General features: G+C 46.1%; 2 protein-coding genes across 4 annotated transcripts; one reads left to right on the plus strand and one right to left on the minus strand.

Annotated features, from left to right (window-relative positions):
- The first annotated feature begins 10,535 nt into the window (after positions 1-10,535).
- Positions 10,536-53,968, plus strand: LOC144115945 (uncharacterized). Of its 2 annotated transcripts, none has more exons than XM_077650579.1 (4): positions 10,536-10,711; positions 26,693-26,795; positions 51,900-52,069; positions 53,452-53,968. In XM_077650579.1, the coding sequence occupies exons 1-4, from the start codon at positions 10,667-10,669 to the stop codon at positions 53,572-53,574; spliced, it is 441 nt and encodes a 146-aa protein (XP_077506705.1). In that variant the 5' UTR covers positions 10,536-10,666; the 3' UTR covers positions 53,575-53,968. The 2 variants fall into 2 exon arrangements, with proteins under 2 accessions (XP_077506705.1, XP_077506706.1); XM_077650580.1 differs by lacking the exon at positions 10,536-10,711 and adding an exon at positions 10,976-11,020.
- LOC144115944 (uncharacterized) lies at positions 37,717-46,501 on the minus strand. Of its 2 annotated transcripts, XM_077650577.1 has the most exons (8): positions 46,386-46,501; positions 43,668-43,865; positions 42,059-42,411; positions 41,351-41,580; positions 40,751-40,910; positions 39,687-39,783; positions 38,299-38,342; positions 37,717-37,928 (listed from the first exon to the last, which is right to left on the minus strand). In XM_077650577.1, exons 4-8 carry the CDS (start codon positions 41,555-41,557, stop codon positions 37,909-37,911), a joined length of 528 nt encoding a protein of 175 aa, XP_077506703.1. In that variant the 5' UTR covers positions 41,558-41,580; positions 42,059-42,411; positions 43,668-43,865; positions 46,386-46,501; the 3' UTR covers positions 37,717-37,908. The 2 variants fall into 2 exon arrangements, with proteins under 2 accessions (XP_077506703.1, XP_077506704.1); XM_077650578.1 differs by lacking the exon at positions 38,299-38,342 and having other exon boundaries at positions 46,386-46,494.
- Positions 53,969-71,805: the final 17,837 nt, after the last annotated feature.

Here is a 71,805-nt window from a genome sequence, read left to right on the forward strand (position 1 = left end):
GATTCTTGTAAAAGAAAGATTAAAAGAAAAAAAATAAGCGCATGTAAGCAATTACATCTCTGAGCTTGAAGTATGAGGTGCTTCAAGTGTAGTTTAAGTCAAGCTCACAAACGTTTCAATAAGTTAGGTATTGTTGATGTTTAAACGTTTTTCATGGCAAAGATTAGCTAGAGGGACATAGCAGCCAATCTAGTAGCTAGTGCACATCTGTACCCTGTCGGATGACAGCGGCTGAACGCCGTGATCAGGGTATCACGAGTTGCAGAGAGCCGCTTTCGTAGCCGTTAAGGCAATACCGCGAATGGAAAGCAGTGTCAATCGGGAATATTTTACCTATAAAGCATAAAACTGAAAGAAATAAAATACCCATTGTATTTAGCTGTTTTCCTGCGCTGGAAGGGGCATTTTGATATAATTTTTTTCACTTGTAACAAGGTTCCTCACGCGTTCCGCTGTGCACGCATGCAGTGCAAGCTTGCATGGAATTTGCTTGCAGGTAGAACCCGCAGCCGCGAATTTTGAGGGCGTCGTCATTTTGTGTACAGGTAAAAGGAAAGGAAAGGCCCACTACAGAAAGAGCGAAACTTTATTGTAATTTCTTTGACATTGTTAGGAATAGAACCCTACCATCAGACCGCTCCTTGCCACCCCCACCTGTTTTCTGATCTGCTTTGCCCTCACAGTCCTGGCCAGAGTTCAAAAGAAAACATGCGGCACAAGTCTGTGTGGTTGGGAAAGGAATTTAAGTGGGAAAGAACGCCAACTAAAAAAAAACAAAAAAATCCCCAGCGTTTCGGAAACTACTCGCTTCCTTTATTAGGTTTAAGTGCGGGAGAGTTGCAGCTAGCCTTTTTTTTAGCCGTCGGTTATTCATCCGCCCGGTAACTGGACATAGACCGTGGATATGGGGGGTTCTGGGGAGCGGTTAACATTGCCCCGCGTCTGCTGAAAATTCCATAACTCAAGTAAGGGTCTTCTGAGCGGCCGCGGCTCAGTGTTCAACACAATACTTCCCTCAAGTCAGCCTTGTCAACCCGCGCTCCGTTCTGTTGTTTGACATCCGCTTTGAGTTGCTCCATTCTTTCGGCGAAATGCTTGGTGTCGCCGCTGTGCGACGCCAAGCACTTAGAGCACAGGATCTTGTATACTTGTGTATGCTTTATTCCTTTGCTTTCGCTGCTTTTTCGGGATCGGCAGTTTGAACTGGAACGCTTGTCTGCACGAGTTTCACATAAACAGATAGTATTTGGAAACTGGAAGCGAAGAGAAAACTTCTTTCCACATTTTTTCAAATGCGAAGAGCTTAAAAGATACCACATTTTGGAACTGGAGGTCTCATGGCCCCATGTCCGCTGCTGAAAATCGCTGCTACGTGAAGACGCCACCAACCCGGAAAATGTAACAATTTAGGCAATCTCCTTGGGTGCTAAGGCACCGCCATATCCTGTGCTATGATAACAAAGAATAAAATCACTTGCTTTCTCTGAATCAAAGGACACTCTTAAAACAGGAAACGAAGCGACCGATCAGTGTACGCGAGGTTTTGTTCTCATTTCTGTTTGTAATATCGTGACAAAAATTTGTGAAACACGACCACACAGGGTGTACAGTATTCGAGTGTTGGGATTGTGCAAGACATCCGCTTTGCACAGAGTGCCATTCGTGGTTCCCTCTGGCCACGGGGATTCTGCCGCTGCTCGAGCAGAACATAGAAGGTCACGCCTCTTACCGCCGCTTCAAGAATGAAACTTAAGGTGTGACTTAAGTTCGTGACTTAAGTTCTGAGTAAAGTATGAGTGGCGAAGGAAGTTTCAAAAACAGCACTTAAGCAGCACTTATGAAAGTAACGCTTTTAGATGTAAGTAGGCACCATGGGAACGAGGCTAAGCAAACAGAGCGGCGCAAAAGGTATCAAATTCTTCGTCTTTCCGAGGACTACACGCTGATGTAAAAATTGTACGGCCCGACCATTTCTGTATATCTAATAAATTCATGAACAAATAAAGAACAGAAGCGCCAAAACAGCGCTGCTAATACATAGTACAAGTCTAAACTAACGTTTTAACAACAACAAAAAGTTTTTTTCGGCTAGCTTTGGAGAACTAATATTACTTGTCTGGCCACAAACAAAGACGTCACTATAGCAGCGCGCGTAGTACTGCTCCTGTCGACGTCGTAGCCTTTCCGCTCGCGCGCGTCCATCGGTTGCATCATCGCCAGCATCGCCAGCTCTTTGTCTCTGCTTTATATTGTTATCGCGCATTTTAATTGTAAATTCACCGCTTGTATCGTATATATTTTTGGTATTGTATTTATTGATAGTGTGTAGTCATTTGTAGTGTGTTTTGTTTTCTGTACTGCGTTATTCTTTGGTGCTGTGTTGCGACGCGCGCGTGATGGAGAAAACGGAGAAGGGCAAAATTAACTTCTCCAGAGTAGAGCGAGCTCTTCTCCTCGACCTCGTCGACGAGCACAAGGCCGTACTAGAGAACAAGAGAACTGATGCCGTGTCAGTTGCACGGAAAAGGAAAGAGTGGGAGCTTATAGAAACCCAGTTCAACTCCAGTCACAACGTGAGCCCACGGACATGGCTCCAGCTGAAGAAATGCTGGGAGAACTTGAAAAATAAGTGGCGAAAGGCGAAAGCGGGCGACAACCGGGAGATATTTAAGACCGGTAAGTCCTGTTTTCTTTCATCTTTGATTCTTTTTTGCTGACGAATTCAGAGGTTCTCTCCCAGATTACAGAACTGTTCCGATTGCTTGCATATATATATATATATATATATATATATAAAATGTGCACATGAGGAGTGATCGACTGCATTAAAAAAAGTTTATCCATACTATTTCAATGCTAGTAATCATGGTCATGAACAAAGCTCAGTTAACAGTTTCTGTTGGGACATGATGGATTTTGGTTACTTAAATTAAGCATTTTAAAGACTGTCTATGAAGCCAGTGAGCCCAGCTCCACTGTGCTCTACATTAATAACGCCCCAAAATTGAAAAGAAGTTGCCCACTCTGCCTGCTTCTGGTCTTTTGACGTTACACCTACCATTTTGCTTTCCGTCGCTCGCTGTGTTGTCCTTAAGCTGAACCCTTTTCGTCAGCCTCCACTTTTCTCTTGAGGAACAGTGGTACACTGACATTCATGATCTGAGAAAACCTGCCATATGCACTCCATTCCATTCTTATCCTTCTATATTTCCGTTGATGATTCGGATAAGCTGTCACTAGTTGCCCTAAGTGACCTATTCCTCTGCCACTTCCAGCACCTCGCTACCAATTGTGAACTGTGAGGTGCTAGAACTTGTGCTGCCAATTTTCTTGCTGTGCGTTTTCACCGCCACAGTTAGTATCTAGCTTTCACGCACCCGCAGTTTGGAGTCAGCATGTTCAAGGTTGTTTCACCCGGAGAGTATTACTAAATAAATGCAAATATCGTGCTTCTGTCAGAGAAAAAGGCTCCTGCCCTTACGGCTTCCCTAAAGATCAAAAAGTTTTGAAAGGTGAAGGCAAGGGTTCTCCGTGTACCATACAGAGATTTAGAGCTTGAGGGCTGGCATAATAGCTTCAATATACGACTGAAAAGCGAACCATCTAGCCTGGTTACTTTTGGCAAAAACTGTACTTGTAGGAAACCGTTTTTTTTTTTTGCGCAGTAACTCTGAAAGTTGAAGGCTTCGCCTTCCAGGGAACGGTGTCCGCGAGCCGTGGTCTCTTCCGACGAGTGCCACACACACACAGTCAGTGCCAAAAGACCGGTTTATTCCGGACTAAAACAACGCTTCAAAAGAAATAAAAAAAGAAAATAGGCGCTACACCTGTGCACGGCAGAGCAAATAAACAGACTCGAAAAGGCAGTTGAAAAGAACTACGCAGAAAATACAGTAAGACGCGGATAAGACCAAGCGGCAGCAATTAGGGCTTGAAACGCTACATGAAACCTGGCTGCTTGCGTAGCAGCTACTCACGCCAAAGGGCTGTTCCATACTTGCAGATGCCACTTCCATCCGCGCTGTTCATTCCGGTACGGTGCCGCCCCGCCGTCCGTGGATACATCCTGCTGGCTCGGGCTGACCGCCGAATCCGCCACAACGCTCTAGCAACGCTCCCTCAGGAATCTCTCGCGCGCCGCTTCACTGGCCATACCAAAGATTCCTCGTAGCGATCGCCACATCTGGCGAACAAATGTTAGGTCATGCGCAGTTGCGCTGCCTGAGCGCGCATCTAGATGACTGGAATAGAGCGGGCGCATTTCAAACGGCTAAAAAAAGGGCTGTAGAGCCCTACATCCCCCCCCCCCCCCCCCACACACACACACACAAGACGGGAGATCTCCCGGGGCATTAAAAAATACACGAAGTAAAGTTGTGAGAAAAGGGGCACAAAAAAAATGGCGTGAAGCGGTTGGAGAGGTAACCATTTCAAGCGTCCGGAGACTTTGGGAAGTTCCAGCCAGTTTACGGTTGGGTGGGCCGTGTGTCTCAGCTGTTCCAATATGAGCGTGCCATCCGCGTGTTGGAGCACGTGCGCTCGCGTGGTTGATGAACTGCCGTGGTATGCTCTGAGGTAAGCCACGTTGACCGGCCCGGTTTCTCGACCACCCTGTGCATTACGAGGCAGGTACACTCTAAGAAAAAAGGGTGTGAGAAAGGGGTAAAAAGGACTTTTACCCCCTTTAGAGGACCCTAGGAATAATTTTGCACCCGTTAAAAGCACGCTACTGATCACTTACCCCCTTTTAGGAAACTTACACCCTACTTACGCTCTCTACCAGTGTTGATAACTGCGCGTCCTTTCTTGCCCCCAAAACAGCGGGGTGATTATACTTTGCTCGCATGCCGCGATGGGGCGCTCGTGGAGAATTTTGTGTGAAGTGCCTCGACGCGCGTTCCGACTTCATAGAGGAGCGGGAAAGAATTTCTGTAAAGGTCGATTTCTCTTGTGTGGCAAATACATCAAGTAAAAAGATTAAGCTTAGCAGTCTACGCTCAAAACGGAATTCAAATGCTTACATCTTTTTTCCATATAGACTGTTTCCAGTACGACTAAAAACATTCCATGCTTTAATTTGACATGATGCGGCGATCAGCTCCAACGCTCACGTTCTATGCGCATTTAATCTGTGTCCGTTTCAAGCAGTGCATATTTACTCCTCGCGCTCAGCTGCACGTAATGGCAAGATCGGCGGGCCCTGATTTAGTGTCATGATTACACTTGCACCATAAGCCTACGCTCGTCTGTAGGACATTCGTGGTTTACATAATACTACATTTTATGTTACGAGTAATAATGCAAATGCAATTTGCCCTTGACAGCCTTGCCGTTAACAGGGCTGGGGGTGAGCCCAAGGTAATCTTTTACAAAGGAACAGAAAGAAATAGGGAAATGCTGAGTGGCGCATAGGCAGGTGAACCTACTGATTTGTGGGAAGGAGTCTTGGGTCCTCTGACGCTTTCTCCTCCTCCCTGACAATTTAATTTTTTGTTTATTTCTCCATTAAATTTGAAAATGAATTTGAATGCTAGAAACGACAGAAACGAGCAGACACGAGCAGAATGATAGAAACGAGCAGACACGGGAGTCTTGACAAACGGTTCGTTTGACAAACATATGAAGGAAGCCAACAGTCACCGAAACCAAGGTGCATAGGGGAATGTTTCTATTTTGTTTTTGTTTTTAATTTGTACTGCCAATCAATTAGTTTAAAGAAAATCACTTATAAAGCAGCAGAAAAGAACCGCCATGCCACCGGTGGGATCCGAACCCACGACCTCCCTCATTTCATATGCCTTCTCTGCTAATAGCTTAACGGGCGTCTCGGTTCTGGCAGTCTTGATTCCATAGATGGCATAAGAGGGTTCTCGCCCAGTTTCCGCCCCCGCCGGTAGATGACGTTCTACGTCACACTCGCGATATTACCGGACGTGCTACGTCCACCGCTATGTACGAGGGTGGCGCTGGTGAACACTCTCAAGGTTCGCTTACACCCAGTAAACATAAATACCCATGAAAGCAGCAGACTGGACAGCCGTCGCCGTAACTGAGTTGGTAGAGCACCGGACGCGATATTCGGAGGTCGTGGGTTCTGATCGCACTGGCGGCATGGTTGTTTTTTCTGATGCTTTATAAGTGATTTTCTTTAAAATAATTGATTGGCACTACAAATTTAAAAAAAACAAAACAAAATAGAAACATTCCCCAATGCACCGTGGTTTCGGTGACTGCTGGCTTCCTTCACATATATATATATATATATATATATATATATATATATATATATATATATATATATATATATATATATATATATATATATAAAAGTAAAAATAATGAATTAAGCAGGGGTGGGAAAAAGGGAGATGGGAGCGGCACGAAAAAAATGGAGTGCGCAGAGCATGGAAGACATACTGGAATACAATATCCACATGCGACCTCAGCTTTGCTAAGCACCGCACGCTTGCTTCTTGACAGGCATGCCGAGCTCAGCTGAGATGGGTGACCGCGTGCCTGACCGTGCAGCTACCTTCGTGAAAAAATTCGGGAACTTGTCGCTCCTCCTAGCCGCGAGTCAAGCGAAGGAGGGGGCTGGGAGAATTCTCACACAACGACACAAGAAGCAGCAAATAAAAACCCTAAAGTAGAGTTTTTTTCTTTGTAATCGGCAAAATTGCGCCCCCTGCTGGTTTAGCTGCTGAGCCTAGATTACGATAGAGAAATAAAGAAGAAACGGGGCGGACGGAAGGTATTCAATGGAATGTTGCCAGTTGAAAAGACTTCAGCCTTTAGAGCAGCCAGAAAATAAATGAGAAGAACAGAGAGAAAAAAAGAGAAGCTATGTGGGCCTTAGGGGACCAGAAGATGAGCCAAACGGGGGGTGGAAGCAAGTCTAGGTGGCATTGGTGGAAGTAACTTCCCTAATGTGGCATTCAAAAAGTCGGTGTGACCTCAGACGACGCAGTCAGTGGTGCTTTGTGTATTTCCGTTGGTCTCTAACCTCGGAAGAGAGGCGAGGGTGCCGCGGCGTCTATTAATGCGCCTTTGCACAGTGTTAAATTTAAAAAATAAAATATGATACAAGAATAACGTTCGAATCCTTAGATTGCCGGAAATAAAACACACATGCTGGATATTACTGCGATGCGAATAGTAACAGTGGTTTCAGGGCAACGGCAATTCAACGAAATTTCAATATTTCAGCCGCACGACAGTTGTTCAGCAACATTTAAATAGCATGTAATATATCAATTATCAAATTAATGATATGATTATTATTATTGGCAAAGATCTCATTTGAGGAAACAACTGAATTTATTGCAGAGGAAGTGACTCCAATATGAAAAAACGTATGGTGCTCATAACGTTTCCGGCATTCCAGTGTGCAATCAGACAGATATACAGACATGAACCAACATGAATATGCCTACAGCACGAGCGTTTAAAGCGAATTGATCGTCCACGACAAAGGAACTATCAACGCACTCAGCTGTGCCTTAGACACGTTGGAATGGATGTCGCCAGATGGTTTTCCATGTGATGAACACCGGAGCCCGAGAACTTCTTGTACATGTAGTCTGTCAGAAGAAAACGCAAACGGGAACCAACTAATTGCCTGTATACAGGCTGAGATGTGCAGGAAGCAGCCCCCCGCGCAAAAAAAAAACGCTATAATTCCATCATTATAAAACAAAAGAGGGTTGAAACGTACCAGTGTGGAAAGAATGACACATACGCCAGTTAATATCCGAGTACTTATTCGGCGCATTTGTTCAGCTTTCCTTTTGCAGTTCGGAGAACAAATGCTCGGGTTTAAGTTAGGCAGCCTCTGAGTTGTTCTTTCAACCTGTCCAGTTTCAGCAGTGTTTTCATCACAGAAAGATGGTTTTTCCATTGTATTCCTTTTTCACAACAATAATATTTATAAAAAATTGAGGTGCCGGACGCAAAAAAAAAATTGAAGTTTTAGATGTACGTACTTTATACATTTAAAGCTGAAAATAACATTTCAGTTACTTTTTTCAAAAACATATTCGTAAATACAGCCGTACTCCACGAATACAATCCCCGTTTATATGAGCGTCTCGTGTAATGGACAGCTTTTCCTGGTGACCAAGATTTTCATGGTATTTATGTCTCGTTGATATGGGAACTCAACACTGGGCCAGTGCGGTTGGCAGAAATGCAGTGAGCTCATCGCGGCCCATATAGTTTTATCCACTGTTTAATATGGAAGCCGTGCGAACAAAGCATTGACATGCGAAACCAGACACTATATTCAGACAGGAAGGACTGCCGATTCTGTTGGTAACGACAGCATTTCATTCTGCGCTTACTCTCAATTACACTTAAATCCTACTGCAACGCGCATCATTCCAGTAGCCGAATTTTTGCGCACGCGGTATGTACCGTCATTCCAGCTCCAGGCATTGACTCCTGCTGTTCTCACGCTTTCCCACTGTTCCTTTTCCGGCGTCTGGTTGAGGCGCCGCCGAATGGCTCGGCAATTGGAGTTGTTGGCGCGCGGTCACGTTACACATAAGGAACGAAGCCGCGAAGAGAGTCCATGCATCATCAGGTCTTATTTTACTCAATAACAAGAAGTTTCTCAGCGCGGGTCATAGTATTTTGCAGTACGTGAGACGCCGGCACACAAGACCAGATTTTAGTACCTTTCATTCGAATGCTCGTTCTCTGCGGCGGAGCTGTCGCATACAAATGCGATATTCGTCTATATTAGTATTAACGGTACACGCGTGTTCCGTGAGAAAGACGGTCAACCAACTTATGTGTGTTCGTCTAGATTATGCGCGCTTTCCCTGCCGGCAGCTATAGCCGGCAGGCGGCAGACTACAATTGGACGGAACGTACCCTGAATTCTTTTCCCCTTACAGCCCGCAGGAAGCAATCCACTAACTTAGGAATAGCAACAAGAACACAACAGTCAATCGCAGTGGTCGTTTAGAATCATACTGTGTATTTAGCCAAATTTGGATACAGAAGCTTTAGTGAGCAAAGGTATAGGTGCATGACAAAGTATATAGGAAAATAAGAGCCGGTAAAAGTAGAAGAGAACCAACTGAAATCAAGGAGAAGCCCTAATGCGAAAGAACTCTCATCGCATAATGATAATTAGGCACCCTGTAATTTTTTCGCCGGCGATTGTAATATAGAAGGGTTTCGATCGTGACCTTCACTTGCTCTTTCCTTATCAACGAGCCGCCCTTCTCCACAGAAAAATGTTGGCGGCGTTCCCAAAGAACAATCTATCCGCGTTGTTTTGTTTGCTATTTTATTTTCGGCTCCCGTTAACATTTGTTCCTGCTTTCTGGCATCCGCCGCAGGCAGCATTATTATGACGCCAAGGCCAGCTTCATGTTTAAAATAAAGCCTATTTTTAAAAATACAGCACGATTACGATACTCGACAATGCCGTGTTGTGGGTTATTTTTTATCTTTAATGAGGAAGTTTAGCTGTTATTTTCTTTTAATGCAAAATTAAAGATTTGGAGAGGCTTTCACAGCTAGGTCGTGCAGGCGTAGGCGCTGCGCTTCTGCTTTGGCTGGTTACACTTATGTATCTCGGCCGCGCCATCACGTGCGCTTCTGCCCGCTTATGATGATTGCGTTTGCCCAGTCTCGTAATCATCTCGTGAGCTTAAAACGGCTGCCCTGCAATTGCGCATTACCGAGTACCGTAATTGTGCCCCTTTCATTCGTTCCTCAATTCCTGCATGCTCAGGGTACTTTTCAAGTGTTCACTCGCTGCTTCCCTTGTAACACCTGCAAAGAAGCGCGCGCATTTGGCGGCGTCTTAAGACTTACACCCTGGTGCGCGGGGTGGTCACCTGATCGGAGAGAAGAGCACGCGTGGTGACGTCACTAGTGTAGCGTCAATAGAGTACGGACAACAGCGAGCACTAACAAGTGCCGATAAGCGTGACTGCAAACAAGAAACAAGTGCGGTTAGCCTTCGTGTTCGCGCAGTTTCGCATACATTCGAACATCAAGAAATTGTGGGAATTGGAATTATCTCGCGCTTTTGCTATGACTCAAATCAGAGAGTGACGTGAATGGCGTGCTGCTAGGTGCGCGACAAGCGACCGACTGTCGATGGCGCAGAGCGTAGCCGGCTGAGTCCATAGTTTTACCCGCACGCGTTATACTGCAGTCGCTCAGAGTACGCGTGCCTCGATGCAGCGAAATGCTGTGTACGTCTCCTGTTTCGTGGGTGCTCGGTAGTGTCATTCGATGGCGGCGGATTTGAAAATCGGCGTCTTCCCAACTTACGGTAAAGAACTGGCTGAAGCGAAACAAGAGCGCCTCGACTTCCAATGAGAGCGTTCCGCGCATTCTGAACTTGTACACACTCCGCCTCCCGTTGTGGCGTCTGTGAGAACACCCAAGAGCAACTCGCAAGGCCGAGTGACGATGTGGAAGAGAGCCGCCGAGACCGCTCCCTCCGCGTCTCCCTAAGAGGCCATCTTGTTAGCGATGACGTCATCTCGCGTCGGAGGGCAGCCAGCGCCAAGTGTTTCGCGCCTCGGGAGTATCGCACTCTCCGATGACCTCAGCCGACGGCCCACGCTGAGTGACAGCAGAGGAACCAGTTTTCGCCGACCGGTCCCGCCGGAGGAGTCAGGGCCGCCAGTCGCCAGCCACCATGCAGCGGACACCGCCGGTTGCGGCGGCGGCTGCCCTCCTGGCGGTGAGTGCCTGCCGCCGCTAATGGATGCGTGTGCCTCGCGAAACTCACGCGAACGACCCCTTCTTCTAGGATGAAAAAGCAAGTCCTGCGAAGTTGGTGACAAGACAGATAATTACAGCAGCACGTAGGACGACTGGAAGCGCTTCTTGTCTGTGTAGTTGCCGTTCATTGTCTTGCCACCAACTTCGCCCCGTACCCATGTTTTAGAAAAATCTCGTGCAATTATTGTGAAAATGCTTCTCACTCTGAACCCATTGTAGGCTGGCTGCGGCAGACGGAATGTTCTCTTTCTTGCTGGTCCGAGATGCGGTGAGGATTTGCTGGGAACTTGTGAACGCGTATCGTCGAGGATGTTAACAGTCATTTTGGAGTTTGTGCAGTCGAACCGCGCTGAATGTAACCGTTGACCCGGCGCAAGGTGCCAGTAATGATTTGGAGTATACTCTTTGCGCAGTTACTGCAGGTTTTCGGTGTTAGACTTTTTGCGGCGGTCTTCCTTCCGATCAGCAGAGGAGGAACGCTCGCGATGTGTTAATACTAAATTTTGTGGAGCGAATGAGCGATCAACGCGAGGTGTGTTTAAGAGCTTTCTCCTCCTTGGATGCAACTTTCTTATGAAGTGATTGAACTGGCGGATCCGGTTTGCCCCGAAATAATATGGTAGTGTTAATTATTTCTTTGGTTAACCGGTAAAACGTTGTTCCTAATGTTTTTATGATGTTTATGAAATGTTGTGGATAAAGCTTGACTCCTCTTTTAACTTTAATTAAACATCCGTAAAGCGATTAAACAACGCATGTGCAACTTTCGCTAAAGCGGTAAAGTAACCCTGTCGGACCAGGCCCGTCAGTTGTGAAAGCACACAACTTCAATCAGTGCATTGCAATTACCAAAGGGCAACTACGGCGTCAGTACAGCACTGTACTGGACAGTGCAAATAACACATATGCAACTCACACACTTACATTCCAACTGGTACTATGGGCTAAGTGATAGTGGTGAACTGGTAAAAAGTAAATTTTTCATGGGAACTTTTGGCGCTCTGTCTGCTCTCTATGCCAGGCCAAGTATGAGATATTTGACTGCAAACCGGCGTTAGTTCAATAACATCATTACTGCGCGAGCAGACCTAAGAGCTAGCTAGCTGGTACAGAGCACTTCCAACATACTTGTGTCGTCATAATGTAGCAATAATTTGAACAATATATTTAACATTTTCAGCGCTGGTTTCAAATACATTTGAACGTTAAAATAAATGCTTGGATATAACCTAAACGTCATGACAATTTTCGACACAGCGTAATGTTTCGAACTAACATGCAACGTTACTGCAACTCTCACAACATTTGCGTAGCGTTACTGCAATGCGTGGTGCTACCTAGGATTATCTCGTCTTTCCCGGCAGTGTACCACTCACGCCACCGGGGCCTGATGTCGTGGGCGAGATTGAGGGCGACTGCTCTGCCTCGCCGTCGGCCTTCTGGCGGTTTCCCAAGGCTACGCTTCCGACGAAGGTGCACTGTCGTGCCCTCGATCTTGTACGATGGCATAGACAGATCGTAGCGATGGAAGCAAATAGCCGCGGTCGGGGTTATATCGAAAAGTAAGGGACTGCTAGAAAAAAGAGGATGCCAAACTTTCGTCTCTAAAATGACACCTTTCAGTTCAATCACTTTACAAAAAAAAATGACAAATACTGTCTGATAGAGTGCATATACTACGTAAAAAATTGGCTCCAAATCAAATCAATGATCTCAAAACGTTGTAGCAGGAATGCTGATAGTTTCAAATGAAAACGAAAAGCTTTGTGTCCTGGAAAATTAACATCTTTATTCCTCACGAATCTGCTTCATATATAGTGTTCTGTAAAAAAAAAATGCGACACGTTGGATACGACGAGCGATCAGCTCTAGCGGGTTAGCGGATGTTCAACATGTCCCGCAAAGCGCATGATTAACACCGTGGGCTCTCTCTTCCCCGAGAAGCATTCAGGATAACTTTTATTGGCATAACCTAGTAGAAAGCAATAAAACATTCAAGACAGGCATAATTTAAATTTATCATGTAGGCAAATATGAGCTCAATTTAATAATGACAATTTAATGCCTACGACGTCAACAGTTTGCAAAAAAGAACACAAGACAGGTAAGAACAACAGCAAATAAGACAACCTGGTATCAGTTTTCAAAAATATATCGTTGCCTTCTTATAATTATCATTTCTGATAATTTATTCTATTACGTAACGAGCCGCCGCGGTGGCTGAGTGGTTATGGCGCTCGGCTGCCGGCCCGAAAGACGCGGGTTCGATCCCGGCCGCGGCGGTCGAATTTCGATGGAGGCGAAATTCTAGAGGCCCGTGTACTGTGCGATGTCAGTGCACGTTAAAGAACCCCAGGTGGTCGAAATTTCCGGAGCCCTTCACTACGGCGTCCGTCATAGCCTGAGTCGCTTTGGTACGTTAAACCCCCATAAACCATTAACCAATCTATTACGTAACGCCTGGAGAAAATTTGACCATTTTATTGCATTGTGCGGGAAGAGTAGGGTGCGGTAACACAGTGAGAAGCCTGTAGCTAGTGTCCAGTATTTACAAATTAGCCCATAAATGATGTGTGAAACTTTCGCCTCATATCTCTGTCGCGCTATTACCACGTGCAAAGATTCAAGAAAATTTGATTTCGAATATAGATAGGTGCAATGCAATTTTACGCCATTAAAAAAGCAAGTGAATCAGCCCTTTCTTAATGTCGATGTTAAGGTTACTGCAACCAGCATGTGGAACAGTAGCCTCGCATGATACCAACGGCTATTGCTCTACCGTAGCGCCGCTCAGATAGTAATTAGGGTCCACCACTTGTGGCGCAGTTCTGTGATCTAGCAGCCATCTCTCAGGTTTTGCTCAGAGTCTGTCATCACGAGTTCAGTGTCCTCCGGAAATTTTAGACGAGAGCAGAAAGCGGCCTTCCGAACTGTCCGGTTCCCCAGCGGATAAAATACGTCCTGCAGAGAATCCCGTGACACCCAGGACTGTTGTGATAAAGCTGTAAATCACCACGTACACCACGCGAGGAAATCAGCGGAGGCGCTGTCAGTCCTATCACAAGCATCTACGCAAGAGTACAAAAAAAAAAATACTGCGACTTCGCTAGCTCCTCTGATCGTAAAGCCATGAAGAATCATCCAGGAATAAGCGTGGATTACCTGTTGAATTTATTAAAAGACGTTTAGAGGCTAGTTGATTATGCATTGTTTCTGGAAAAGTTATTCAGTGCTACTGTTTTTCTTCTGACGAGCACACAGACAGACATGACGGGACAACGCCCGTCCCGCCATGTCCATCTGTGTGCTCGTCAGAAGAAAAAAACTAGTGCTGAATAACTTTTCTAGAATCTTACGTAGTCATGGATTGTGCGTTACTCGATTTGTGCCTCGCCGTTGCGAATGATAGCTCACAGAACATTATCATTATCATCATTAGTTAAACGAAGGTTTAATATACAGGTAACGTTGAAATACGCAGCATTTTACCCCCTTTCACCGCCAAATTATGAAAGAATCAAAGAAAAAAAACCATAACTGCAATTATGACAGCTCATGTGCCCACACTGAAATCTAACCAAGATTTCATTCAAGAATTTGTTACTACAGTTGCGCGACCATGCGCATTTGGTGCATTTTGGGCAGCCAGTCTGAGTTGAGTTGAACGCCAGTTCGAAGACCTGTAATAAAAACTGTAGAAACAGTTGAAGCATTTTATTTTCGAAATGAACCAGATGTATCTAAACACAAACCGAGAGAAACGCGATCGTTTGTTATCCGCACAAACCGCAGCGCTTTCCAAGCCATTATGTGGTATCCTTTTCGTGTTAGCTGAGTAACCTTGCATCATTATGTAACGAAAAACCGTACAAATAATTTAGTTGATACCAGCATGCAATCTTTCAATTTCACTCTTTTCGATGTCAAACTCTGAATGCGACCGAGTTTTGTTCAGAAAACATTTTTCTACGGTTGTTTCCAAGTTCAGTTTATGAAAATTATGCTTAAAAATACCATGCTGTGTTTATAGTAGACAAGCAATAAGAACATGCATTGTGTGTTATCAGGGGCACTACTGTGCTTCAACGCAAGAAAGAAAATTCGAATAGTAGACTTTGTCGCACGCATTGACGTGGCAGCCTCCTCTTTTATTGGTAACACTTCAGCAGCGGAAAGGTAGACTAGCTAGAATGTACGGCATCTAGAGTGTATTTTACTTTATTGTGCCACTCTAAATTCATGAATAGTTGCGGAATGGTAGACGCGTACAGGACACAAAACGACAGGACAATGGCTAGTATTGTCGTTTCCTATCTGCCTCTGCTGTTTGCCTCTGCTTGGCACGTTCACTGTTCCAGAGTTTCATCTTTGCTTCATCGGCGACGAGGCTAACGATCCCATCGTTATGGTCGTCTTTAGGATTCATATCTTCCGCCGATCTCTTCATCTCATTCCGAGTTTATGAAGTATACGCTCGGAACAGTCCGACCTACATCAAAGTGTACTGTTGGGCAAGTTGGTGAGACATTCTGTAGGGAAACAGCGCCAACCTATTTGGCTCAAGATGACTGAAAACGCTCTCACAAGTGAATATGGCTCGTTTTGACCCGTACATTATCAGGATGTGGCTCTTTTTTGATTTGACGTAGGAATTGCACTCAGGTTTTGTGGACGTTAAAGGATATCTTTCATTCTCACAGCTTTTCCAAAAGTAAGAGGTATGGATGAGGTTTTCAATTACAGAAAAAATTGACTTAGTTTCCGTTTCAGGATTTGGCTCATTTCGAAAGAAACAACTCCTCAGTTCGTGTTGCTCAAAGAGCAGATTGCATTTGTAGCAACGGAAATCTACCCGGCCAATGTAGTGAAATCACCTTCTTTCTCTTATTACCTGGCAACGTTCTCGTCCACTCGCTACATTTCTTTTTCACTGTAACAAAGGACTAAATCTGTCGTTGATGTTTGCCACCGTCCTCGCTGTCATCGCTCCCGCTGCTACGCAAATTCAACGACTGATCCATTTTGCGATCGCACATGCGCGGTTTGAGTAGTGATTAAAAACTGTCAATAGAATTTTCGATACTATTGACAGTTACGCATCAAGTTGAGATCGACGGTAGAAAAAACTATCGGTAGTATAAGATGACGAAACGTACTGCGCTTTATCACTGCAGCGTAAACTTTCCGACGTTTTCCCGCGTTTCACCGAAAAACAGGGCCGCTTTGCACTTCTCTCGTCCTTCGTAGCAACAGCGCTGTGCGCGTGCGTGTCTTCTTTCTCTGTCCCGTGTAAGCGCGCTGTTTTTCCGTAATATCATACCAACTGGCTCGACAATTATCCTTAATGCAGTTAATTCCCGCGTTTCCCGAGCACACGGTGTGCAGGTGCTGGTAACGATGCATCGTCTTCGCAGTCCATCGAGCGCTGCAGTCGTACCCTCCGTAGTGTCATTAGATAAACTATTCAGAGTTCCGCGGAGGTCCTTGTGCTGGCGACACCTACGACCGGCGCCGTCCACAGGGCCTCCCAGCTGCCTGAGACGCTTCTTTTGGCGCGCCTGCTTCTGAGCCTAAATCGGGTGGAATTATTTACATCAGCGGTTATGTTTCCCAACTTTCCTTCACACCACTTCCCCACAATGACTCGATACATTTTAGCAGAAATTTCGGCCTACTAGGAACATGCTGACATCAAATGTTGACTGGCTAAATCTTTCAATCACCCCACGTTTTGGTGTGTCACGCGACACTGGGCGTTAAAGTGTCAATTGGACGTCAGCCTAGCCCCGCTGACTCACATTGGACTGAGGTGGCATACTGTTAGGTGGTGGTAGCGACCGGCATTGACGCCGGAGTGAACGGTAGACAAGCAGGCTAGCTGGCTGGGAGGTACATAACAAACTCTTAGCTGCTCGAACTCGTGCCCCCAAGAGAACGAGGCCTGTACAATGTCAGAGGGCACGTCGCTCTCCGCTGCGATCTATTTAAATGCGATAGCGACCTTTCGGCACGGGTCGCCTAAAACGCAGAACATAATCTCGGACATCGCAGAAACTGCCGCGCTCGCTATCACGGTCGTTCCAGACTGCACTGGTTGCGTCTCGCGCCTTTGCAAACACAGTGATAAGGCACCGTCAATAAAAAGAGGGCATGGAAAAACGAATAGTATAAGAAGTTTCGTGCCGACACCTTCGGGACCTGTTCACGCATATTTTATATTGTTTTAACCCGGTTGTACAGGTAGAAAGCACGCAATATGTCTCAATCTAACGCCCCCTTTCCCCCAGCGCAGGTTTTTCTCGCAGATCTCTGAGGCTATAGGTTACACAGCCACTTATTTCCTGACGGTGATCACGGGGTCTTTTTTGGTTTTCACGTCACGAGTTGGAATTTAAACGGGGAAGAATTTTTCATCAAATTTTCTCGGCAACAAATAAACGTTTTGCTGCCGGACGAACTTGAACATAACCGGCAAGAGCCGCAGAATCGATTTTCACTGAGAACACCAGTTCGATGGCGATGTTCTCATAGCCCCTTAAGGTCCAGAGGACGTTAAGAAGCAGGAAATGGTTAGCGAAATTTCACACAATGTAGCTTATAACATAATGTATCATGTAATACAACAAAAAGAAAAAGTTTGAAAAGGTAGTTGACCGTAAACCGAAATTTTTGCCGATTAATTATAGCAGCAACTGAGTTTGTTCCAAATCGGATGACTACAAGGAATAAATAGGATGAAAATGAAGCTGTGTGCGCAAATTTAAAAAAAGTCTTTGCAAGAGTTATCGCCACCTATGTCCACCTAACATCGCAGCTTGAAATGCCGTCTGCAGACAGATCAGTGTTACACTCAATCTGCCGTACATAAGCACAGCGCATGACCGACATGAGGCCCCCGAAGAGCTGAAAAACATCTTGCTAGTAAACCCCATACTAATGAACATGCACCCGATACACCACGGAGGAAGAAGAGACGCCAGAGCTCAAGCCATAGGAAAACAATAGAAGAACAACAGAAAAACACAATAAACGGACGCGACGAGGCCGGTTGCAAACATTGTGACGATGGCAGCCACGGATGGCAACTTCAGGAACACCGCATCAACCAGGTGCAGAGACCCAACCCAAGCAGAGGAGGCCGCCGTCGCGCTCGTAATTTCACACAGAAACAGCGAATATAATAACGGAATCGCACTGAAACATGCTGGAACTACATCAGGGGCAGCAGGCAGCCGTTATGATCCTAAAGAACATCATGGAAGCCGCAAGGCAAAGGAAAGTTCATATGGACACTAGCACATCAGTTCGCAGAGAGGAACGAAGACGCACAGGCCGCAGTCTGAGCACTCCTACCCCGGGCACCCCAATACACGGACGAGCACAAGATGGGAAGACATCAGCGCAAAAACGAGACAAGGGACACAGGAAGACACATAAGGCATTCCCAGCGTCCTTGTGCCCTTTGTCTTGTTTTCGCGCCGACGTTTTCCCATCATGCAGCACCAACTAGCCCGGCAGCATACTCTCTTGGACGAGCACAGCTTTACTCAAACATGCTGACCGCATACTCAAATATCCTGCACCATAGGCTAGGCAGAAGAGATTACGCGCCACCGGATAAAGAACTAGACAGGGAACAAGAAACAACCCTGCGAAGAATGCAAACAAAACACGTACTCAGGCCCAAAAAGACTGCACTCAATCTATCCAAAAAGCCATGAGCCACAATGCGCACACTACATATGGCATAGACGCAGACCTATACCACACGGTATAGGCCGACCAAGACAACACAGAAACAGAAAGGATAAAGATGGGAGTAAGTGCTGTCCGGCTTAGACACAAAATTTCGAAAGGAGCTGCCCGAAAGGGCTGCAAGATCCAATGCAGTTTCGGTATAGGGGGACCGACCACTAACTTTAGGTCAAATTAGAAATGTTTTCAGGAGTGGTTCGGTAACTGGATATGATGCATGGGGTTGCTTTATTCTGCGGAAACTCGTGGCCATTTGTAAGAATTTGGTAACAGGGGTTTTAAATAAAGAGGCGCATTCTAGTTCGGGCATAACGGGGGTTTTGTAAGCAATGAGTTTATTGCAGGTGCTAGAAGAACGCAAGGACTGACGGAGAAAACCCAAGTACAGCTAGCCGACAATACTTTATCGAAATGGGCGTTGACGTTGAAGTTAGGTACGCCCTCAAAATACTTATATTCAAACGCTATTATCAAGTTACACCAGAGCGAGAGTCCGCAAAAAAGACGCAGTGTTGAAGGCAATTGGGAGGGAAGGTCATCGGCATAAGGAATCGCAGGGGTCCCAACACCATTCACTGAGAAACCCCTCAGTAATCAATTGCATTAGAGGATTTGCACTTGTCTATTTCTACGTATTGATATCTGCTCGACAGAAAATTTTCTAACCACCTGACAATTAACAGACTTGATATTTAGGGCTTTAAGTTTAGCCAACAAGCAATCTATGTACCTTAAAAATGCCTTCCTAATATAAGTAATTATCAATCCTGAACGTATCGGGCGCGCAGCACATGGGCATTTCGTTCAACCCGCCGCGGTGGCTCAGTGGTTAGGACGCTCGGCTCCTGATCCGGAGTTCCCGGGTTCGAACCCGACCGCGGCGGCTGCGTTTTTATGGAGGAAAAACGCTAAGGCGCCCGTGTGCTGTGCGATGTCATTGCACGTTAAAGATCCCCAGGTGGTCGAAATTATTCCGGAGCCCTCCACCGCGGCGCCTCTCACTTCCTTTCTCCTTTCACTACCTCCTTTATCCCTTCTTCCCTTACGGCGCGGTTCAGGTGTCCAATGATATATGAGGCAGATATTGCGCCATTTCCTTTCCCCCAAACCAATTATTATTATTATTATTTCGTTCACCTTCGTTCGTTCACTGTGTCCTTCCCCTGTTTTAGTGCCTAAGTACAGCGAGCCCGACACTTTCAAGATGCGCAAACCAATTAACTACCTTTGATACTTTGCTCTTTTGAAGAACTGATATTATAATGAATGTCCCGCAATAAGTATAAGGAACTTAAGGGGGCACTTAAGCTTCTCCTAAAGGGTAGGACGCTATAGCGTTAATGAGTCCCTTCAGCGTCCCGGGGTCCTCTTTGCCGATCATTTCTCCTAGGTTCTGCCTACATGCACACATATGCGGAATTGGCCATTCTCTGATTTACATTCATAGATCGCGGAGAGTCCACTCATGACGAAGTGGTGCAGCGGTTAAGTGATGCGCCACTGCCCCGGCAGTGTTTCAAACACAGCCACCGGTGGGCCTTGCGAGACTCAGGTTGCTCTTCCCGAGCGACCTCTCGCGACCAATCATTTATTTAACTGTCGCTTGCCACGATGGGCACTTTGCTCACAATCCGGTGGGCAGGTTGCGATCACGTCACAAGGTCACCTGACCCAAATGGCAGGTGAGCCACCTGCTTTTTCGCTCACGACGCCGATGAAGACGCAGGCTTTCCTGCTGCCCTGCAGAACGGAAGCCTCAACGCTATCGCGTTACGAATTTAGTCTCACGACACAATATGTGCGAAATCCGTGCTGGTTTGCAAATATCAGATCATTGTAACTAATGTGGCTCATAACATTCAAGTAAATGATTTAGTAAATCCCACTACTGAAAGTTGATGTAGTCTAGAGGTAGTCCTGCTTCTGAAGCAGACTTCGTGGATTGCATCGAGGGCACGATTGGCTAGCGGGTGACATTGCTTAACGACGATGGGTATGTCAGAGGGCCGCATGAATTTGTTTGTTTAACAAATCCACAACATCATGCACTCTCGTACACGCAGGTTTTATTGTTAGCTCAGCTTACCACGTCATAGCATAGTCCTAACGCCGCCACCTTTGAAGCGCTTTCCGAAATCCTAACGGCGCCTTCTGCATGCTTGGACTCTCGGTGAGAAGTCTTCCTTTACCCAAACTTTCGGATAGTCACTCCATTTTACGTTTGTAAGGAGATTTCAGGCCGTTATATTTTCTCTGGTAACTTCGAAACTTCTTGATGACAGGTCTATGTGAGTCGTACGAGAAAAACAAGGTAGCCATGTGCCCTTTCGATTTCACCGGTGCCGATGCGAAGCCTAAAGTCGGAGATTAGGGCTCTGGTACATGGCGGTTTACGTTGTTTCGTTATTCCTTTAAACAACAAGTTGTCGCGCTGCAACTTATTGTTCTGGTCGTCCATTCCACGAATCGGTAAGAAAATATCGGACTGTGCATGCAGTTACAACATGCTGGCGAAGGTCCTCGCCGTGAGATTAAATACTTGGTACCACGTTTGCGCGAGTTCGTATAGGACGCCAGCACCTTCGGTATGTTCTACAGCGACGATGTGCTTGCATTTTGAAAAAGAGTACTTTGGGCAACGAAATGGTTAAGTTTATCACATGCATTGGGACGCCTGGTTCAGCTCTCTGTCTTCAGCCAGGGGAAGAAGGTTTACTGCGAAGATTGCACAAATAAGGGAAACAAGGCCAAAACGCAGGCACAGACATTTCAACACAGCGCCGCGTTGCCTTCCGCCAGCTTGGGAAAATCAGCCAATCCTATTCCAACACACACACAAACGAGCATACATGGTAGCCAATTGGATTCTTGGGCTACGCCTCGCACTTTTCACGTAGGGGGTTCGGATGATTCTGAGCCTCGCCCATTCGTCCGTGCCTGCGGTAGGGTACCTCGATGCCAGCGCCTCTTTTAAATCACGATCTCAAACAAGGCTTGGACAGCAGTATTGAACGGTTTCATGCCTAAAAGCTGCGAAAATGCTTCTTTCTCTAATGGAGTTTTGGTGTTGCTAAGTCGAGCCCCTGGCCCAGAATGGCGTGCCTGCCGCGGTGGCTCAGCGCTTAGGGCCCGGAGAGGCACAACGCAATACCTTGATTTGGCCGCAGTCATCGTCGGGCGCCAAGTCTCGTTCCCATCCGACAACGGCATGTGGCTGCGGTGCGTGTCCGTATTATATATCGTTCTCTCGCATCTTGAATCTTTCAACCTTCTGGCAGCACGAGGCAGTGATAGCGGCTCATTTCAGGCTTTCCTCTCATTTCCTTTTCGGTACCTCTACAGATACAAGCACGCATCCCTTAATGAATCGGTTGCTGAGCTGGCAGAAAAACAACAAAATAAAAGAGCTCTATTCCGAAGCCCTTCACAACAGCGCCTCCTTTCTTTCTTTGGCACTGCTGCTACACCCTGTAAATGTTCACTGGCTGCGGTTGGAAACACAACTGTTTTATAACCAACCGTTCGAGTTTTGCGTCATTGTGAAAAGTGTTTTATTAACGCCGAAATAAATTGTTGCCATCCGCCTCACATTTTCTGAGCTTCCGAAAAGTGGCAGGTTTGGATGTTCGTCGCGTCCAACGGCACGCGTGATTGCAAGACGCCTCCAAGCGCCTCTCGAACGCTCTGTGTGCCTCTGCGTAGGCTTCCTAATTGGCGATAGCAGTAAGTCTCCTATGGGGTGCTCACTATGTGGGATACATTTTTGAAGGTTAGAGGAGAAATCAAAAGTGCCAGAGATACAGGCAAGTAAACAGCGTTTACGATCGCTCTCGCTGACATTCCTGACTTATGCAGATTTGGGTAACATGCTCAGTTATTTCTTTTTTTGCTTTCAGTCTTGCGCGAGATATGCCTCCACACTTCAGTTATGCATCAGTAGGCTTCCGCGGAGTGAAGAGCTGATGTTTTCTTTTTTTTTTACGCATGCATTCATGAAGGCTCACAGCATCACATGTACCGGGTGTACATGTTCATTTTTCTTTTCAAAACCGTGAAAGATGCGTTGTTATGGTCTTTGCAGGTGGATTGCACACCAAGGCGGACATTATTTGCCAGATGGAGTGGAATGAAAAGACGATTACCTGGATCAAGTCACTTTATTTTTGACATAATCGCAATTGTTATTTATTGCGTATTTTTCACGTTCGATATCTCGAACCACAATGTTTATTTGGGAGATTTGAAAGCTGGTATCACCTTCGATATTGACTTTCAACTTCACATATAACCTCATGTCCTAAAACTAAAAGCTGAAAAGTTGATTGGGTAATTTTAGTTCAGTAATCGTCTTTTAATTGGACTTTATTAACAAATTATTATCCACCTTGCTTCAAAGTCCACCTGTGGCAGACGGCACCAAAGAATATTTCCTGATATAAAAAAATCTTTACCTAATAATTTGAAACACTCTGTACAGTGCCGCAAAGTAATGCCCTGAAGGCGAGTGCGAATGTAATATTCGCATTGGTTTTTTTAGGCCGAGGCCGCATTAGCTTTTGCCGCTTCAGCGGTTTCATCACAAGTGTGCACAAAACGAGTGTTTCGACTAATCGAAAACTATTAATCTTAGGAATATTATGCGGCGTTTCAACGCTTGGACGCCATATTTTTCCGTTGCGGAAAAAAATAAAATAGGGCGGTTGAGAAACTATTGTCCGCCTTTTCAACTTGTACTTAAAATGACTATCATCCTAAAATCTATCTGCTTGCAACATGGCGCCGATGGTAAATCAACCACACCATGGCCATATGAATAAAAAGTGTCCTATGCTTCTAGTCACATGCGTCCGCATCAAGGTAGATTTAAAATAGTAGTGAAGCTTCCAGCCCATGCGTTCAAAACATGGCGACTCATGAGCTCACCAGCGCCTCTAGGTACTTGAGGGGGGGGGGGGGGGGCACAGTCAATTTCATGACGTTGTGTGACGTCACACCTACGTATTCTTTTGGCGTGAATTATAAAGTGGTATTTTTGTCGGAGGGAGGGCGGATTCACCGCGTCGCATTTACAAGCCCGTCCCTCTTGAGGGTCGTTGCCTTTCAGCGCACGCCAACCACTGCCATTCAAATTTTTGTCCACTTCTTGTCATTTGTGTGCAGTTGGCAACACAACGAAAGTGGCTGGCAAAGAAGGCGGCACAGGTGGGCAGCAAACCTTCCCGATAGACGGGTTCAGCATAATTCTTGGTGGAAATACTTGAGCAAGTACTCTGTTTTACACTGCAGCAATGTATTACCAATACAGCGCTGCCGTAACTACACAGTTCGCAATAGCGTGTCCGACAAGTATCGCTGTTACATTTGTGATTTATTATATCCATAAAAATACAATGATAAATCACACCAACATATATGTCGCAGACAGCGCAAACAGCGGCTCTGTTTAAGCTTGTAAACCACCACATTAATCACAGCACACACAGAGAAAAGGCCTGAAGTACAGCACTTGACCAGGTAAGAAACTTATATATACAAAAAAACAACGTTAGGATCGCTGTAACTGAGACAAGGATGATATGAAATGTAGGTGCATCATGATATACATGGAGCATATATAGCGATCGCATTACTCTTCACATCTTTATTTGTTCAGCTGCAAGAAAACGGCAATGTTTACCACTGCAAGCGAACATCCATACCCTGTGAGAGACCAGCGGGAAGCGATGCAATGTGACACCGACGGTAGAGTCGACGCTGTCGAAATGTACCACGAAGCATCGCTTCTTACGTGCTGCGAGCTCATCGGGTTATATGGCGCTAAGCGTTTTGGAGGAAAAACGAGAAGTGTGCTACAATGTCCAAAGCGGATCCATCTCGCAAAAGCGCAAAAAGATATTGCACTGGCCGCACGCACAGCAAGAATACGACGGACCAAGAAAACTCGGCAGCAGCTGGGTAGTAATCCCGGCTGCTGCCCGGTTTTCATCTTGACTAACTACTCCCGTTCGTCTAGCGTCACACTCGTGAAGCGAACTCTAGACCTTCCAGATCTTTCACTGCGGCGTCATCTTTCTAGACTTTTCACTTTGCACAAAACATATTAGACAAATTAATTGATAAAACAAAGTATTTTCAGTGCTCCAAGTTACGCATCATCCCGTATTGATCGCCAATTCAAAGTGAGTGTTTCAAGTTGCAGAACTTACCAGTACTTGCATTATTTCCTGCCCAAGACAAGCTCAGACTGGAACCACCTGCCCGCCTGCATCGTCTCCATCCCAGAACCAGAAGTATTCAAATCTACGCTTCTTAATAATCTATGTTAATATCTCTTTTTTTATTTCATTTTGATTAATTACTTACCACACTTATCTGTAACGACTGAACGGCTCTGATAGTAACGAAATAAATAAATAAATAAATAAATACTACTAGACGGCAATAGCAAAGGATAAACCAGCGTGAAACTTCGAAACCGGGGCATTTTAAGACCTGACTTTGCGCACTTTTAGGGACGCGCCGGTGCAGACAGCGGGACGGCAGCGATAAGAGACCGCCTCGCAAGCTCCCGCCACTGCGACCGAAAACTGCGACCAGGCTCGCAAAATCGCGCTACCAATACAACCACAGTGATTAACAGGGGCCGCAATAAGCATTGCGCACTAAATTTCGAAAATCTATCATATTGCTTTTAGTAAAATACTGTCCTTAACTTATAAGACAAGGAATTTTAATATTTTTTCTTGTTTTATTGGTGCACAATAATCGAATTAAATTTCATTACATGAGTGTTTGGTCCCCACTCATTTGCCGCAGTCAAATGCGCTTGAGCGCATTTCGTTCCCGCCTTCTCTGCCATTTAACAGCTCCTTGCTCGCATTATGAACTGCACGTGGCCCGCTGCGGTAGCTGAGTGGCTTTGGCGTTTGGCTTCCGATTCCAAAGCCGCGTGTGCGAATCCCGGCAGCAGCAGCCGTACTTCGATGGAGGCGGAATGCAAAAACGCCCGTGTGCAGTGCGGTGTCAGCGCTCGTTGAGAGCGTCAGGGGGTGAAAATCAATCCGGAGCTCTCCGCTAAAGCGTCCAACATTGCCCATGCATCGCCTCCGGACGATAAACCGCACAATTCCCAGCTTAAGCACTGCACGATTGACTTTACAACAAAATATTTGACTGCTTGCTCAACGGTGGAAAGGCTACACGGACGTTTCAAAGGGCGACGCGAAAGCGCACGGACAAAGTAAAAAGAAATCACACAAGTCAGCACTTAAGCCGTCGCGGTGGCTCAGTGGTTGCGGCGCTCAGCTGTTGACCCGAAAGACGCGGGTTCGATCCCGGCCGCGGCGGTCGAATTTCGGTGGAGGCGAAATCCTAGAGTCCCGTGTACTGTGCGATGTCAAGAAAGGTTACAGAATCTCAGGTAGTATAAATTTCCGGAGCCCGTCACTACGGCGTCCCTCATAGCCTGAGCTGCTTTGGAAGTTAAAACCCCATAAACCAAACGAAACGCTTGCCCCGTATATTTCAGTGTCTTTCGCAATAACAGTTTAATTTGTCACCCTGCCAACTCGCTCACACAGCTTACGCATCGGCCAACCCTGTTCAGATTGCTGGAATGTGTGCGGCAGAATGCTGGATTTAGGAGTTTCATCTTTCTTGTCCTGTTTCCTTCTAGTTTTAGGTACTTCACATTTCGCTATCCTTCTGCGTAACTTCCTCGGCTGAGTGCTCAGAACAACTGGAGGAGGCCATCCTCTGAAACTTGCCTGTGTGTTACACATGGTGCGCACAAGATTTCTTCATGGCAGCTGAAAAGCCATGCCTCTATTAACGTGTTTTGAATGTGCACCGCTATATGACAGAACCGGTTTCATGTTACGTCATTTTCAACTGCCTTGGAGGAATCGTTTCCGCACATTATGCAGCGCAGCTTAGCCTAGCTGCAACCAGATACGAACGAAGTCCTGCTTCTAAGATGCTCGCTCCAAAACGTGTGGAGATACGTGCCAAAAAGTAAGCGCGCATTTTTTTTTTTCGTTCAATATATGTCAACAACTGTGAGCGAGATGTTCATGGCAGCCTTGCTCGAAGGGCGGGGTTTACTTGGACCTCCTCTCGGGGTATGCAATGAGGCGACTTTGCAACTTTTGGAGGCTCACGCGGCCCCTTTTGCCTCTGGTCGCAGCTGATGGCGTCCACGGTGGTCTGCAACCCTGGCGGGAGGGAGATCCTGCGAGGTCCCACGAGGCCGGTGATCAAGAACCACTTCACCACGGACAGGACAAGAGGTACGAGTGGCCCCCCACTACTTCTGCCTTTCCTTCTTTGCGTGTTTTAAACTTGAGATAAGCTTCCTCAAATAGTTGATGGCAGATGCACTGCTTTCTATTGTTTATTGAAATATTTATTCCCCAGCTGGCGCAGCCCCTGCAGGAAAGTTTTCACCCAGAATGTGATTCTACGAGCAGAGACGACCGCGCATTCAAAAGTGTCTCTAGGCAAATAATTCTTATATCCAGCGGTGTGAAGAAATTAGGATGTTTTGAAACAGCTCGGTTCTTGTAAGGTACGGGCACGCTGTTTTTGGTTGGTTAAGTCGCGGCGGTGTTTTCTGGCGAAAAGACAAGTATTTGCCGCTCTGTAAATCTGTTTCGATCGCGGTCATAGATTAAATAGAACTTTAACTTCGAACTTTAACTTCGCTATCTGCTTTCGTAAGTGAAGCGGCTCCGATCCAAGCTGCTTCAACATCCCAGACACCAATGGCGTGGGCCAGCAGTGACATTAAATGAACTAGGTAGCAAGCTGCTGGATCCTTTTCATTCTGGCAACGTCTGTAACACAAATATCTCACACACCCGCCCACTCCTCGAGAGCCGGACGAAACAAGGTGCGAAAAGCTTTGAGTTGATGTTAGGGCGGGCAGTTTTTAGCTTTCTAGGCGAGAAACATAAGTTATAAGCCTCTTTGAATACATTCTGAATGTGCTAATCGCAATAAATTTTGTTAGTAACTGCCGGGTACAAGTACTTAGGCGGAATTATTAATATACCAACTATTAATACACAGAGTATGACTCTGAGAATTTGTTTTTGTAGTTAACGGCATAGAAACAGTTTCAAAGAAATTAAATTAGATCTTTTACTTTGCACCAGTTCCCGTGTTTACAAAGGTTCTTACCGAGTGAAGAATGGCAAATTGACACTTTTTAAATAACGCAGTGGTCAGCCAAAAATATGACAGATACACAATTGTCCTGATCTTTCGCAATGTTGGTAACATAAATTAAGAGGACTAACGGACACAGTGCAGCGCAGTGCGGTACTCAGAGCTGTTTATGATGAAAAATTTGCACAGCGAGAGCGGAAGAAGAAAGACGGGCAGAAATACAAGGACAGGCGCCAGCTGGAAACGCAAATTTATTCAAGAAAAAGTTCACTTAAGCATGTCACCCAGAACGAAAGTACAAACAAAACCTTCAGAAACAACAAAAAGCAACTCGATGGCCAATGAGCGTCATCACGCAGGACAGTCGCGAGCAATATGAGAGGGAACAAATTTTGAGCACTCATTTATTGATTGCTCCATAATTACTTGTGATCAACACAGTGTTTTTTCTAGCTTGGTTTCCTCTTCGCATATAATATCTAAAAGTCATTCTCAAATTTAGTGAAGTAATGACCAAGAAATTTGCATTTTTGTGCCAAAAGTTCGTGCCTTCTCATATTGCTCACGACTGTACGTGTCACTTACGCTTGGACAAGAACCTGCACGGCAGAAAATATCTTTATCCTCAATGACGGAAGGCGCACGCAAGAAATTCGAATTTATTTCCTGCAATGGCTACTGAAGAGTGCTAATATATCGGTTCTTGGTGTCGTGTATGTGATATGCGAGAAACCGCGCGCAGTATAGAACCCACAAAAAGGTTCCTTGGGTTGAATGAAACATTTCATTTAACTCGAGAAACATTGCATTAATTGTTTTGGGGAGCAGCTGCACGCTCTTGCACACAGTTTGGGAATGTCAAGAAAAGCCAGGCTTGGACAGCAATTCCGCTCCGACATATGAACGCTGGAAGGCAACCCTTCATAGCCGCAGTCCCCTCGACCAGGAATCGCTGGTTAAGAGGGGCCGTAGTATGATGGCGACCAATGAGTTCTCCTACGGAACCCACCCAGTATTTATGCTCTTAATAAATGTTTTTCCTCCCCCTCCTCAGATTGTGAAGAACAGACTGTGTCCACTGAAGCCGGCAAAGCCGTCTTTGTGGCCTTTAACAGAGCTTTAATCTTGTCATTAGACGATCTAGGGTCGTGCTCAAAATCGCCCGCATTCAAGGGCAGGACGACTGCACGCGCTTCCTCGAGCAGCATCCCACATCTGTGATCACTCGCGAAAGCAGCATCACGCGTCACTGATATGAACCTGCGTGAGGAAGGGGGACAGATTCACCGGTGCAGGTTCGGTCCTTCGCCCTCATGCTAGCCGGTCACAAGTTGTGAAAAAATAAACTTCGAGGTGAAAACAGACGCATTCAGAAACGATGGGGCCTTCTTGGGGAACCGTGTTTTCTCTATGTGCTCTTCTTATTATAACGCGCTGCGGCTTTGTTTTTTTTTTTCGTTTTACAGCGTCGTTTTTGGCGCAGCCCAGCCAGCGATCACATTTTCACGTGATGAGATATCACATGAGTGTGAGGTAACTGTCATGATGCCAGCCACGTGACGTGGCAGGTGACGTTAGCCATAGCGAGTAGTTGTCTGAGCGCCCTCTCTACAGTGTTGAACTGCTCCGCAGAAATCGAGAAAGCATAAGAAGCTGCACTGGTCGAAAGCATTGATGAAAGGCATATTTTTTATCTCTAATCGTCCTTCTTTCGAATCGCGATGGCGAACTAACGCTGCGTTCAAGTCTGCATAAGTGTGCACTCACAACGAGCGCGACAGGAAGCTGTTCGTTTTAAAAGCTCAACTCTGACCTTTGAAAGGGAATTTCTGACGCCGTGACGAAGTGCTTTATATCTTGCTCATTTCTGAAACCTCGATGCCCCCTGTTCTTCCTTTGCACATTAATATTATTAGACGGAACTCGAATGATGATGATGATGCAAAGATTTTTATCGGAAAGCCTAAAATTTGTGGTCGGTCCCCTATTATGGCAGTCCTTTGGATCTTGCAGCCGCTCTTTCCCTGTCGGTCAGCTTCTGCTAAACTTCAGAATCTAGGCTGGACAGAATTTCCTTCCACCGCTAAATCATCGGTTAATCTATTCTTTCTATTTCCGTGTTGTCTTGGCAGGCTCATATCATGTGGTAAAGCCTCAGTATAGGTCCGTCTCTACGCCACAGTGTGCACATTGTGGCTCATATAGTATTTTGGGTAGATTGCGTGATGTCATTGTGGGACTGAGTGAGTGTTTATATTCTTCGCAGTGCTATTTCCTGTTCCTTGTCTAGTTCTTCATCCAGTGGTTCGTATTCTCTTCAGCCTAGACTATAGAGTGTTGAAGGAGATCCGAATATGTGGTCAGCATGTTTGAGTATAGCTGTACTCGTCCGTGTGTTGGGGTGTCCGGGATAGGACTGTTTGGGCTGTGGCGTGTGCGCCTTCGTTCCCCTCTTCGTGCTAAAGCGCTGGTCTATACCTGTATATGAGCTTCGATTGCCTTTCGGCTTCTTAGATGTCCTTCGGGATCCTAACGGCTACCTGCCTATCCTGCCCCTGGTGTATATAGTTCCCGCACGCTTCTTGCGAGTCCGTTATTATATTCGTGTTCCTGTGCGTGGTGCTAGAGCTGCCTCCTTTGCTTGGGTTGGGTTTCTGCCCTTGACTGATGCGCTATTTTTGAAGTTGACATCCGAGTTTGTGACTACAATAGTCATGATGCCTCGCAGAGAGCTCAGGAAAAGACGAAGAGGGCCGGCCTTAGGCCCAGATCAAGCTAGCCACTAACGTAGATTATAAGCGGCTTGGCGGTGCCAGCTGAGTGGCCAGCTTTGCGGCAATATCACGTCTTTGCTGTTGCCTGGAGACAAAAGAAATATTGCATAAATTGGCTGTTATTTTGCTTCACACCATGTAGATCCCCTGCAAGGAGCTGAGATGCGCAGCAATAGCGTTCGCTGGTGCAGCTTAGCCACCAAAGCATGTTCCTTATCCGACTCGGGTAGTGACCATGGTCGAGAGCTCTGTCTTTCCGTCGGTGCAACTTTCTACCTGCAAGGAGGAAGTTGGTCATAAAATACCACTTTCCTGCAAGTAACCAGGCCCACTCGCTTGAAGGAGCCCTGCGCAACGATTTTCTTTGCAGCTGCGTCTTGTGCAAACAAACTTTCAGCAAATGCGCGCGTTGTGTCAGGCTTACAACACAGAGCGATGGAGAAATATTCGAGACTCTGTGTATTATAACTCAAAGATCGGTGAGCCTTCGTGACGCTTTGGAAAAAAAAGATCGCTTATCTAATGCGCTCCCCGCCTTGCATCTTCAAATGATGGATTTCTATCGGTCAGGTTGCAGTGGAAGACTACGGATGTATTTTTACCACCTTGTTCAACGTTTACGCAACTCGCTTCAATCAAAACGCAGCTCGGGTTTGAAACTACGATTTCGTTCTCAGTAGTACTGGTAACTTTTTCGTTGCGTTTTTCCCCGCCTAGTGATTCGAGCCTCGAAAACATCATCCGACACCGACCTTCGTCGCGTCCGATTCTCCTCTTGATGATCTTTGATGATCATGTCCCCTCATTCGGCCACCATGGAGGAGCCCACGTAAGCCCTGACCTGCGGCTGAGCCTTCTTGTCGGAACCCTCGTTAACCGCCCGACTTAATGAGTCACTGTCCCATCGCTTTCCACGACAGCGTTCTTCTTACCGCAGTGTTGCTGTAACCTGACAAATCAAAGGAATGCAGCTTTGCGCAGCTCCCCCGATTCTCGGATGACGCTTATGCCGCGCCACTGGCCCCGGACTGCGCCGTTCCGCTGAACCTGCTGCATACAGTTTGCTAGTGATGATCCGCGCCCCCTAACTGCAATTCCAAAAGCCAAGAGGAACCTAGGCCAGCCCGAAGCGGCGCAAGAGAAGGGGATGTTTTGTTCGCTTGGGCACTTAAAACGCGACGATGGTGTACACACGTTTCGCACGTGTCTTTTCGTTGGTATGATCCAAAAGCATCACGAATACCCTAAAATCAAAATTTGAATATATAGATGTAGCTGGGAGACCCATCTGGAACCAGATCCTTCTTCGCGCCGTTGTGGTCGTTGCCGCTAGCTCTGACGCCGCATTTCCATGGTGACCTCGCTTTAGTATCCTCAACAAAATTACCACTAAGACCACGGGCCGCATTTCGTTTCCGTTTTTTTTATTATGACGTCTATTGTGACGACAGTAGATGGAGAACCAAACGACCAGTCACAGGCCCGGTCGGTCTGGACAGGGAGCCACCGCTAGCCACATCCAGTCCGGCCGTGCACCGCTGATTCGTCGCACAACAACCGCACAGTTTCCCGAGATGTAAAAGGGTCTGGAAGAAGCTCGTCAGCCGTGTCAACCGCGTCATCGTGCTCTTGCATTCGTCGGGCTTCGACGCCCGACAGCGCGGCATGCATCCATGGAGTGTGATGCGTTCAGGCAAATAAGTAGCATCACGGGCGTGTTTCTGCCAGGATACACAGAGTTCCACAGTATCGTTCAGCGGACGAATTGGCGCCACCGTCTCTGCGAGTTTGTTAAAGAGCGCTATATCCACCGCGGGAATGTCGGGAAGATGACGTTTCGTATTTGCCTTTGGCTAGCGTTGGGCTGAAAACGTGGATTCTTCGTCGTGGCTACGCCGCGATACGGTGGCGGGATTTAACCACCGTAGCTGCGATGCTCTCAGCCCTGTGCAGATTTAATTGTTTTAGTACAGCGCTTTAATGCGATAGCGTTAAGGAGCTCGTGTCACAGAAAATCCGGCCGCGTTGACGACGTCGTTGACAGCGAAAAATCCACATAGAAACAAACTAGGAGGCAGGTGGGCCACCAAGGTCACGTTACCTTGAAGCGTCATCGGAACATGCCCAGCGTGGCCCGTGGCCGTTGAATCAATGATTGGTCGCTCAGGAAAAGCAACCTTGGCCGCACAAGGCTCACCGGTGGCACTACCTATCACAGGGCAATGGCGCATCCCTTAACCGACTACACCAGGAATAGTATGACGAGTCCCTGGGATCTATGAACATAGAGAACAGCCAATTGTACATATATGCGAATTAAAGCATTAGCTATTGAGGCATACCCTTAAGGGGGAGCATATGTGTCTCCTCTCATTTTTTTTTTACTTCATATACTTAGCATGAGTAAATCTAAGAGATTTGCCTCGGGAAAAGTTGCATTGTTACGACTGAATCCAAGCTATCGGCCTAACACTGTGAAACCTCATCTTCCCGACATGCCCTCGATGGATGAAGTGTAGCGCCGCCAGTTTACACTTATAAAAAAGAATCTCCCACGGCCTACGTTCACAGCAACGGCGAAGAATGGCGGAAGACCTAAATGAAACCTTACAAAATGCGGCCCTATGAGCTTGGTGGACACGGTGACGCACTTGATGCACCATTCCCCTGTTGCTAGCAGGGCGCAGATATGCGAGATGGCATGGTGTCACGTATACGGCGGCGCAGTCAGCCACGTCGGGTTTCAGCGGCTCCCCCCCCCCCCCCCCCCCCCAGCAATCTACCGCGTGTAGCTCCGTCGCCCACGTCGTCCAGTGCCAGTCGCGCTCATATTTCAGCCACCACTCCGCGTTGTCGGTGCCAGGCTCTTCTCTACCGATAACGTCGCCCCGAATGACCTTCCCACTCCCACGTGCTTCCATATCGCTACAGGGCAGAGCTATCACCGTGCTCATCCCTCTGGTTTTGTTTGCCTTGGTTTTGCGGCTGCGTTTTTTAATGCACGTGCGTTCGAGACAGAGCCCATGGAAATAAGTCTTTTAAGTTGGCGTGAATATCCTACAGCTCCACGAAAAAAAAAATGGAACTTGAGGTGGAGCAATCCATCCGGGTTTCAAAGCTTATAGACTTCGGTGATTTTGAGAAAAGCACGCAACAACGGTTAATGCTATGAAGACCGGATTACTACTGTGTGACACAGGCTGTAAAGAAACGGAAGAGAATCAATGAAATGCTGCTCGCGGGTTCAATAGAAATATTGTCTTCTGGCCAGTTCCAGCCGATGCTTGTGGGTTTTTCATTTCACAAACGGCGTCACTGTGAGGTACTCATGCAGGCTGAATGCCAACCGAGCTTTTTTTTGACAAACTGACAAAAGCGCCAGGACAGTGCACGGTGCTGTCCACGCGTCCCGTGTTTCTCATTCTTTTCCTTGTACCGTGCACCAACTATTTCGAGTGAGGCGCCACACTGGAAGCAGGAAATGTGACTATAATGATAAAATTTAAACCATATGATGCATCCGGGCCTCAACGGTCGCATTTCGATGGAAGCGAAATGCTAGAGGCCCGTGTACTGTGCGATGTCATGGCACTATAAAGAACCCTATAGGTGGTCACAATTCTCCGAAGCCCTTCACTTCGGCGCCACTCATAGCCTGACTCGCTTTGGGATGTTGAACCCTCATAAACCACAAACCGTATGATGCGAAACAAAGAGTAACTGTACAATGAAATTCGTTATACGGTTACATTGTGTCTGTCCCACGTCAGGACTCCCGTGTCTGCTCGTTTCTATCCCCCGGTTCACTCAGGTGCACCTGCGCAAGGGTCAGTCTGCCACCTGTGATGCACAGGTACACCTTTAGGAACGCCGCGAACGTCGTTAATCAGGCCCTTCCGCGTCTAGAGCTGTGGGCTTCAGTGGGAGCGCACCTGGATAGCAGAGGAGCACGCATGTCATATCATAGTTCGGTCTCTGTATACGTGCTGTATACGCTTTCGGCGCAGTTCGCTTACGAAGATTGGTGTCATCTCTGACGTCACGCAGCGCCGTCCTCCAGGTCCAACGCGGGAGTTTAGATTCGAAGTTTTGCAGTTTACTTAAAAGCATGATTTGAGTATTTTAAAAAGTAAAGTCGCGTACTCTGAAGAAGAACCCCTCATCATTAGAGATATTACACATCAATTGAGTTGGGTAAAAAATTGCCGAAGTTGCCCTTTAAAGAGGTAGAGATACTAATTCTAAGTTTACTCAAATGAGGTCTAGAATATATTTTAATCCTATTTTAAACTTTGTGCAAATGTTCATCGCTAGCATACCCTTCGCGCATGGATGGGTCTTCGTCGGAGAGCTTCAGCTGTCCTTGGTCCTGTCCATCTTTAGAAGAAAAAAGCCATCTTGCGATACTCAAAGGACACAGGCTAGAGCAAAAGACTAGATGAATGATCTGTGCTCTGTCGCCTAACTGATGGCTGCACGGGCACAGGGTTCCACTCGGTGGTCTGATCTGTTCTACCCTTCCTTCTGTCCTTCTTTCTCTCCCTTCATCCCCATGTGTAGGATAGCAAACCCTTTTAACCTCCCTGCCTCTCCTTCCCCTTCCAACCAGCAGATGGTGGGGTGAATGGGTCAACTCCAAGTGGCAATGTTATTAATTCTATCCCGTTTGTAGCTGTATGGCTGCAGTCAGGTGTGTGTCAAGGAGTGATTACTATCTGATTAAAACTTTATCTGGTGATACAGCTTCCAGCACCTGCACTGCAGCACACTTACCCTAGTAGCACAAATTGTTGCTGAAACATTGTACCAATATTACCTTTTTAGGTTGCACCAACGTGGCTAGCGTCCTCCTTTGGCCATGTCAAGACAACATACATACAGAAACATTGCTGCGACGTTGTCTACAACATTGCATCCATATTTAGCATATGTACAACAACATTGCAGCAAAGTTTCATCCACATTCACAAAACATTAAAATCAAACATTAGTCACGTCGCCACAACATTCAGGGGACATGCTTGTGCAGCACACATGCAGTTCATACTAGACGAAGTTCCATAAAATATGCTGCACTAAAAGACAAGACTAAAGGAGGGCATGTAGAAACATTGTAGCTGCAGTTTAGTATTCTTTTTTAGGGCAGTTCTTTTTACATAATGCAGTGTTCTCAGTAAAATGGCAGGAAGCAGTAAAATGATAGCTAGTTTAAAAAGGTGCTTGGGCTATAAGAGACGCCATAGTTGAGTTCCCTGCATAATTTCAACCACCTGAAGTTCTTTAATGTGCACTGACATTGCGCAGTACATAGGACATTGCATTTTGCCTCCATCGGAATGTGGCTCTTGTAGTTCGGATTGAGCCCACATCTTCGGGATCAGCATCCAAGTGCCCTAACCACAGCTGCAGGGTGGTATGTGAAGTACACTTTGCTGGAAAAAAATATATTTATCATGAACAAGTTTTTCCTGTCAGTTATGAAATATAAAACGCATGAATAATGCTTTTCTGATCTCAACCACACTTTCATACAAAGTGGGACAAGCAAGGTGTAATTGTAGCAGAGAAAGGTTTGGTTTGTGGGGGTTTAACATCCCAAAGCATCTCGAGCTATGAGAGAGGCCGCATGAAGGGCTTCAGAAATTTCAACCACCTGGGGTTCTTTAACGCGCACTGACACCGCACAGCACACAGGCCTCTGGAATTTCGCCTCCATCGAAAAGCGGCCGCCGCAGCCAGGATTCGATCCCGCATCCTTGGGCACAGTAGTCGAGCGCCTAACCACTGCACCACCCCGGCGGGGCTGTAGCAGAGAAAGACTGACATACAAACAAAAATATTTATTACTAAAAAAAAATGTTTGGCACTTAACAAATACAAAGATCAGAACAATACCAACAAACTGTGTCATTGAAAGTTAAAAGCTGGTGAAGAACACAAGGAAAAAGATGACGTCACAGTAAAACTAAAGCTCTCATTTAGTTGCATGAGAAGTGCTGGTAAAACAATGCATACACCAAGTAATGAAATGCAAAATTCAAGGTGACACTGGCTGACAGAACCATTACAAATACAGGTTACGGTAAACAAACCATGCATTGAAGCTGGCAAAATGTAGCTTGGTAGCAATTTGCCATGTTGTAGACATATGCCTAATACAGCTCCAATCACAATGCTACATTCACTAGGAAACAAAGCATGGCAAAATTTCTCAACACCAAGTTTGAGTCCGAGAAGCTACTGGCATTTCAAAATACTGATAACAAGAACAGTATAAGCAATGATCAATTCAAACAGAAAGCAATGAAATTGCTGAAGCATGAAATTCTGACTGCTTTACTACAGTGAGTTTGATGGTGATGTAGTGTAGGAAGCACGAGTGCAGGGGACGGGGCCAGTAGAGCCAGACAACTACATCACTGCACCGTCCTCGGGCGGTGTTTCGGACCAATAAAAATGATGAGGACCCTTTTTTTACCTGCCAGCCAGCATGTCACTATCCTACACAAAGAGCTCCCCAACAGTTATCTCATTCCAGACGCTACTGGCAGATAGCTTGGCAATGCAGCTTTGCAAGGCTCTATCGGCCACTGAGTGGCATACACCACTTTTGTTCTTGACAGTATGTTAAAATGTTCAATGTGCAAAGTCATCAGACAAAATATTACTGTTTTAACTGCCCAGGTTCCTAAAAAAGTGAAAAAAAAAGAAAGATACAAGCTTGGTTTAAAAGAAAAGCAATAAAAAGCACACAAACAGCATAGTATAAAGGGGTAATAATAAATAAATATTGCAATGATACCAGTTCACTACACCGGTTAAATATTGCTTCTAAAGACTAGAAACAGCGACTAGCAGCACATACAAAGAGAACAATTAAGATTCTTCTTTTATGAAAAGAATACAAGCTTGCCTGCACGTGGCAGAGCAGACAGAAACAACGGATTAGTATGCGAATAGTGCAGCGTGAAATAAAAACAGTAAACATTAACTGCAACAACACTGATTCACCACAACAATGAAATATTGCTGGCAGGAACTAAAGGTAGTGATAGCAAGTAGGCACATTGATAAAAAATCTAAACAAAGCTGGCTTAAACAATGAACAGCATACAGACAGCACAGCATGAAGTGGTAATAACAAATAAATGCTGTAATGATACCAGTTGACCACACCAGGTAAATATTGCTGCCAGGGACTCGAGGCAGTGAGCACACTTAGAAAACTTGTGATCAATGTTTCATGAATAAAAAGATGCAAGCCTGCTTCCAGAAAGCACAGTGAAGCAGAAACAATAAACAGTACATGAACAGTAATAACAAATCTTATCGGCAATAACAGTTTCATCACACCAGTTATATAGTGCTGCTAAGGAATAGAGGTAGCAACATTGCCTGCATAAACCTTAACATTGATGTACTGCTCTTCATTCCACTGGTTCCATGTCAGCTTCAGCCCTTACCAATCTGGCGATCTCCCTGAAACATAAAGGAAACAAGCTGCTTCTTGAAAGAAATGATGCTTTCTGTGACACCAAGAATTAACACGTATACCTCATTTTAAGCTCTGAAAGGTAACCAGAGAAAACTAGCTTTATCATTAAGCACTTGAGGTGCAACATATACCACAATATATATAGTAGCCTTTGAAAGTCACCATAAATTTACTTTTCTGACCATGCTGCAAAACGTGGATTCAAATGTAAACAGCAAGAGCATGTTTACATTTTCTTTACAACTAAATATGCCCTGTTAAATACCATTGACAGAATGTACTGTTGGTAATGCCACAGAAAGAAATACAAGAAATGCTCAGTGTATTTGCGGCCTTTAGGAAGTATGCACACACCCTTCAGTCTGGTGCATGGCTTAAATGAGCTTGCAGCTTGGGTTCTTTTGGTCCAACATGAATGCCGCAAAGAGGTGACAGCAAGAGAAAAGAAAACACGAATAGCCTCTATTTGTTGTTTGAACGAGAACAACATACACTCTGTCATTCTTTTAAACAGCCTGTCATGAAACGTCTGCTTCGCGAAAAGTTTGTCTTAATATAAAACAGCATGACTTCTCGACTTCTCTATTACTTATGCAGACCATTCACAAGCAATTACTTCTTCATGCTGTGTGGCAAGTGGGTAAGCAGCATATAGTGGAAGCTCATTAATTAGCCAGTGCCATGACAAGCAATGCGGCGGCTGCCTCCTCTCTGCTCCGCATGACCTTCAAGACATGCAACTACAGTAAAAGCTCATTATTTCAACCCCCATTAATTCAAATATCTGAGTAATTCAAATTGTCAGCACTGCCCCACAGCCAACACCCATCTACTATGCCTCGAATGCTTGCCAATTCAGGCATTACAGGTCTCGCAATGATTAATCCCAATGGGATCCCAAAAGCAGGTCACATTTAGGTATTATTCACACAGAACTGATTGTGAAAATGGCTTTTTTCAATCATGAACTGCATTCTGCAGAGATGACTATGCATCTCTGAGATATGCACAACAGCAAGAGTGACAAATGGATGGCCTTAATTATGACCCAAAGTATGCCAAACACTTAATTTCGGCTTCACTTTTAAGAGCTTCGGCTGCTGGCTGCGCATCAGCAAGCCAACCAAGCCTAGCTGCATGCCATTTTGGATGCTCACCGACAGCCATGTTGGTGGCATTGATTATTTCCCTTGCTTCCACCCGCATGGTTCTTTCATTACACCGACACTGTGTGTTTAAGTGCCAGCCAGATGCTGTGCAGTCAAGCCTCCTCAAACTAGGTGAAGCTCCTTTGAGACTTGCACCATTTTAGAGCAGTTTTGCACTCATGCTCTCCATAGTGTGCGCACGACACAGCATAAATGCAAATGCAAAAAATTGCTATTGTCATGCTGTTCTCCAGCAGGTGACCATTTCCAAGTCTTTTACCAAATAAATATATTTTGATGCAAGCAGTTCTCGTAAATTTTTTTAGCTTATTGGATAATTCAAACTTCTAATAAGTCAGATATTTTTTTCCAGCCTCTGAAGTTTAAATTATTAAACCTTACTGCATACACATGATTATAAGGTGAAGGCAATAAGCCCTAGAACTATTCTTAAGAAAAAGCAACGACAGAGAGGCAGAATTTGTGAAACCATACAGTGTGGTAGAACACTAAAGAAATGTGCAAACGCCAGCATTTATCTTAATTTGCTGTAAGGAGCTATGAAAAAGAAAAAAACTGAAAAAAATTTCATACCGCTTTTTGCATCTAGAAGGAGCATACCGCAGCCATTCTGCTACGCACATCTGAATCTGGCAGTCCGTTGCTTTCGGAAATGAGCTTCGAAGTGTCTCTGCAAGAAATAGCACAATTTAATTGCTTCCAGAGACCTCTGGAGTACTTGCACTCCATTACAAATACTTGCACAGTTGAGTATTACAATGGTCCAATTTTGGCCACTTTCAAAAGAAAACATACTATTCAGAAATGTAAAGCGTTAAGAAACAGTCAGAAACAAACAATTTATTTTACTCTAATATCAAAGCTACTTACTGAGTGCTCAGAATGGTGTTTTCTGTCCACAATATGCCTATACTGCTCAATGGCAGCAAAACATACTGTGTGCAATTTTTTTTCATGAAAATTTTTCATCAATAACACGCCTATTTTGGAACACTATAAGGTGAACCTGGTTTTGCATGCTTGTAGCAAATATAACAGCAACTGTACATGCACTTAGGTAGAAAGTTTGTGATCATTCTGGTAAAGCAGTGGCAGCCAACATGAGGCGAGTGCATTTTCTAAAAGGAAGACAGTGTGCAGTGTGACATCCCTACATACAGAACTAATTTGCATGCCTCATGTGAAGTGCCCTGCACATTTCTAGCATGATTTTTGGCAGATGCAATAAAGCAACATAAACAGCATGTAGACATGCTCTAGGCACGTTTGTTTCACACGAAAAAAGATTCCTTATATTTTTTTTGGATACATGAAAGACCAGACGACCTAGACCCCAAGGCTGCTATCATTAAATGCAGGTAAGCCCTATGAGAACACATTCTAACTTCATTTGTTTGCTCTTTTTATACTAGCAAGCTGCAATGTACAGACTCATTCTTCACAACAAGATGCCACAGATTAGATAACAGAGCTATGTAAACAACTCACAAGGTTTTGTGCCAGTAATAACTGACATGCCAAATAGTTTTGTGTACAGATGCATGAGTAGACTGTGGTTGTTAAAATTCTGAGCCGACAGACTGGGAAATATTAAACATTTGCCCAGAGCACATAAATAAAAGTAGAGCAAAGAGTACCTGTTACGACAAGAAGCAGCTGAAGGCCAATAAATGACCGCTTCCCTTTTCTTCCGGTCAGCGAGAAGTCTCGTGCCAAGCTGTCACAAATGCACTTTTTCATAACCTGACGTAAGCCATCTTTAAGTGATGATCCCCCTATGAGTGAGAGGTGTGCCACCTTAAAATAGAAACGTGCACAATGGTGAAATAGTGACAACAAAAAGAAAGGGTACTTAAGAATTGCGAAAAAACCTAAAGGCTAATGACTCTAGCACTATGCTTCTACGGAATGGAAGGTTGGATGAGTTGGAAGCTGCTCATGATGAAAAAGGGGGGGGGCCGCAAACAAAACGGAGACAAGGAAAGAAGACAACAGGACGAGCGCCCTGTTGTCTCCTTTCCTTGTCTCCGTTTTGTTTGCGGCCCCCCCCCCCCTTTTTCATCATGGACCATGCTTCTAAAACCAAGGAAGCTTGTAATAAACTATTGCAGTATAGAACTACTGACTACACATTCAAGTTCAAATGCCACTGTGACTTTGCAATACTTAACAGTTGTTCATATGAGTTATAAATGGTTAGGAACATCATTTACAAGTGATTTCAATGCTGCACTCACTAGGTCAGATCTCTTTTTTGCAACACAGAGGTGCTGCTCAAGTTGTTCAAGGCTTGAGTGCGTTGAAAGAGGAAGCAAGTCGAGAACAGTGCTATCCACGGGTTCTGCTGCTGCTGTCGATGGCTGCAAATGCAGCACGATGGTGTTCTGTAGGTTCTTAAGTATTTTCAGCTGCTCATTCATCAAGACTTTCATTTCCTTCAGCATTCTGATGGTCTTCAGCTGCAATGCTAAAAGATGTGAACAACAAATCTCCATTAGAAAAACAGAACATTATCATCACTGGAAGCTCATTAATATTTGCTAAGCGAATTTCTAAAGTGCTCAGAATGCCTGTAAAGAGTTAAGGAACACAGACACTGCAGTGACAAATCATGAAAATTAGGGGCTGCCTGATCATTATCATTAAGCAAACATTCTTTGTTGACAAGCACATTGTAACTTTAAAGCAATGCCCTGACACATACTACGTCAAAAATATGCCACTGCAGATGTAAGTTTATTATGTATTAAGTTACATCTGTTTATCTAATGTGCTCTCAAGACTGCCTTGAAATGAACCTCCATGATGCTATCATTCTGCATATATGCAATTGTGATAAACACTCCTGCTGCTAAGGCAAGCAAGTTATCAGATTTGCAATGGTATTATGATCATATGATGTGCACATTATCACATAATTTATGAATAATGACTGCAGCACTCACAGTTTCTATGTGATTTGCCTTGCTGGGGTGCTTGACTGTCTTCGGTAGGTTGCTGCAAGATGGTCGCAGGAGACCGTCTGATTGAAGAAGCTGTAGTCGCTAGTGGAGATAAGGCATGCTCCTTGATTTAGCTATTTTCGGCGGCGGTGGCTGCGGAACAAAAATAGGGCTTGGATGTGGCAAGTCTGCAAAAGGCACATCATAAGTATTTCCTTCACTGTCACTTTCATCCGAAGAAATCAGGCGTTGCACTGGCCTCCTCTTCCTTTTCTGCCACACATTTTCAGGTTCAGAACCCAGGTCAGATGTCAGCGTAGCTTGTAATTCCTTCTTTCTTGCCAGATCGTAGTTATCTAGTAAACATTAAACAGTGCAAAATCAAAATATCACCAAATGCTTTGTCATCTTGCAAAGAATACAAAAAAACCTAGATACTAAAAAATACTGGCTTAAATGACAGTACAGTAAGTAGCCTTTACTTGTCAACTTTCAGAGTAATATAAACTGAAAGCTAAATGACTAAATACCAAAACTCATAATATAGAAAAAAAAGCAGGTAACCTATAATCAGTTCTACACACGCTTTTAGCGGGGAAGTGGAAGGGAAATGAGGGGCTCGTTATGAAACATGAATGAAACAAACCAACAGTTGGCAAGGCCAAGGAAAGCGTAGGGGATTTCTTTTTAAATTTTGGTTTTTGCTATAGACCAGAATTAGTGCTGTAATCATTTTGGAAACAAAGGTAATTAACCACAAAGTAGAAGGAAAAACAACACGCCAGTGGTGGGAACCAAACCCACGACCTCCGAATATCACGTTGAGTGCTCTTCCAACTGAGCCACATCAACGGCTCTTGCTACTCTTTAGGGTATTAATGTTGCCTGTAAACAAACCTCGAGAGTGTTCACCAGCACCACCCTTCTTTCAGTTCCCTGCTAATAGCTAACGAGGGTCTCGATTCTGGCAGTCTTGAAGCCATAGGCAGCATAAGAAGGTTCTCGCACAGTTTCCGCCCTCTCTGTCGATCACGCTCTACATGAAGCTGGCAGTAACACAAGACGTTCCATGTCCACTGCTAAGGAGAAGGGTGGCACTGCTAACACTCTCAAGGTTTGTTTACAGGCAGCATTAATACCCAAACAAGTAGCAGGTTGGACAGTCGTTGATGTAGCTCTCGGAAAAGCAACGGACACGATATTCACAGGTTGTGCGTTCGGTTCCCACTATAGGCGTGTTGTTTTTCTTTGTACTTTGTAGTTAATCACCTTTCTTTCCAAAATGATTAAAGCACTAATTCTGGTCTATAGCAAGAACCAAAATTTAAAAAAAACCTGCGCTTTCCTTGGCCTCACCAACTGCGGGGTTCTTTCATTCTACACACGTTGACACACATAGCTATGTACAAGCTACAGAATTGTGACACTACAGCCTATGCTACCCAGATTTGCACTGATCAGCAGCTGTACACACAGAATTACTAAAATTGTATATTTCTGTGAAGCCTACCTGAGAATATTTCAGGCTAGGCTACAGGCATAAAAATAATCCCATTTTGAGTGTGTAACTAACATACGTATGATGCTTACAAGTATTTCAAATAGTGCTTACCACAAGTCCACAACACTCTACATCTGTACTTCTTCCAATGGTCAGATGGCTTTTCATTGCTCTGTACTGCCTCATTTATTCTGCGCGAATTTTTGTGAGGCGGCCACGCAACAGTATTTTCGGCAATTATCCATGAAGATGGAACGACAGAAACTTCCTCCTGATCTTGGAAATGTACAACGCTGAACAATTTAGAACCTGAAAGCACACATTAAAAAACACAAATCTTGAAACCCCCAAACCAAAAGTACAAATAACATGCTAAAACACCAAATGTTATCAAGAAAGCTGCAATTCTTGCACGCTGATAGAGCTTTAAAATACATTTGTAATAAGTGTCTACCCCTTCCTGATATCCTCTTCAGATTTAGGCACTTTTGCATGCGTGCAGAAGAGGGAAAACTGCATATGAATTTGGTCCATTTGGGAGGCACACACACTTATGCTGAATGTCATCCACATTCCAAACTGAAATATTCCGCGAAAGTCCTTTTGCAGAGACAATCATCAATTCTGATGATGGAAGAGGGTTCAGAAAAAGGTTGCCTAAAGTTGTGAAAAAATGTCCACAGATGTAAATACTTCCTGACGAGCACAAAAAGTTAGTTATTAAAACAATGTGACCATTTTTCAAGCGAACGCAGTTGTCACGTTTGCCGAGTTTCAACACTGTGTCCTTCGTTTCCAGCATGGAGTACTGTATGCCTTCAAATCCTGGAGGCACAGTTGATCCATCACAGTGCTGTCCAGACAGTTTAACTGGCACATCCAGTGAACATGAGCTTGCTTGGCTCACACTCCTCCTCTCACTGAGGCGTCGAATAACTTGCTGAAGAGCACGCGCATGTGATTTCAGCAGCAGTTTGACTTGATAGAGGAAGTTCTCAAAAGGAAAGGCTGAAAACTCATCCAGAGGGCCAAACCTTCGAACATCATCAGTGATATGCAAAAGAGAGTGAAGATTGTAGACATAAATGCCTTTGCCATACAATGACCCAGCTTCAGTAACGAATTCATGAAGAAGACGTTCGGCAGTATTTGCATGAACCATGCTGTGCTTTGGGCAGACAAGAATGGTAATGGCAATGCTGAGTTTCATGAAGTGCTTGAAGTATTTTTCTTCCAAATTTCCTTTCAGTGCAACAGGACCATAGTATATCAGAAAATTCCTGAATTCTACCGCTTTCCGCTGCTCTAAAAAGCGAAGTCCTCGTGGTCTTCTTTTCATATCACTAGGAGCAAAGGAAGCAAAATTTTCCAGCCTCCCAGAAACACTCAGCTTCGATGCATGGTTCATCTTAGAAAAGCAAGGCCTCGTAGATGTCCAGTGCTGCACAAGCAGCCTTTTCATGACGCCTAGACATACCATGTGCATGTAATCCAGTGGAAATTGGCTAACAAGGCCAATTCCCAGGCACTGAAGAGGGGACTGACCCCGGTGATGATCACTGTGCACCTGGTTCTTAAAGCTTTCGTCTGTGCGCAAAGGGCTGTCATGTTCAGTGAAAATGACCTTCCTGTCCAACTCGGAGTATGTGCCCTTTTGCACACACGTTTCACAGCCAAAGTATGCTGCATGCCCTTTTATGCATTTGATATAAGCTCTTGCAGGGGCATCACAGATGAAAGCATGGAGCCTCACTGTAAATGACCTGCCACAGTACACAAGTCCACTCTCTAGCAGCCCCATCATTTCACTAACGAAGTCCTTCAAATATAAGTTCAAGTCCTCAGGTTTGCCATCTCCCTCAAAGAGTGCAGCAATGAAAGGAGAATGGTTTGAACTTTCTCTGACCAGTACAAGTATAGGCCAGAACTGTCGCCGAGAGCTGCGAGAAATAGGGAGGCCGTCTACATTTACAACTAAGGACAGTGTGTCCAACCCTTCCGGAACATGATTGGAAATATGGTCAATCAGGTTGGGCGTCACTCCAAAGTAGTGGTACTGGCCGCCACACATGGACACAAGCTCCGTCTTCCTCTGCGTCTTCAAGAGTGTTCTGGCATCCAGCGGTAGTTCAGGATGGTAAGCACTGAGAATTTTCAGCAGTGAATTTAGGTGCGAGGCAGGTACGTTATTCTCGAGGGCCCATGTTCGCACATCGCGCTCGAGAGACGGTGAGGTATCGGAAGGCAATACGCTAGACGCATTTGTGTCCTGACTGCTGCCAACGTGAGATGACACACTCTCCGCTTCAGATGTGTCGAGCTCAGCAAAGCTCATGTCCGAGGAGTCATAGCGGCCGCCGACCGTGCTCGCGCCAAAGTCGCTGCATGCAGCGAATTGGTCAGCTGAAGGTGCTGAATTCTGCAGAGAACTTCCACTTGAACCTCCAGGTCTTACCTGTACTTCAGAGTCTACAAAACCTTCCGTAATGTCGCTAACTGACCCACTGCTATCAGTAACTTCACCCTGATCGCTCTCGTCGGCATTTTCCAGCTCTTTCTCGATGGCACTAGCTATTCTCCGTCGCCTCTGTCGGTTGCTGACATCGCTGAATGAGTTCTTGACTCTCTTCATTTTGACAGTGAACAATATTCCTGACCATAACGCGTTAGTACAGAAAAATGAGTGCACGCTATTTCGCGACACTAAAACACCGACGTACCATAACACGTTAACACAGAAAAATGTGCCTCCGCTTTGCTACACTGAAGCAATGAAAGTTCCCACCACTGGTACAATGAAGGTGAATAAATATCAGCAAAGGCACTCACCGTTACAGTTATTCGCCGGCACACTTCCACCGCGGACAGACATGATGTCGTTTGGCGGCATAGAGCTATTTAGGCGGGAAACATGGCGGGAAATCACTATTGATGATGTCGCTGGTGATTAGACTGACTAGCTAGTCGTTTTTTTCACTGATCTCCACTCAGTGCTTTTTTCCAGTGGTTTTTTTATGCAAACGCAGAAAGTATATCTTAAAAAAATATGACACAATTAAGTCTAGGTGCTTAGAAATGCATCGAAGTAACAAAATCTTTTTGTTAAGTCAATTAACTTTTAGAAAAAAAAAAGAACAGGTTCCGGTTTCGAGTGATTGATATGGCTTCCGCGAATTTCTTGACGAGTTTACCAAACAAACCTCCGTTCTCAGTGCAAGAAAGCAGGGTGTGAAGAAAAGTGTCTTTCGCAGTGTGCATGCAACTTGACGGCACATTATATATATATACACACACACACGCACAATCACGGAGTGCAGGCATGGATTCTAATGTTGTTTACGTGTGTAATGGCGCAACGTTGCTCTGCGATGTTGTTCGAACGATGACAGATGGTATGTTATGCTAACCAACTTCTGATAATGTGACTGCAACATTGGCAGATAGTGTGTTATTTTAACCAACTTATGGACACATTGCTACAACGTTGTAGTATGTTGCACAACATTAGAAAACATTGGCAGTATTGTAACAACGTTGAGGCGACATTTTCTGCTACTAGGGTAAGAACACTTTATGTTGCGCAATTCCTTGTCGTGTAATGGACCTGCAACAGAAGGCTACCCGAGTTTTTCCCGCTTTTCTTGGGTGCTTGTCAATTTAAAGACCGAAGGCAGCAGAAAGACAATTTCATTATTGCAGTGCAGGTTAAGTGTCACAAGTATATAGCTAGCAGTTCCTTTGTGTCAGTGCTGAATGCATCGCACTTTCTTTTGGGACCCCTTTTCACGTCTGTGTCGGTATATTACAAAAATTATTTTGGAAACATATCCTTTGAATCCTCGGCTTTTTGTCATTGGGTAAGTGACGCCTTGCCCTGGCCTTCAATCGCTAACAGAGAAAAAATGGAACCAGGAATCGCTCCAGCCAATGTTGGACAGAAAATTCCGAAATGGAGCAGATTTTGCTTTGGGGGTCACTCCATTGTACAGACTCACTCTGGGTTTGTTCCCCTAATCCACCAGCAGTGCATACATAGTATACAGTGCATACATAGCAGTACAATCCACTTAAATGTGTGGCGAATGCTCCCAATAAACTCTGCGTCGCAGAAACAGAGTAAGTGATTCGCTAATTCTCTGTGCTTTGCTGATAAGCTCAACAGGCTCAAAGATGAGCAAAGGGGAGAAAAAAATGGTAATAGAAGAGGGTACGTTCGATTCAATAAAACTGGTTCATTTGGGTAGATTCGGCAGTGGGGATATTTGTAACGGAATGGGTAGCCAACATGCCCAGGCTGCTGTCCTGGCTAACTTCATTTCTATTGGGGAGATGCTGACGTGGCTAACAATCTGTGCTGAGAAAGGCATGCACCCTGACACAGTTTGTGGACTTTATTTCATGCAGTTAGGAGAACTGAAGCTTTGCTGCACATACACGGGGTTAGCTAGGGCAGCACTTCCCAGGAGTCATTGCAAAAATTGCTCCCAGTTGAGGAAGTCCACTGTGTAGTGATGTCTGTTATTGTACCAATACATGCTTGGTGCAAACTGGCAATTGGCCCGGGTCACTGCCTTTGTGCATGGTAGCTAATGCAGGTATAGCTATTCTGCCATTTCACTTTCGCATAAGCTAATGCATGTCTTAATTCATAATCATTACAGAGCGACTCATTTTAACACATGCACAAAACCTGTTGCGTGGTATGAATTTCAGGGAGTTGTACTGTTGAAGGTAGCATTTCACGCATATGTTAAACGTATAGCTAGGACAGCCCAATGTATACATGCATCTATACAAAGTACACATTTGTCCAAAATGTCAGTGATAATTCAAATACGTGCTTTTTTTCTCTTTTTACCTATACCGCACTGCATTTTGATGTGAAATAAATGACTGTACAGCTTGTTACCGCAACTAGGCCCAATTCAACATGTCTCGCCCCATCTGATACGGTGATTCATGGTAACGAAACCCGCAGTTGCTTACCCGAAAAACGCGGGTTCGATCCCGGCCGCGGCAGCCGCATTGCGATGGTAGCGAAGTGCTAAAGAACCGCGCATTTTGTGATGTCAGTGCATTTTAAGGAACTCCAGTTGTTCGAAATTATAAGGAGTCATCCACTACGGCGTCTCTCAAAGCGTGAGTGGCTTTCGGACGTTAAACCCTATCAAACCAAAGCAGACAGAAACCCACAGTATCGCTGTGTGGAAAAGCATTTCTTATCGCAGCCACCACACAGCTTGGCAGGACCCTGCCATTCTTTCTCCCCAGGCGATGTAAAATCCATCGCACAAACTGTCGATACGTACTGTATATGTAATGACTACAAAAAATAGTCCCTACATTATAATGGTAAAGTGGAAAACTTAAACCCTGTTAGTCACGCTACCCTGAATACCTCTTTCCATTAGTTGCCCAGTATCTATGCTGCAAGCTACAAAGGCGTCAGGCTAAGTGCATAGGCAGAATAAGAGAACATGCGGCGAAGTTTTGTTGGAAGCTATGCTTTCGCGGCTTTCAGCATAGCTGTCAGCGGTGTCAAAATATCAACAACTTGGCTGAAACTTTAAAACTTGGTTCCTACGGTGCAGGCTGCGTTCAAACTGTAGTACAGGTGCCAGTGAAATAGAGGCTAAGCTAGGCTTGAAAATCAAAGCAAGACGCGGAGCTTAATGCGTGAGAAAAAAATGCCGCCCTCGAAACTGATTCCAGGAGTGGAGTATGACAACGTTGTAAGTTTCTAAAGAACTCTTATGAAGCAAATGATCAAACATGCAAAATACAGGTATACCTTCGGATCTCTGGAGCGTTGACGAGGGCGTGTCTGTCATGCAAAAGGCCGAAGTAAGCAAGTCAGAATGCGCAGATATTAAGACATCCTTGCATAAACATGGCACTATTTGTTAAGCACTTTGCACTGCCTGATATATGAGCAGTGGGCATCCCTCGGCATCACACAGACTCCAGCTCGGTTTTCATGGCGTGGCAGCGACCACAGTGACACTTGCGATAGATGTTCTTTTTAATGTAGCAGCATGCAAAACTGCAGTTGTTAGACGTTTTGCGCCGTCGCGCGCGAAGCAAAAGGCAATTTCGGAAACACCACTTGGGGCGTGCACTGGGTTTGTTTTTTGGAAGTTCTCGCTATAGCGCACGCTCGGCGAGAATTAGTGGGATATAGCACGCGGTGAGAAGCACGAGATCGTGTGTGTTTCAATGAGAAAGAGCACGCTCGAAGAAACAAGAACAGAAGTGGGCGAATTACATGCGCTGGAGAAGTCCCCGGCACTGCATGTGAGAGAACACGTGTAAACGATTTAGGGAGGAACGGCTTCCAAACGCGTGATGTGTGCTCGGGACAAAATATACGCATCGTTTACGTAAAGAGCACAGAGCGAGCGAGGTCACCTAGCTTTGTCCTTCGCGGTGATCGGACACTGGCTGGGATGCAGACAAACAATCTCTTATACGAGCAGCCAATTAACACGTCAACCACACTGTTTACCAGTTGACGTTGCCTCCACGCTTAGCGGCCACTGGCTCAACCTAAACTGCGTCGGGCCTGGCGCCTACTTTTTGTTAGGAATCGCTGGCCAGCGGCTCTAAAATGCAGTGGTTGTCGGGGTTCGCAAGTGCGGCGCCTTCTTGCTCGTCGTCCGTGTCATTACCTGTGTCGTCATCTTCAGTGTGTTCGCCGAAATAAGATTTCATCCCTTCATCCACTTCCGACTCAGAGCTAGTAGACATTGCAACGTGCGGCTTGTCTTACGTTCGTCTGTCCTTGTTTATGCGTACCACGTGCGTCGAACCTGCTCGTTAACGTCACGATTTTTTGGCCCCACGTGACAATGCATTGTTATGTCTTCTGGTTTTTGACGTCATGTAAAACTTGGCAACTAGGAAGCGAAACCAAAACTGCTGGGTACAAATAATGCGATAGTATATTAAATAATGCGAGTAAGCATAGAACAGCGTGTTTCATGCATACTGAATCACTGCGCACTATTTAAAAACCAAGAGTACAACGCTGAAATGTGGTGTTTCATCCCTTTAAGGAATGGCATGAGATCACGCAGCACCTCGGACGTTGCTAAACGGCGTCGGAGTACTCCTGTGAAGCTCGTGTATTTGTTATCCATGTCAGTGCCATTCAATAACCCCTCTCCCAGGCCAGTTCATAGCCGGGTTTAATGTTTATTTTTATTCTCTCAAGGTGCCCGTCATCTTGAGTTATCGTTGCAGAGTTCTCTATCAGCCACTTCGTCGTATACACGAATTTAACAAATTGCGACTTGAGTATATTTTTGGAGGGAAAGAGTGGGTTTTGGGAAGAAAACATGAGGCTCGTCCTATACTGTCTGCCTCAATTTGTTTGCATTTCCCTGCTAAGAATGAGCTCGAGTCAACTTCCGTCTCACTGATGTATTCTGGTCGATCCTCTTCTATCGTGAACACGACTTTGAGGCCTGGTGAGCTCGTCGCACTTATGGATGGGAATTCACGGCGGCCCAAAACATGGCAGCGCCTTCTCGACTGTAATAACTGGTGATGTCGATGATTTTAGGAGCAACATTTCTTTTGCTAGTTATGCGCTTTCGTTGCTATCGTTCCGCAACTAAAGAATTTCACTTTTGATGAAGAGATAAACATTATTTTTTTCCCTTCCATTAAGCCTTTTCGTTCTACCTTCTCGCAGTAAACGGCAAGCATCTAATTGTATTTTTGATATTCCCAAATGTAGCAGCGTGTATGGTGAGCGCCTGATCGAGTTCAGTGGAGCCAAAATATGGAACGAATTGTCGATTGACGTAAAAGTAGCCGGGAACTTTAAACTGACCTCTAAACTATATTACAAGTCTAACCAAATTTCGCCTGAAACTATCGCTTTGTGAATTGTGCTTTTATACCTTGTGTTTTATTTTTGTTTTATGCTTTTGCTGTACAATTTTCCTATGACACTGTTATTCTATGTGCTTACATTGTTTGTTATTTTGGAGTCTCCTGTATTTTTTAATTTTTGTTGTGTATTTTGTAAAAGTGTACTATTAATGTAGTACTGTTGCGTGTACGCTGTCATTTATTTCTTCAGCCCTCCACCGTCTGCGGCTCAGCCTCTTGGCAATTTTTGCGTTGGAGCGGCCACTAGCCTTGGAAGCTTATGGTCTAAGCAGTGCTGTACATTTTTCTTGTTTTAACCCAATAAAGTTTCTACTAAAAAATAAAACATGTGGCCAGCGTCTGCTGAGAGAAAGTCACGCGCCCCGTGTAATCATCTCTTGCCCACTTTAGAAGAACGGCGACAATATGTCACCGCCGCCGGTGTTTCCCCCCTCCCCCTCGCAGTGGTGCTGACGTGTGAGCCGGAGCGGTTCCTGGTGCGCATCAACTTCACGCAGCCCTTCCGCGGCGTGGTGCACGCGGGAGACAAGCGAGACAGCTGCCGCATCCGGGGAGACGGCTCGCGCCGCTACACGCTGCCTGTGCCGCTCAACGACTGCAGCACGACGCACAACGTCAGTGGCACCTTACGCACCTCTCGCTTCCACTCCCTGTGTACGGACTCGTAAATCGTATGGTGATGGCGCCGAGAGGCAAGCCGTATTAATACTACGGCTAATACGTCGGCAAGTGTTGCGCCCGTACCTCGTAGTCAAAAAAAGAATGTGACAACATTTGCGCTTTTTTATATTGGCTAACACCACTTCAGCCCTTCCCTCCCAGCTTCCACATCGTACTTTGCTCACCCGCGCGGAACGGGGTTGAGTGTCGTCAGCGGGGTTACGCTTCAGTTGCCGAATGTGTCCCATAAACAGTTGTCGCTGTAGAGAGAGTTCCGTCCTCTACCGCTGTCCTGAAAGTCCACTTTCGTGTGCAAACTACATAAGCAGGTTAGGTTGTCTCAACGAGTGAACACTCGGGGGAGACAACCCGAACTATACGCTTTGCGGTGGAACCTCTCACATTACGTTGCGCTACAGCAGTTTCGGGCTCGTCACGCAAACGAGCGCACGCTAAAGGTAAGCGTTGCACATCGCCAATAATATCCACGGCTCGTGCACGGTGGTGAAGCTGAATCTTGCGCAGCCACGTGTGTAGGCATTCAGATTCGCCAAATGGCGCGACCGCACGTTCTGCTTGCATCAGCACTGGTTGAGAAAACGAAAAGTTTCTAGCGGCAAGTACAGGTGGCCAGGAGCTAAGCAAATTTAGGGACCCTATTCATTCTCCGATTTGGCGGGTGGCAGCAGGCTCTTCCACCCTGTGACCCGAGACGAAAGGGGTCGAGACCAATGCTAAAAGTGAGGGAGAGGTTAGCAAGCAAAAGTAGGTATTCTCCTTTCCCTAAAGCTCACCGCGAGCTTCTCGTGACCCAGAAAGACGCTGTGCAAAGGGCGGTCACGTGAACCGATGAGCAAATACCGGTGATAACGCAGAATACGCTCCTTCTGTTTGTTGAATTCTGTGTGGAGATGTGGCGTCTTCGTTTGGTGATGCATTGTGACCCTTCTTCGTTAATGGCCCAATCATGGCTGGGCACGCTGCACCGTCCTCATGGATCGGGATTGGACTATGCCTAGGCTGGACGTTATGTAGTATAAAATATAAAAAAGAATCGCAAGAAGCTGCCCGTGGCTCTACAGGCTGCTTCTTGCGATACTGCACAGTATTTCAATAAAATGTTCTTCGAGCCTTTAACGAGAAAAATGAGAGTCGTTGAATGATCAAAATGAAAACTCCCGGGCTTGCACTAATTCTTGTGCTTAATGCACGTACATTTGCCGCATAAAAAGAAAACACGCTGCAAGACAGTTCTCACCACTGGGGACATTGCAGAACGGCTTAACGGGGGGGGGGGGGTCACCACGAGAGCCGACGCGTCCTCTCTCCTTCACAGGAGGCGGCGGGCAGCTTCACCAACAGCCTGACGATCCGGTTCCACCCGTCGCTGGAGTTGGAAGGGGACGAGATCAAGACTCTAGTCTGCAAGTTCACCACGGGGGACGTGAACCTGGGATGAGGGCACGCTCTCGGACTTGTCTTCCGCCGGCCAGTCACCGAGCGGTGCCCAGCTTGGTGCGCGCTCTTTTTGGGACCAAGGGAACTGTGATTCTCCCAAAGCTTTATTGCTTCGCCCTTTCGCTATGCCTTTGCACGCACCCGGTTCGGAAGAAGCCCGTATGGGACAATCCAAGCAAAAGCAGCGCCACTCGTGACGCAAACCACTCGGTGCTCGCGCCCACGAACGGCGCCCAATGCGGCGCGCAGTGTCTGAAAGCACGGCTGCACAGGTTTCTCCGTTGGTCCGGCCGCATCCGCGGCACTCCCTTCAAGCAACCTGTCGGGCACACGGGCATGTTTTTGAGATTGTGCGCGCCGAAAGAAGTGCCAATAAACGACTCTGGCCCGGTTAACCGCTGAGTTTTATAATAACCGTGTATATGTCTCGTCTTTGCTGAACTCTTCCTCATGAAATATCAAGGTCCCAAACATTCATTCATATTCAGGTAGGCACACAAGTCTGAGCTGTGTTTCATCTGTGTTCGGCTCGCGCCTTAATTGTGTCAGACGCGAACGCCTTTGTCATACCGTTGCTTTGACATTTCTGTCATGGACAACTCAGTCGATTATTCGTATTATTGGCTATGTCCGGGCGCATGCTTGCATCGCTCCGCAACATTTTTCTAGCGCGCATGCTGCAAGAAGCACCCGTCTGAAGTGCGAACATTCAGCACGGTGGGAAGTTGGGCCTCTTGTTAGGTGATATTATAACAAGCCAGTCGAGGGCTCGCAGCAACGCAGGAGGGCGCAGGACTTTCAAATTAATGTACGTGGAAAGTGAACCCACATGAACCTCTTGGCAGCTAACATGTGTGTCTAGGGGTCTGGCCTCCTGGCCTTAGTCTAAAAATTGGTTTAGTTTGTGGAGGTTTAACGTACCAAAGCGACTCAGGCTATGAGGCACGCCGTAGTGAAGGGCTCCGGAAATTTCGACCACCTGGGGTTCTTTAACGTGCACTGACATCGCACAGCACACGGGCCTCTAGAATTTCGCCTCCATCGAAATTCGACCGCCGCGGCCGGGATCGAACACGCGTCTTTCGGGCCGGCAGCCGAGCGCCATAACCACTCAGCCACCGCGGCGACTTAGTCTAAAAATTATTTCACCTTTATCGTATCTGCGTCCCACAAACTAAGACAGGCACGGCTGTCTTGCAGCTCCCTGTCATTCGAGACTTGCGAAAAGAGAATACAGCTGTTTTACGCAATATTTACGGGGAACAGCTGTTTTCACGCCCACAAGCTAGATTTCTGCAGCAAGCACAGGAACTAATGAAACAGAATTTTTCAGCACACACACCAAAATTACGAGTAGTTTCCGGAGCGCTCCTGTAGGCCCTGAAGTTCGTAAGCGCTAGCTTGGACGAGTAGGTCGTGTCGGATCATTCGTGGCACGGACACTGGCCACGGCCGAAGACAAGGGCGTTTGCTTACAGCCCCGTTCTGTTCGGCCGAGAGGACAAGTGAGGTTGTAGCCCGCTGAAGAAGACAGCGCAATACCGAGCAAACGATAAAGGCTGCAATCATGCACCAAATAAGGTCGCGAGCAGCACTGACGAGGTTTGTGCACCCCCGAAAAACGAGAATTTTCTAATGGTGTACTGCGCAGTAAAAGAAAATGCAGAGTGCAGTTTTGTTCATGCGTCGCCGAAATTAACACACTTACCATATACAGGGTTTTTCACTTAAGACTTTACACAAGTTTTAAAAATAGGCTTTCTGAGTCCGAGAAGAGCGCTTTTTTCGGCATAGCGTTGTTTGTGGTGTAGTACATCAGAATACAACCAAGACGTGCTAACTAGAAGGCTAGTTAACTAATATTGAATAGTCAACGTTTTAACTATACTGTTAGGCTACTAATTATTGAGAGGCGTGTACCCAAGCGTAAGTAATATCCATATCGGTTTTTATAATTTGCAAAACGCGATTACCCTCGGCGCTGTGGTTCGAGAAATTTTGGCTTCATCGCACGAAATACATGCACTTTCGAGAAGCTTGCAGGCAAAGCAACCTCTCCAGGGCAGGTAACTCGTCGAAATAGCCAAAATTTGTTGGATCACAGCGCTGAGGGTAACCGCGTGTTTGCAATTCTAAAAACTGATATGGATAATATTTACGCTGCGCTACACGCCGCTCAGCAATTAAGGACCCTAAGGGTAGTAGTTAAAAAGTTCAGCGCTTTTTGAACACATATACGCTAGTGGACGCAAGCTTTTAAACAGTAAACTTTGTAGGGCTCTACGGCCCTTTTTTAGCCATTTTAAATGTGCTGCTCTCTTCCATTCATCTAGATGCGCGCGCAGGCAACGCAACTGCGTATGACCGAACATTTGCTCGCCGGATGTGGCGATCGCTGCCAGGAATGCTGCCAGGAATGCAGGAATGCCAGGAAGGCCAGCGTAGCGGCGCGCGAGGGGTTTCCTGGGGGAGCGTTGCTATTAGCCACCGGGCTACTTGCAACCCGTTGAGAGCAGATACCCAAAAGAAATCCCAGCATGCGATGTAATGGGCCCTTACCCCAGATCGCCCAAAGGAAACCGGTACTTATCAGTCGTGAAGGACCATTTCTCGAAATGGGTAGAATTGTACCCGCTGCGCAAAACTGGACTCAAAAGCAATCTAGGATTAGCTGTTGGACACATTCACTCGTTTTGGCTTTCCTGCGAAGCTTATCACAGAAAACGTCACTTATTTTACCGGCAGGGTGTTCGCTGACACCTCTGAGACTAAGCGTCCAGCACAAAAAGACGACGCCCTACCATGCTCAAGCCAACATCACGGAGCGTGTCGATTGAAAACTTAAGACGATGCTGATGGCGTTCACCGAGCGTCATAAGGACTGGGAAGCGCGGATCCAGAAAATGGCCTTTGCCACAAAGACAACGGCAAACCGGTGCACTCGTTTTACGCCTGCAATTATCCTTCTTGGTGGCGAGCTCCGGTTTCTTATCGAGCATGCTCTCTCCCATGCTTCTGTGTTGTCACCTCGAAATTTTTCTAGGTAGCCCAGAATCTTACTAGCCACCTGGCCGGAATCCTGAAAGAGGCAAGAGAGAACTTGGACCTCGCCCGCTTTGAGCATTGCAACCAGTACAACGAGGGCAGGCGACCATTGCAGTTCTCTGTCGGCGACGACGTGCTCCATTGCACGTACACACTCAGCGATGCGGCAAAAGGGTTTACAGCCTCCCTCGTTCCGCGATGGAGCGGCCCTTACGTGGTGACAAAGCGTATGTCTCGGTTGTCGTACCTGCCTCGTAATGCACAGGGTGGTCGAGAAACCGGGCCGGTCAACGTGGCTTACCTCAGAGCATACCACGGCAGTTCATCAACCACGCGAGCGCACGTGCTCCAACACGCGGATGGCACGCTCATATTGGAACAGCTGAGACCCACGGCCCACCCAACCGTAAACTGGCTGGAACTTCCCAAAGTCTCCGGACGCTTGAAATGGTTACCTCTCCAACCGCTTCACGCCATTTTTTTTTGTGCCCCTTTTCTCACAACTTTACTTCGTGTATTTTTTAATGCCCCGGGAGATCTCCCGTCTTGTGTGTGTGTGTGGGGGGGGGGGGGGATGTAGGGCTCTACAGCCCCTTTTTTAGCCGTTTGAAATGCGCCCGCTCTATTCCAGTCATCTAGATGCGCGCTCAGGCAGCGCAACTGCGCATGACCTAACATTTGTTCGCCAGATGTGGCGATCGCTACGAGGAATCTTTGGTATGGCCAGTGAAGCGGCGCGCGAGAGATTCCTGAGGGAGCGTTGCTAGAGCGTTGTGGCGGATTCGGCGGTCAGCCCGAGCCAGCAGGATGTATCCACGGACGGCGGGGCGGCACCGTACCGGAATGAACAGCGCGGATGGAAGTGGCATCTGCAAGTATGGAACAGCCCTTTGGCGTGAGTAGCTGCTACGCAAGCAGCCAGGTTTCATGTAGCGTTTCAAGCCCTAATTGCTGCCGCTTGGTCTTATCCGCGTCTTACTGTATTTTCTGCGTAGTTCTTTTCAACTGCCTTTTCGAGTCTGTTTATTTGCTCTGCCGTGCACAGGTGTAGCGCCTATTTTCTTTTTTTATTTCTTTTGAAGCGTTGTTTTAGTCCGGAATAAACCGGTCTTTTGGCACTGACTGTGTGTGTGTGGCACTCGTCGGAAGAGACCACGGCTCGCGGACACCGTTCCCTGGAAGGCGAAGCCTTCAACTTTCAGAGTTACTGCGCAAAAAAAAAAAACGGTTTCCTACAAGTACAGTTTTTGCCAAAAGTAACCAGGCTAGATGGTTCGCTTTTCAGTCGTATATTGAAGCTATTATGCCAGCCCTCAAGCTCTAAATCTCTGTATGGTACACGGAGAACCCTTGCCTTCACCTTTCAAAACTTTTTGATCTTTAGGGAAGCCGTAAGGGCTCTACTATACGAATGAGCAGCAAGCCATGAAGCCTGGTTATTATTGGCGAATACTGCGCCACGACATAAATGCGTTAACTTCGTATGCGGCTCAGGTTATATCGGCTGCGTTACCGAAGCTCAGGAGCAAATTTTAAAAACAAACTTTTTGAGACACATTAAGGGCTTTTAGGCATATACAGCAATGAACAAAAATATATGATATTTTGGTTTTTTTAGTTTACTTATTTACCAGAATAAAATTTGCGCATGAGGTTAGTGGAACGACACTTCCAGACTTTAAACAAAAAGCAACCAATTTTTATCATCCTAAGCGACAATTTGTTCCCACAGCCAACTTATTAAAGACCTGCTTTCTGCGTTGCGACAAAGCATCGGCAATTATATCTTTTTCTTAGTTCAAAATGAGGCAACAATTTAAAGAATGCCTTTTCACAACAATCTAATGAGTCAGTACTTCACACGCAAGCCTTTTAGCCTTTTCTGACGATCACTGCTAGTCCCCGCCTAACCATGGAGTCCACGAAGCTAGCAACTTAAAAAACAACCAACAACTCAAAGAAACAACAGTTGCTAACACTGGCCCACGGTCCGCGGCGTACTGTATTACTCTGCTAGCTTTAGCAACGGACTACTTTCTTGTCGTGTAGTATTCTGTGCGCAGGTCCTGATTGTGGGCGGTGCGTCACTGTAGACATAAGCTGGGTCCGACTATAGGGTAGTCCGTGTTTCCATCTACACTTTTGCAGCAGGTTCTCAACTTCCTGCTGTGTGCTGTGCGCATCGCACGATATGCGATGCCTCCGTATAAATTGCGTTTCGAGCGATCTATACAACGAATCACATCATTATCGCACACCAAGAATATCGGTTCGTACGATGCGCGATGCTTATTCAAATATAATAAATTGAAATAATCTCAGCAGACGTGCTTGGCCACTCATTAAGGGCCATCGTTCTCTTCATCCAGTTTTTCACAAGTGTAAAAGAGTGCTTCGGGTCGTGCTTCTGTTGAAACGCACATCCAAATCCAAGCGTCTTGCGTGCCTCTGGAAGCGTATCCTTTTCAAGAATGCCTTGACCAACCTGTTCGTTCATGGTACCTTGGACTAAATCAAAGAGATGAACTCTACGAGCGGAGAATCAGCCCTTCGAGCACTCAGACAGTTACTGCGTCATTTCCATCCCTCAAAAAAAAAAACACTAATCTGCCCCTTGCTATTACGTTCCCAAGCTGTGGTTTAACGTGGTAAGCTTAGGTGCGAATAAATTGCGTTTGGAGCGACGCATACAACGAATCACATTATTATTGCATGACAAGAACGCCGATTCGTCTAATGAAATCACTCCTTTCCACTCTAGACGTATCCACGCCGGGTGTTCCCTTACCTACATCATTCTGGAAACCGAACTCTTTTCACAGATGTGCAGGGTTGGAGTCGAGGTCCTTTCAACTTCAGCACATTGCACATGACGTCTCACACTCCATGGAGTTACTGTCGAGCCTGATAGCACGGTCAAATCTTCGGAACGATCGATAGCAGACAGTCTGGAGTTTTTTAGGCTCGCACGAACACTGTATTTCTCGACGACTTGGATGGTCGTTCCGGCGTGTTTCCCACCTCCTCTGAACCTTTATCTCTTCAAAACTTGCAATGGCTTGGACTGCGCTGCTCTGAAATGCCGTGAAAGCTGATGGCCTTTCATCCCATAGTTGCGGCCGCGGTTAACTGCCATTTGAACAGTGTTAATTACGTTGTGTTAATCTCACACTCCGCTCACAGCATTTAAAAATATGCAGTAATACATGTAACCGCAGGTTGTCATCTAAAAATTGCAGCAAGCTAATAGTAATTTAGTGCAGATGGACAATGAGTGCAATGCGAGGCGCCCATGAAAGGACAAAAATGAAAAACGACATGAAGGCAAAGAGTTACGCCCCAACAACTGACGGAAGAGAGCATTTTGCGTCATAATATAATCAGAAGTAGCAGATAGGTCTGTTATATATGTGATATCTTGAATTTATACGAAAAAAAATCAGAAATATAATCTTTTGTTCACTACCGCAGTTTTACGCCAGTTCTCAGAAAACAATACATGTTAACTTATAAGCCTTTCAAACGTAATTCTATTAGTAAACATTTTAATTATTACAGTCTAACGCCTCGTTGCACTTCTGGATTTGCTGCTGCCTGTTAGTAATAGCCACATCAATTTGTAGAACATTTAGAATATGGCGCAACGAATTCTTGACCTCGAGACCATCATGAGAAGACCAAGCGGCAGAGGAGCGCGCGCGGGAGCGCCTACCAGTACACGTTACTAAGAGGCGTGACGAATTCTTGACCTCGAGACCATCATGAGAAGACCAAGCGGCAGAGGAGCGCGCGTGGGAACTCCTACCAGTACACGTTACTAAGAGGCGTGACGAATTCTTGACCTCGAGACCATCATGAGAAGACCAAGCGGCAGAGGAGCGCGCGTGGGAACTCCTACCAGTACACGTTACTAACCGCCGTATTCAAGAACGACACTTAAGCTGTAAGTACGACTTAAGTGACTCTCCGGTGCTTAAAGCATTTCATAAACAGCACTTTCACTTAAGTCACGATCAAAGGCGCACTTATCGACCCGACAACTTAAGCTAGGCTCTCTGCTAGCTTAAGTGACACTTTCCGCATTTCGACATGGCCGAGTCCTACCGCAGTTTTTCGGACTTCGTCAACTTCTGTGCTCGCGCCGCCGAAATCGCCGAGGACAGAGCGTACAGGTACGCGCGCGCTCCGCGGCCAGTGCTCAGGGATCGGCAAAACCCCATGGACATATACAACGATGCCGAATTCTTGAGCAGGTACCGCTTCTCGAAGCAAGCGGTGCTGGAGCTGCTTGGGAGGCTTCCGTTGCGCGCCAGCACCGACGAACGCGGGCTGGAGATAGAATTGAGCGGACGCAGCTTGTCTGCGCTCCGTGGATTTCTCGTCCTGTGCGCGCAAGATCCATTCGCAGTTCCACATTTTTGTACGGATCAGACGTATAACGTCGAGGACTACTCGTGGATACGCTTTGATCCCAAGAAGTGACTTTCTTGGCATTATGCGGGACTTTAAAGCCCAAGCGAAAACGTGGGATCGCTAAGCCTCGCAAGCACTTCGGCACCGGGCCCGGCGTCCGTTGCCGCGTTCGGCCTGACCAGCGAGCAGCTACTCCGCTACGGCTTCGACGATGGATGTGGACCACACCCATGGCTACGACCCCGAGTCTGGAGGATTCGGAAGTGTTCCGAGCAGCAGCAAACAAGGCGAGGGGAACTTTGATAATTCACAGCCAGAACCTGGATGGAAGACGATATACCTCAGGGCAGGACAGCGTGCACAAGGGCACTGGGCACCGAAGACATACGATGACGACCCGAAGTCACCAGCAGCGGATCCCACGAGCCGCAAAAGGCCCCCGAGACTGCCTGACCTCGACAAGTATGAATTTAAAGTGATTATCAAGCCGAAAGACCGTTTGGACCTAAAAATGTGGGGTGGGAGTGTACACCCACTTAACGTCGCATTCGAAAACGCGTTACGTGGCAAGACGCTACGCGCCAAACCTTACATCAGAGTTATCGAAGAGCAAAACATCATCATCGCGGCAACTTCCCATGTCGAAGACGCCACAGTACTTGCGAAGATCGATCACATCAACCTAGACGGGAAAAAGTACCACCTCAATGCCTACGTGAGAACACCGCAAGACTCATGCAAAGGGGTGGTGCACGGGATTGACCCCAACGCATCAGACAGAGACCTAGAGAAAGACTTTTCCTCAGAAACCCACGAAATATTAGGCGTCCGAAGGCTCGGCAGATCCAACTCAGCGGTGATACTGTTCAGTGGATACAAAGTCCCTTTCTTTGTTACGTACGGGTGGATCGAGCGAAAATGTTTTCTTTATAGGAAAACTAGACCGTTTTGCGTACTGTGCGGCAGGGAAGGACATAGACCGGACGTCTGCCCCAGCCCAGCTGAATCGAAATGTGACTCGTGCGGCAAGCTGAATCCCGGGGAAGCTCACGATTGCTACCCAACTTGTGCGGCATGCCAGGGGAATCACCACACCTACTCAAGGGAATGCAAAGCAAAGTTTCTGGATCCCATCAATAAGCCTAGGAAACATCAACATTTCGATTATCAGGAAGAGAAACCGACAACCAGTGGCACCAGCAAGAGCTACGCGGCAGCTGTACGCACCAGCCGAAAAGAGCAGTTCGACAAGAAGGAATCCAGAAGAGCGGCCTCCAATTCTACGTCCAGGTCCAGGTCAAGATCTACGTCTAGTCAACGTCGCAACTCGTCAGGCCGATCCGGAACGGAAGAGTCAAGACATCATAAAGAGCAGGGGACCACCAGGTCGGTCTCCTTTGCACCTAAGGCGGATCCACCGGCACAGGAGACGCCACGCACCCGAGAACGCGGACCGTCTTCTGAGAAGCAAGAAGACTCAAGACACATCGTAAAGGTGGGCTATGCTGGGTTGCCTCCATCCCTCCCCGGAAACGCGATATCTAAGGAGTTTAACGACCTGAAAGCAGAAATTATTCAGCTAAAAAAACAGAACGAGGCGTTGCGAGCTGAACTTAAATTGGTCAGGCTGCAGTCACAAACAACTCACGACAAAACACCCGAAGCCCTGCCAAACTCACAGTCAGTTTATGAGCGCGTCATTGCAGAGCTGAGGGCTGACAGAGAGGAGCAGAATAAAAAGTTCCTACAAGTTATTCAGATGGTCAAAAACGAGCTCGCAAACGAGTCCGCCAACACTAGGAAATACATAAACTCTGCCATTGCCACAGTCCGAGACGAATTCAAATCGAAACTCAACGAGTGCAACTTCAGAAATAGGAAATCCAAATATGCCGACAGGCACCCCCTTCCAGAAGAGGACGAATAAGGACCATGGCACATAGGGGACAGGAAACAATTATTTGGCAATGGAATTGTCGGGGCTTTAAAAAGAAAAAAGCAAGCCTTCAATTTTTCATCGACACGTCGGAGGCGCCACCTGCTGTAATAGTACTTCAAGAAGCAAATACGGTCATCAGCATGAAGGGGTACAAAACTTTCCAAGACGAGCATAGCCTAGGAATACTTGTTCACAAGGAGTTTACCGCAACGCTGCAAGAACCGCTAACCGAAAATATCGAACATGCTTACATTGAAATTCTTCCCAAACACAGGGGAAAACGCAGCTTGCACATACTGAACGTGTACAGTCGCCCCAGGGACTCAAGTCGTCAGATAGCCACGCTATTTAATAATTTTATCAAGAGGGCAGGTAAGGACCCCCTCGTCATAGCCGGTGATTTCAATGCGCCCCACCAAGCATGGGGATATCACTTTAACAGCCCGAAAGGCAGGAGGATCCTTGAGATCGCTAACAGAGAAGGGCTCACAATCTTAACGGATCCCCTGCATCCCACCAGACCGGGTAATAGCGTCAGCAGAGACACCTGTCCCAATCTCACGCTTGTGAAAAACTGCCTGCAGTCCACCTGGTCTAACACTGGCGAGTCCCTGGGCACTTCATCATATCCTGCACTGTTCAGGGAGTTAAATGTCGGAAACCATTTGGCAAGGCTAAGATTGTGAACTGGGACAAGTGGAGAGAGGAACTCGCACGTCTCCCGGACGAAGATATCACAGATATTGAGGCATGGACAGCGCTGCAGATGAAAACCGTCGCCAGGCATTCTGCGACAGTGAACACCACGGAGGAAACTCCGGCAGTTGACCCGCACCTGTTACACCTGTGGGAAGCCAGGAGATCTCTGACAAGGAGGTGGAAAAGGCAAAAGTTAAATCGCAAGCTGAAGACCAAGATTGCAGACCTCACCAAAGAAGCGGATGACTACGCACATAACCTCGCTAACCAAAACTGGCTCAAGCTGTGTGATGAGCTCAACGGTAAAATGGGCACGGCTAAAGCATGGGGACTCCTCAGATCCCTTATCGAGCCGAACTCAAACCGGAAAGAGCAAACAGACACGCTCTGTAACGCCTTGCACAGCTATAAAGGGGACAACGAAGCCCTCATTGCAGAACTTGCACGGAAATTCCTCGATCTGGGATCCTCGTACCCTCTCCCTGCGTACACCGGTGCACCCAATGAAGAGATGGACCAAGACGTAACGGTTGAGGAACTGAGGGCGGAGCTTGACGTCATGCGCAAGAACACCGCTCCTGGACCGGACCAGATAAACACCAAGATGCTCTTTAATATGGATGACATCTCTTTAAGAAAATTAGTGAAATACTTCAACACGCAGTGCTGCCACAAGGGCCAGATCCCCGACTCCTGGAAATTGGCTTTAGTGCGATTTATTCCCAAGCCCAATAAGCCATGCGATATTGATCATTTACGACCGATCTCCCTGACGTCGTGTCTGGGTAAACTTTTCGAGAGGGTCGTGAACGCCCGACTGAAGCGACTCCTGAGGAAGACTGATATCCTCCCTGACACGCTGTACGGGTTTAGAGAAAAGCTGTCTACACAGGATATTCTCCTCCGTATCAGAGAGGATATTCTGGACAACCCCGGTAGATGTCAGGTCAAGGCCATCCTTGCGCTCGATTTAAAAGGGGCATTTGACAATGTCAACCACCAGGGAATACTGGATGAGCTTAACAGCGTCAACTGTGGTGACCGCACATATAATTACGTGAGGGACTTTCTCTCCAATAGAAAAGCGTCAATAAGTATTGTTGATCGGACCTCCTCTCCGTTCAATCTAGGTTCCAAGGGCACTCCGCAGGGAGCGGTCTTGTCTCCGCTTCTCTTCAACCTGGCCATGCGTGGGCTACCAGAGAAGCTAGACCGCATCCAAGGCATTGAGCACGCTATATACGCCGACGACATTACGATCTGGTGTTGCAGCGGTAATGAAGGGGAAATTCAAGGCCGGCTTCAGGAAGCAGCGAATGTCGTGTGCCAGCATGCGGCGAGGTATGGGTTAACGTGCTCTCCCGAGAAATCAGAGTTACTCCTGATCGACCGTGGCAAGAGGCAGAATACGGGGCTTTTGCCGTCCACTCCCTCTGTCGCCATTACGGTCCAGGGTATGAGCATTCCGATCAAGAAAGAGATCAAGATCCTGGGAGCCATCATACCCAGCGGCAACACTAACACCACTACAATCAGACAGCTCCAAGCCTATTCCGAACAAGTCTCTAGAATGCTACGCCGGGTAATCAAGAAAAGAAATGGGCTAAGAGAGAAGGAGGCCCTAAGATTAGTTCAGGCTTTCATTCTCTCTAAACTAACATACGCCACCCCGTACTTACGGCTTAGCAAAAAGGAAAAAGACCAACTAGATGTTATTATTCGAAAGGCAGTTAAGACGGCGCTGGGACTCCCTTTATGCACATCCACTAAGCGCTTACTACAGCTGGGGATCCATAACACCATCGACGAACTAATAGAGGCCCACCGTGTAAATCAAATTGTCAGGCTCTCAACATCTAAGCCTGGCAGGAAAATATTACAGAAGCTGAGAATCAGTCCACCCCGGGAAGTCGCTGACAAGATCGACATGCCCATGCAGATGAGATCACACATTACGACTCACCCCATACCAAAACGCATGGATGAGGAATATAACAGAGGACGGAGACTAGCCAGAGCTAGACACCTCTCTAAGCGCTGGGATGGAAACAAGGACACGATCTACGTCGATGCGGCTGGACCCGCTAACGGAGTCGCGGCAATTGCAGCAGTTTCACCCCGGGGAGATATCATTGCAAGCAGCCTTATCCAAGCGGTGGATACCACATCGGCTGAAGAAGCAGCTATCGCACTAGCGATATCAAAGAACAGCGAGGCAACGGTTATGTCCGACTCACAAGCAGCGGTACGCAATTACCTCAGAGGCCGCGTTGGCGCTCCGTGTTGGGAAATTTTGGAAAGGTCTAATCCTTCCAACATCCAGATCTTCTGGACGCCAGGGCACCTCTCAACGACGGGCAATGAGGCGGCCAACACAGCTGCTCGAGCTCTCCTCCTCCGAGCATCTGGCACGCAGCCTCTCTCTGACATAGTTGACAACCCCTCACCCTTACTAAGCTACGCAGAAATTACGGAGTACTATAAGATCACAAGAAGAGAATATCCTCTTCCTCACAAAACCCTAAGTAAATATGAAGAGCACATAATCAGGCGACTACAAACTAATACTCTGCCCAATCCTTACCTAATGAGTAAATGGTACCCAGAAACCTACAATTCATCCTGCCCCTTCTGTGGAGCAGTTGGCACACTCTTTCACGCGGTTTGGGAATGTCAAGAAAACCCAGACTTGGACAGCAATCCCGATCCGACTCATGAGCGCTGGGAGGCAACCCTTCATAGCCACAGCCCACTCGACCAGAAATTGCTGGTTGAGAGGGGCCGGATTATGATGGCGACTAATAGGTTCTCGTACTGAACCCACCCAGTTTTTGTGCTCTGAATAAATGTTTTTCCTCCTCCTCCTCCGACGAACGCGGTCTCCCGGTGCCGCCGCTGCTTCAGCTGCTCGTGGCCTTGCGGTTCTACGGCGCGGGGACCTTCCAGATCGTCACCGGTGATCTTGTGAACGTGTCTCAACCGACAGTGTCGCGGATCATCGCGCGCATATCGCACATGATAGCCGAGACATTGTTCGCGGAGCTCGTGAAGTTCCCGAGCGCCGCCGAAGCCCCGGGAGTTATGGAGGAATTTTACGCAGTGGCGAAGTTCCCTGGCGTGACCGGCTGCATCGACTGCACCCACATCCCGATAAAGAGTCCGGGAGGAAATGATGCAGAAGTCTTCCGCAACAGGAAAGGATACTTCTCTATCAATGTTCAGGTAAGTTCTGCGACAAAAAAAAATTATGTTCGGCGAACTGAGAAAAAATAATGTTCAGTATTCGGCGGGAGGCACCATTTAATGCTTCGGAATGCCCTTCGCACTATAATCGGTTCCAAGGTATTGAAGTATTGAGCTAATGACGGTATGTCAGCCACCCTTCGACACCATACTTGGAGAAGCCAGCATTTCAGTTGCCCTGGCGCAAACAGGGGTCGAGGCTGCCTTACTACCGTAATTGTATTTTTAATTTTCTCTTCTCCTCGCGTTATATTAGTATTGATAACATAAATTCGTAATTTCACCATCGTTACGTTGTTGCTGCTGATAATCACAACAATAACAGCATAACAAAAGAATATGTTGCTACTAACAAACAGTTCTGTGAAAAATGTTTAAATCGGCGATTTTTCCTGGATTTGCAGCTAAGTACAGGCCGTAGGAATATTGTGCTGTATGCAAACTTAATTCTTATTTTTGAGTAGAGTAAGCTTTGACAATAAATACCTGGTCCTATTTCATCACAAATAAGCCTTCGTTTTAAATGTTTTCAATGCAGAGGTAACCTACTACAGTAGTGAGTTGTTTTGCATATGTAGCACATGCCTTCAGTAATGACAGACATGAAAATAACATAACAGTACGAGACAAGTGTGCATTGTTGCTGCAACTTTTTTATGCAGTGTCCACGAATATAAATTGCTCAAAACAAGCAGTGTTGATGTTATATGCAAGTGGTTTACATAAGCACACATTTTTATTCAGCTGCCCTACACTATTTCCTTCCATATTCCAGAATAACATTCTCGCCGCAGTGCAGGTCAAGTCGATCTTACTCGTGCTAATTTATTTATTTTGCAGGCAATCACAGGTCCCAAACTTCAGTTTCTGGACCTTGTTGCCAGCTGGCCCGGTTCGGCTCATGACAGCCGCATTTTTGATAAGTCGGGCCAGGGTGCAGTACGAACAGGGGGACATTCCCGGCATCCTCCTTGGTGACATGGGCTATGCATGCAGGCCATACCTGATGACTCCTTTCAGAGATGATGTTCTACCAGGAAGTCCACAGTACAAGTAAGTTCAAGCTGTAGTTTTAACAAAGGTAAAGGCAGCTCTCAATAAGAAAACGTTTATTTTCTACAGGTACAACAAGTCACAAATAAGAACGCGATGCTGCATCGAGCGAACCTTCGGGGTGTGGAAGAGAAGGTTTCCATGCCTCGACATGACACTACAAATCAAGACGGCCACGGTGCCTATCGTGATTACGGCATGTGCGGCGCTGCACAACTTGGGCCGGCTGCTCAAGGACCCCGTCCCACCCGCTCTACTGTACGATGCCACTCGTGATTGTACTGCGCCTGTTCCTGTCTCTAGAGCAGCCCAGCCGCCAGCCACAGTGCCACTAGTGGATTCGGCAAGTGGTTTTAGAACTAGAGACAGGATCATTGCCCAGTACTTTCACTGAGGGGCATCATCATGCTGGACATACAACTTTCAGAAGTAATGTGTGAAGGACAACTATCTTTTTCCTTGCCTTGTTTCTACATAAAAATCTACATCCTAGCCTTCCCTTCAAGAGTTCACTATTACCCATGGAATATTGTTTCTTGTTGCATTGCACATGTTTCAAATATTTCTTAAAATTAATATAAAAATTTTAAATTGTGGTGTTTAATGCCCTGATATGACATGAGTTATAAAAGAGTCTCTAATGGAAGGCTTGGGAATAATTTAGAACAACTGGAGTCGTTTAACATGCGCCGACATGGAATAGCACGACATACGCATTGTGCACTTCTCTGGTTCTTGCATTTTCGCCCTTATTACCTGCGAAAGAACTGTTTCTCTTGCACCTGTGTATTTCTGCTTTCACAATATTAGTAGTGTTGTACTGAGACTGTACTGTATCATTTTCTGTATCATAATGTATCATATTGTACTGTATCATATTTCACTGATTTTTTCATGCACTGTTGCACTACCCCAGTTTTTATTTCCTTATTTGTTGTTGTGTCCGCCAGGTAGTTACGCGCAGTGACCGAATGTTCAGCGAGTGCTACCTTGTATACCCCCCCACTTCATCCCTTCTCTCAGGCGACTTGGCCATAGTTGCAGTGCTTTCATTTTTCAGATTATGTCCCCCTGCCCCACCTCCAACATCACCCTCCTCAAAGTTCCCCCTTTACTGTTTTTATTTGAAGCTCCAAAAGGATCTTTCTCGACCGTTTCAAGTCATTCTTAAGCTTAAGATTTTCCATCTCGAGCTGATGGACTGCCGCTCGATTTGCGAGCTTGTCGCGGTGGTCTGCTCGTAAGAGTCGCATCCGCAGCCGGTGCTCTTTACACTTTTGTGCCCTCTCAGTAGAAATATCATTAAGGCGAGCTGCTAGCTCTTGCTCGACCAGCGACTGCCTATGCGTGCCCGCAGTGCGGCTGGTACCTGCTGCGCTTTCTGCAGAGGCAGCAGGAAGCACTGAGGGTGAGGGTGCTGCGGCTGCCGGTGTTGCCGGAACAAAAAAACCGCATGGCGCAGGTGGCACAGCAGGCGACTGCCTCTGTGAGCTCATGCGGCTGGTACCTGCTGCCCTTGCTGTAGAGGCAGCAGGAAGCACCGAGGGTGCTGCGGTTGCCGTTGTGGCTGATGTTAAGGAGGCTGCCATGGCCACTGGCTCCTCTTCCATTTGCTCATCTTGCTGCGGGCTACCCTCTTCATAGTGCCAGGACCACAGCGGGTCCTCTGCATCACCTAATGCGGAGGAAGTGCTTGCTATTAGACCTTGCAATGAGGGCAAATCCAATGCAATGTCGCTTTAGATCAAGAAACACTTCAATCTTTGCTAGTACTGTAGGCTACCTTAGCCTTTGAATGGTTTACAATGAAGTGGGTACTTTGAATGCATTCTGTGCTATTTTGTACGCTTGTATTCGTTGCTTTCAATGTCCTTCAGGTGACATTTTACCATTTTTGGTCGTGCAGAAACTCAATCAATGCTTCCGTTAGAGTTCATTTATGTGACAAAACAGGAGGCATAAAACATGCACTTAGCCTGCTTCGAAGGGAAACATTTCCGGAATACATTTGTCACAGCACTGCCAATCATGCTCCTTGGATGACCACCTTGGAAAATATGTTCGGCCAGTGCATTCGCACCTCTTAGCTGTAGCTTTGATGACACTGGTCACACAGGCCAATATTTTTATGACAGGTCAAGACAACACAGATGCCACAGAAAATTGGACATGGCTACAGCTGTTATGCACACTTTAATAATGACAGAATAGCTCATATGCTCAGAAAAAAACAAAATAATAAGCACAGAAGCAGCCTACAACAGAAAAAATGGTCAGACACAAGCGCCAGGCGGGGATGCTGCAATTCATTTTGCTGGAGTGTTTCATCTAATCCTCTAGGCATAAAAACAGAAAAGCAGTACATACACAGAATATGTATTCCAAGAAAAATAATTTCATATATATTTTTGGAGCTTTTATATATATATATATATATATATATATATATATATATATATATATATATATATATATATATATATATATATATATATATATATATATATATATATATATATATATATATATATATATATAAAATAAGTCATACACCTGGCTCCTGGAATAGAACCCTCTTGAGTGCGCGAAAGCAGGGCGGCCACCGATAGTGTGGGTCTGCTTGGTGGCGATCACTGTCGAAGGGGTTCGCCAAGCGAACCCCCATGTGGGATGCGACACTGCCAACTCTTTGCAGGTCTTCAATGAGCTGGCTGGGGGCCGCTGAGCCGCCGCCTAGGTATTCACAGAAAGCGCTGTTACAACCACTGGAAAAATCCCTCGATGAATATTCACAAACACTAAGCACATTCGACATGAACGCCAAAGTATCTTTCAGAATTTAAGCGCTACGAAGCAACGAAAACATGCATGTTTATTCGCGCAAGCAGGAGCCTTTTTCTCTGACAGAAGCACGATATTTGCATTTATTTAGTAATACTCTCCGGGTGAAACAACCTTAAACATGCTGACTCCAAACTGCGGGTGCGTGAAAGCTAGATACTAACTGTGGCGGTGAAAACGCACAGCAAGAAAATTGGCAGCACAAGTTCCAGCACCTCACAGTTCACAATTGGTAGCGAGGTGCTGGAAGTGACAGAGGAATAGGTCACTTAGGGCAACTAGTGACAGCTGATCCGAATCATCAACGGAAATAATAGAAGGATAAGAATGGAATGGAGTGCATATGGCAGGTTTTCTCAGATCATGAATGTCAGTGAACCACTGTTCCTCAAGAGAAAAGTGGAGGCTGACGAAAATGGTTCAGCTTAAGTTAAGGACAACACAGCGAGCGACGGAAAGCAAAATGGTAGGTGTAACGTCAAAAGACAAGAAGCAGGCAGAGTGGGCAACTTCTTTTCAATTTTAGGGCGTTATTAATGTAAAGCACAGTGGAGCTGGGCTCACTGGCTTCATAGACAGTCTTTAAAATGCTTAATTTAAGTAACCAAAATCCATCATGTCTCAACAGAAACTGTTAACTGAGCTTTGTTCATGACCATGATTACTAGCATTGAAATAGTATGGATAAACTTTTTTTTAATGCAGTCGATCACTCCTCATGTGCACATTTTATATATATATATATATATATATATATATATATATATATATATATATATATATATATATAGCCCAAATTCATGCTTTCGCTCAGATTCGAATGTCGTAAACATTCTCTGTATTTTTTTTTTAGGGGCGGAGGGGGAATCTAGTCATAAAATTCAGGCAGCAAGCAATCGGAACAGTTCTGTAATCTGGGAGAGAACCTCTGAATTCGTCAGCAAAAAAGAATCAAAGATGAAAGAAAACAAGACTTACCGGTCTTAAATATCTCCCGGT

The sequence above is a fragment of the Amblyomma americanum genome, chromosome 1 (genome assembly GCF_052857255.1).
Source record: "Amblyomma americanum isolate KBUSLIRL-KWMA chromosome 1, ASM5285725v1, whole genome shotgun sequence".
Lineage (NCBI taxonomy): Eukaryota > Metazoa > Arthropoda > Arachnida > Ixodida > Ixodidae > Amblyomma > Amblyomma americanum.

What these genes read in the sequence shown, in the direction of transcription:
- LOC144115945 (XM_077650579.1), top strand. Translation starts at nt 10,667, where the DNA reads ATGCAGCGGACACCGCCGGTTGCGGCGGCGGCTGCCCTCCTGGCG. An exon ending in CGGCGGCTGCCCTCCTGGCG is followed by an intron (nt 10,712 to 26,692) that starts GTGAGTGCCTGC and finishes CTCTGGTCGCAG; the next exon opens with CTGATGGCGTCCACGGTGGT. An exon ending in CACCACGGACAGGACAAGAG is followed by an intron (nt 26,796 to 51,899) that starts GTACGAGTGGCC and finishes TCCCCCTCGCAG; the next exon opens with TGGTGCTGACGTGTGAGCCG.
- LOC144115944 (XM_077650577.1), bottom strand. Translation starts at nt 41,557, where the DNA reads ATGCTGAAGGAAATGAAAGTCTTGATGAATGAGCAGCTGAAAATACTT. An exon ending in CAAAAAAGAGATCTGACCTA is followed by an intron (nt 40,911 to 41,350) that starts GTGAGTGCAGCA and finishes TTCTATTTTAAG; the next exon opens with GTGGCACACCTCTCACTCAT. An exon ending in CCTTCTAGATGCAAAAAGCG is followed by an intron (nt 38,343 to 39,686) that starts GTATGAAATTTT and finishes TTGGACCAAAAG; the next exon opens with AACCCAAGCTGCAAGCTCAT.